Source organism: Suillus fuscotomentosus (genome assembly GCF_016647785.1).
Source record: "Suillus fuscotomentosus strain FC203 chromosome Unknown F5891scaffold_122, whole genome shotgun sequence".
NCBI lineage: Eukaryota > Fungi > Basidiomycota > Agaricomycetes > Boletales > Suillaceae > Suillus > Suillus fuscotomentosus.
The window spans coordinates 23,431-93,067 of NW_024539634.1; the positions used below are offsets into that span (position 1 = coordinate 23,431).

Below are 69,637 nucleotides of genomic sequence, written 5' to 3' on the forward strand. Positions count from 1 at the left end.
AAGATGATGAAACCAGGTTTGCCCAGATCGCCATCTAGCTACGCTGACATCCCCTTCCTTTCAGCCAGAAAGTGCCAACAAGAGGGAAACACCATCGTGCCATACCCATCGTCAAACATGTCGCATTCCGAGTCGACGGAATCTGACCTTGACGACTTGTCGAGCTTTCTACAGGAGACCGAATCATCTCAAGATGTAGTTCGCCATGGCGTTTGAATCCGCGCTCGAACCATTCGCTGACGCATGTATACTCATCCAGATCTCGCACTGGCAGGCTCAGGATGCTTCAGAACACTCGCCAAACGAGGAAGAATTTCGTGCGACTTCTCCGGTATCTGAGCTGACCATGGAGGAAATCCAGGCTGAATGGAAGCCAGTGTTCAGAAAGCGTGCCCGAGACTGGTGAGAATTGACAACTCCAGCGATTGGATGTAAGCACTCGACTTCGACTTTCGACCTCTGGCCGTCATGCTTGGACTGCGACCTGGAATCCCTACGATTAGATGCTCTGGACTCCTGTATCATTTGCTACACAGTATTTGATGCTTGCAGATCTCGTCGTGCCTCTGGTCGGGCCACGCCCGCTATAAGACACCCGTCGAAGGGAGAAACCAATTCCTGCTTGACGTCTACTCTCTCAAGTCGCGCATATAGTCGCGACTCACCGTTTAAAATCCAAAATCCCGTTTCACCCGGGTCGCCGTCTCTTTCAATGTCCCCGCGGATGGTGCCACGTCGACCAGTCCTCTTCCCCGGCAGGGAGCCAGCACTAAAGCTAAAATCATCGACGCCCATCGAGATGGAACGAACGAACGTGCTCGTCGACTGACCGTTCGAATCCTGTCACTCATACGTTAATGCCGTTGGAGACGAAGATCCGGAAGCTCGATCCTTAGCTGCCACAGAGCTCGTATCCGCATGTGCATGGTTTCTGTGATATTAACCAGCGGTTTTCCCAGTGTCATGTCGATCCGATTACAGTGTTTATGATACTGAATAGAAAGTGCGCCGACTTGTTGCGCTGCCCAGTCACGATTGCGATGAGTCACTGCAGAACGACTATCTTCCTTCGGGAGCCTAGGCTCGACCTCATTTCAGTGTCTCGTCCGTTCAGTATTTTCGACGCTAGAAAACGACAGTTCCAGCCCTTCAAATACTGAATTTTGTGCTTCCCAGTCGCGACGTCCACTGCGGCCCCGAGATAATACGAAAGACTTTAAAAAAGTCAGTGTTCTGAATGTTGACTCGCGAGGTATCCGTTGCTTGCTTTGATCAATCAGTGCCTTCTCCTGTCTGATTTCAGATCAGTATTTTTGACACTGAAAAGGACACTGAAAAGACACTGAAAATACTGCTCTGAGTATGCAATGATACAGTGGAATCAGACTGAGCTCGTAGATGAAGATTGCTGACACTGCGAAAGACTAACAGTTGTCTCAAATGCTGCTTGACTCAGGAGGTATTAATTGCTTGCTTTGATCAATCAGTGCCTTCCCCCATCTGATCTCGGATCAGTGTTTTCGACACTGAACATTTTTACTTGAATATGTGATGATGTGGTGAACTGAGCTAGTAGAAGAACACTGTCGACTCTGCGAAAAACTAAAAGTCAGTGTTCTGAACTGTTGTCTCAAATGCTGCTTGACTCATGAGGTGTCCATTGCTTGCTTTGATCGATCAGTGCCTTCTCCCATCCAATCTCGGATCAGTATTTTCAACACCTAAAAGACACTGAAAATTTTCCTCTGAATACGCAATGATACAGCATCAGTAAAACACCTGGTTCCTTACCTTACTTATTCTTGTCTTTCTTTCGTCGAGACGAGTATAGGACTTCTTGCTTCTTGCTTTTTGTCCTTTTTCCTTACTACTGAAAGCACATTAAGGGAAACAGGAGTGAAATCAAATTAAGCATAATAAGTACATTGTATTGAAAATTGAGAGTTTAGGACACGATTTCAAATGTGCGGTGATCAGCATATTTGTTAACATAAAATTTTCGGAAGGAATCATAGGTTTGGTAGTGCCAGAGGTTGAGGGAAATGAATTGGCTACCATAGACGGGAATAAGGTGAGAGGCGTGGTAGATTGAGTCAACATGAATGATAGATATGTTGGGGGCATGATTGGCATGGTGAGCAGGCTGCACCACCCACATCCCTGTATCTTCATCAGGTGAATCTCCGAGGGTGTCAAACCATCGCACAACTGCACTTGGATATGTCTCAGTCCTGTAAGTAAAAGAGAAAAAGGTCAGTACTCGAGCAACATCCATACCCCTCATTTCGTCAAGGTCCGGATTCACGTTAACAAAGATACAGTCATAACATGGGTGCTCCTTTCTCCATGCTGGACATGCATGAATGTGCTCGTGGCACATACCACCAATGCCGCTGTGATCACTGGGGGAAAAAAACCTTGAGCATGCTGAATTAAAAATATTGATTTTGTCGTATTGGGGACAGGTCGCAAGAGGAACTTCTGAAGGATCGCGTTGGTCATTTGGATTGAGCTGGGCAAAAAGGAAGCAGGACATCATATGTGGGAGTTGGGGAATCAACGACTGTGCGTGCATGGTTGTGTTCTGATACAGTATGATATTAGCTAGTGAGAATAAACAATGATGATAATGAAAGAACATACAGGCTGTCTTCACCAATTCCACATGTGCTTGGATGACAGTCAGGCCAGTGTCAACTTCGACATCCCCGACATCCCAGTCTTCCCACACACCCACCTCACACTCAGCATTAGGTGGCAAAAGATTTCCAGGCTGGTCATTTGCAATTTGGATTTCTTCTGTTGTAGGGTTAGTTGCAGCACATCAAATGTAACACTTTTAGACTTACGTAGTGCATTGATAGCTGCTGCAAGACATGTCCCGCTGAGCATGCCACAATTTGTAAAGTCAGCCCGTTGTAGAGACTCATGCATCTCTGGGCTTAGAAACTCGACTTCTCTCACCTTCCTAATAACATCCAGCTCTTATCCCAGGATTAGTCTTGCGCATGTGCGCCCCTTTTGCTTTGCAGGTATCTAGCGCGCGTAATCCATGAACAGCTTGGTCTTTCTTACAAAAACTCAAGGGAATTGAATAAGATAATTGACAAGCAGCTTCCCAGTCACCCAAAGTTCAGGTGTGAACAAATCGTCATTGCAGGTGAGGCATTCGACATTTTCTATAGGGATGTCATCAAGTGTGTCAAGGCCTTGTATGGTGATCCAGATTTTGCCAATTTTTCAGTCTTTGCACTGGAACACCACTATGCAGACAAGGAACAAACTGTCCGGTTATACTATGATATGCATACTGGTAAATGGTGGTGGGATACTCAGGTAAGTTTATATTTTGAAGATTTCTGCTCATTGAAACTAACTGATGTGTTAAATAGAAAAAACTTGATCAGCACAAACTGGGTGCAACTATCATTCTGATTATTATTTCAAGTGATAAGACTCAAGTAACAATGTTCCACAACAAAACAGCTTACCCAGTCTACCTTACCATTGGCAATATTCCAAAGGATATTTGCTGAAAGCCATCTCACCGTGCCCATATTCTTCTCGCTTATCTTCCCACTACCCGTCTTGAACACATCACCAACAAGGCTTCATGATGCTGAACCATTGCCAACCTGTATCATGCCTGCATGGGCCATATCCTAGCACTGCTGGAGGAAGCTGGCTTAGACGGTATCATCATGAAAAGTGGGGATGGTACACTGTGTGTTATGATGATATAGATATGACTTTATGGGTAAGAACACTCACCTGGTATTCTAGCCAGTCATCTTTATCCCCCGAAAGGGAAGAAATCCCCCCATTAAGATTATGTCGGCCTCGAGCAAAAGCAGGGATTATATGACAGGCTCTCAAAACTGCTCCTGGATCCATGAAGCCAAAAGTGGTTGTGTTTGTCAATGGCAGGAAGTGAACTCATTCCAAAGCATGTGTTTCCCATGAATGGTGTTGTATCAGTTCATACCACTGAACAAAAAGAAAATATATTTGGCAGGACTCATATACATTATCTGAGTGCACAGCATTGATATGGTGGATACCGAGCACTCTCGCATAACAATATTTGACATTGGATTCATCACCATGCTGGAGCAGCATGATGTTGCAATGGGGTGTCTGAGGATTTATCACATCTTGAGTCCTTCGAATGTTGTACGTCATATAGTTAAGCCTGACAAGGTTGTGGTGGTAGATTCTGTTGAGCTTGAAGAAATGTTGTCCCTGGTCGGGATGGGCAGAGTTCTCCACCGAAGATCCAAGAGTCCCTATGCGGCCCAGGATATGATCCATCAAATGTGGTACGAAGTCCTACATCATAATATTAGAACAACAATTGAGCACCCCAAAAACCTTACCTTTATGGCAGGATCCCCTGCATGACTGCGTAGATAATGTCCCAAATCATCGAAAATTTTCTCACTTCATCCAATATGATGGTGTAATTGGGGGTCGATTGCAGGTTCATCAGCTTGCATATGAGGGGCCGGTATTGCCTGCCGGTGTTTGATATGACGTAAACAATTTTGACGGTGCTCGATTTGAGTTAGCTGGCAAATGAAATTTCTGTGATCGGTTCGATGGTATCTGCCTTTCAAAGTTCAGTGCTCTAACTCTCCCTTATAGTAATTGAGGTAGGGAGCAGACAGGGAGTAAAAATAACTTACTGGTTCTGTACTATACAAGTCTGTTGTGCCAAAGCGACAAATGGAAGTGACATAATCACCTAACACATGGAATTTGTACATCTTTAGATTAAGCGACTTCTTCATCCTTGATGGCCTTGGTAAACATGGATCCTGCAACTGCTCAAAATTTGCCTTCTGTTTCCCTTTGGCATTATCCCCTACCCTCTTTTGAGCCACTATTCTTTGCCCAACACTGTTTGGCATGCTGCCCTCTGTGTGTCTGATAGCATCCTTTGTCTGCCGACGAGACCTCGCATCGACCTCATGGTCAAGCTCTTGTGTGTGGTATGCAGTGCATACCTTCATTTTGAAGTGATGGAATTTTTCACCAAGGTGGGTGGTTTGCTTGTTGAGAATCTCTAAGGTGAGGTCAGAATGCATGCACAGTTTGGTGAGGCCATGCCAATATGCCATAATGAAAAGAAGATTGAGCAGAATTATGTTGTGAGCATCAGGGAGGAGGCCTTTGAAGACAGGAATAGAACACTTGTACAAAGTTAGTCCATGAACATAAATGAGAATGGTCCCTGAGGTGTACCTGTAAAAGATCCTCAAAGTTGTGTGCCGCCATGTTTGACATTTCGGAGGTGTTAGCGGAGAACCGCCTAATAGTTGCAGGACCAAATGGAGGGACCTGCCTGTACCTGTCAGAGATGGAAATGAGTACCCCAGATGTCATGAAAAAACAAATTCAGCACCTCTTGTCAAGCTCATGTACTAAGTCCTTGTTTAATGCAGTCAGAATTCTCAGTAACTGAATCAGAAGCATGTGCCATATCCCCAGCTCAAACTTGTAAAGGAGATCGATGACAAGTGCTGCAAATACGTTGAATCCTAATGCACTAAGTTTGTTAGATAGTGCATTCTTATTAAGTATTAGTTCAGGTGACAAATGAGACTAACGATTAAGCTCACTCAATTCGGCACCCAGGAATCAGGTTTGAGAAGCACCTCAATGGCCGTACTGTCAACACTATAATTTTCCTCATAGATAAGTTTGTGTGCAGTAGCAACAGGCTGATCCCTCGAGACATTGGATTGTGCCAGGGTTGAACATTATTGCCAATCATGGCTCATCCCCAAATTTTGAAGCCGTCCAGTTGGTATGAGACAGCGTGGGCAAGGACAGCCTCCCAGCTGCTAAATGGTTGCAACAAGGACCCTAGATTAGTTAGTTTAGATGGCTTACAGATAATGATCATGACTCACTTTCAGTATTGCTACAGGAAATTCATCAGCCGGATGACGAATTGGAGGCTCATATGGACGTTGATGCAGACTTTGTCCTGGTGAGCATGCCTTCCTATATTCCACTGCTTTTGGTTGACCGATATGTTAATTTTTAGCGCGAAAGCATAGTTATTGCGCAGGAGGCTGGCAAACTTGAGTGGTGTATGGACATTGACGCAGACATTGTCGCGGTGAGCACGTCTTACTATGTTCCACTTCTGTTCATTGATGAATATTGTAAATCTTAGCATGAAAGCATGGTTATTGCGGAGACGGCTGATGAATTGGAGTGGTCTATGGATGTTGATGTGGACATTGTCATGTGAGTTCTCCTCGAGAGTCTGAACCTTCCTTCCACTCAGACTCGGTCACCCACCAGGCATCCTTGGCGGGCGTGCCAGGTTTACAAACCATTTGTAGGCATTGTCCATTCATGCTAACTTCATGTCACTGACTCGGAACTACCTGTAGCTGACAGTTTCAGCATGGACCGACGTCAGGGTCAGTCGCAGTTGTACCGGCAGCAGGAGGCTCAGAATTATGAGGATTGGGTGGCCTTATCCAATTCGTTGCGTATCTGGTTGCCTTACAACGTACCTGGCAGTCGTAGTACTTTCCTTGGCACACAGCACCTAGATCCAAACAAATTTTATGCCAATTGTTACTCTCCTCAAGAGCCTGGACCTTTCCAACCCTACTCGGACTTGGTCACTCACCAGGCGCCCTCAGGTATGTCATGTACACAGACCGTTGGTGGGCGTTACCTATTCATACTAACTTTCTGTCGCTGACTCAGAACCACGTGTAGCTAATAATTTCAGCGTGGACCGATCTCAGAGTCAGCAGTTGCAGCGACAGTGGGATGCTCAGAGTCATGATGATGATCGCCGGGAGGCCCTACTTGGCAGATCGCAGAGTACCTCAGGCTGGTCGCCATACAATATATCTGCCAGTGGCAGTCATACTTCCCCTGGCACACAGCACCTAGCACTCGCTGATCCCACCAGTTTTGGTGCCGATTCACATACTTCAAGTTCCTCTCGAGAGCCTGGGCCTTCAAAATCCCACTCCGACTCGGTCACCCACCAGGCGCCCTCAGGCACGCCAGGTAGGCATCGTCCATTCACGCTAAATTATGCCGCTGACTTAGAACCACCTGCAGCTGATAGAGTCAGTGGTGTCGAAATCGACACAAGACTCCTAACAGTACCTCGACTCAACATCAGCTTGCCATTACATCGGTTTAATCCATATCGTAGACCCGGTGCCGTCCAAGCTAGTCGTGATCCAATACTTTTGGACTCCAACTTGGAAATGGTTGGTCCGAGTCATAGTGTAACAGTAACACCTCCGCCCCTGCCATTGCGGCGGGGCCTCTATTCCCTACCGATGCTATTACTACGATCCCGCGAGCATTTCACGTGTTTTATATTCAACGATCGTGACGGCTTCCTCATGGATGCAGACACCTTGAAAGGTCATGCACGTCGCAGCTTAGACGCAACGTTCGGACAAAATAATCGCAAGTGTCTCAAATTACTCGATCTCAATGGCTAACAATTGAAAAAAGTCGATCTTATCGAGTGGGCCAGCGGCGAGCCCAGAGTCCTCGAGGTATGCAAGATAATCCAAACCCAAAAATTCATCAAGGATGAAATTAGAGATTGTTTGGCAATGTGCTGCGAATCCCTATACGGCATCTGGGATGCCCTTGGCGAGATGTCTGAACAAGACTTTATAGCCTTTATCGCAGACCTTCTTACAGGGGAGAAGTTTCTTAACGGGCCTATTGAGGTAAGCCACTGCTCCCCAGCCCGGGCTTGAAGTTCGTTCTAAATCTTGTGGTGCTTGCTTCAGGTCGAAGGGGTAATGCGTAACATTCCCTTTGGACATGTTGGTATGCGTACCTCTGTGAGACACTTGCTATATTCTGGACTCCGTTACGAGCAGTACATCAGCCCTAGTTTGAACCTCAAGCCACTCCTCACATTTGTCAGTCTGGCGATTGCTTGGGTGTTGTCCCAACACAAAAGTGGAACTTTTGTTAAAATTGGTTTTGTTAGTAGCAGTCCTGATAGGGTCGAGCTTCACAAAAGGCTACGGAAAATTTTTCAAAAATTGACACCAGCCGAGTTGAGGGCTTTAACCATACATATCTTCACACAAAGGGGTGTACCGCCAAATATTTAGTTACATCAAAAATGTAGTAGTTCAAAGCAATGAAACGGATCTGATTTCCACATGTGGGAGCCTCGTGTCCGTACGTGACCAGTGCTCTCTTAGTAATGATGACTCACTCGGTGAACAACCACCGGCCGCGATGATCGACTGCGGAGTTAGTACGCACACCATTGCACCCAAACTTGAAGCTGTCACGGTCTTCCTAATTGCCAACATACATACAAGCTGAGTGTACTACAAGTCTCAAATTCGTTCAGACAGGCGTGAAGTTATGTGATTCTGCGTATCTGCTTTCTTCTAAAAACTCCAAGTACCTCAGGGAAGTCGGATATGGTTGTACTACTACTAGTACTACTTGAACGGCAAGAAGTAGTATGTGTCACTCCGTCACTTGGTCCACAGCTGCTAGTTCTGTTCATGCTTGCGGCATTTCAGATACTACGCCCTTCACATAGTCAACACTATTCGCGTTGGCGTGGGCCTCCTCGGCGTGCTCGCCCAATTCCATTTTTGCATCTTGCGCAAGGTAGTCTGTCAGACTCAGATAAGGAATGCGTTGGCCAATGAGGTATGTTCCTGCCCTCCGTAATGTTCATGGGGCCTAGTATTGATATAGGGCTTTAGTCACGCTTTATAAACCTCGTATCGACACCTGAAATCACGCATACAATGGCAGTCGTCGAACTCGGTTTCGTTACATCCCCTGCCAGGTGCATCCCGGACCCCTTTACCTCTCCTCACCACTCCTCCGAGATCAGACTCACATGAAGGTGCTATATGCTGGCAACCTGTGGTATGATAAGTGAGACATTGTTGATGCAGCTTGCGGTTTTTCAAGTGCGTTTATGACACAAGCTTAGAGATGTCATGACTTGTGCTGATGAACTATCCAGGTGATTATTATCGGTGCCACCAAGTCAAAGACGCGATTATCACTGGCATGACCATGCGCTGAGAAGACCATTCAACAAGGAATTCGACTGTACTCAAGCATCTCCGATGCCCTGGAGGCTCGTGAACGAATATTGATGACATTAAAATCAAGAATCGGCAGTGGCTCGGAGGGCTGGACTGGAGACGGGGAAAGTGCCGAGAATTGGATATTAAGAGATTTGATTTGGAGCGTTATTTTGATGGTGGGGTTGATTTTTGGGTGCATGATAAGTTTGTATGCACTGGTTATTTAATTCTGAGTCATCTACCAGTACTACTGCTACTACAGGCCAATATCGAAAGTCATGCGCGCACTCGGCAAGGTGTAGTGAATCAATACAGAACCTGTTGAAGTTGTTCTCGGAATGCCACGGGGTGACCGTTACTATTCTCCGCTGCCAGTGAAGACTCGAAACGTGACCCGGGCTAACTCTTGGTCTAACTTACTTTCCGACGTCGGATGACCTTGAGTTTTTGATCCTGTGACAATGTCCGAGTCACTTTCCGAGGAGCGAGTCGCATGCAAAAACCCTGAAGTCCGCTGACTGAGCCTGCCCAGGGTCCCTTCAGTTAGTAAGGTGGTCCGGGGGCCTGACTCGAGCCGTGAGAGTGGATTTTGCGTACGTATCACATCAGACTACCCTAGTGACTAGTGACTACTTTTACTACTACAAGTGACTCTTAGTTTGAGTCTGAGTCAGACTGGAATTCCAGCCTGCCGCTGTTACGACTCTGGCTGGCAAGTCGAATGCGCGAAAAGCTTCTTTGCGTTGTGTTCTTTTTTCTCTTCATTAATTTGATGCTACAGTGGCTCAAAAAAGTGTCCCAATGTTTGTAGCTTTTCATGTAATTGCTATATCATGTGTCGAGACGTGGGAATATGACTAAGCTATAGGGAGATGTCGGAAAGGTCTGCATCTCAGCTTCATTTCGGTTCCCTATACCGTGGGAAACTAATGACATTATGTGAAGATATGAGTATTTTAATTTGATGACTCATTGGGACACTTTTTTGACTTTGAGTTTTACTAATGTAATCTCTATAATTCTAGTACTGTGTGTGACCTCCTTCTGCTCCAATCACTTCTGCCACTCTTCTAAACATATTCTCTATCAATTTTGGGTATTCCTCTTTGGTGATTCCATCATACTCTGCTGTAACACTGTCTCATAGTTGGAATAGCCCCTACAGTGAATCTTGATATGCTACAAGTAATTTCTTGAGTGATTCTCAGGGGTATTCAATATGTTTGATGTCTTGGGTCTATGTTGAACATGATAGAATAGTAATATTATGGTCTTTAAGTTATTTGGTAGCCAATCTAGAAGGTTGCTCTATAAGACTTAAGATCTCTTAATCACTATATTCTAATTGGAAAGACTGCTGATGCTAATAAAGTGATTAAATTGATTATTTCCATCATTCCTATGACTATCTCTACTCAAATAGTCAGACAGACTCTCAAGACAGCCCATCTTAAAGCTATAATCAAGAAAAACAGATTCCTCTGTCTCCAACCTATAAAAATAAAAGACAAGATGCTACTTTCAAGTACAAATATCGGACTGCTAATAGCTGAAAGAGGTTTATCTAGTTAGATAAGATTAAAATCAATAGGATGAAATCATATGGCAAGGAATTTATATTAAAATAGATAAGACAATCATTAAGATAAAGAAAAGTTAAATAAACACCTTAAGTTTCAAGACAAAACTTGATGGTATAGGACTATATGAGATAAAATGGAGTGGGAATCTTCTATGAAGCAAAGGGGAGGATGAATACAGAGTAGTAAATACTCATTTGACAGGAGTGTCTGCTAAGAAGCATGCAGAAGTTATGAGTTAATGAAGAAGATACTGTTTTGTGATAAGACAATGACCCCAAGTATACCTCTAAATAAGCCACCAATAGCTTGAAAACCATGATATTACTATTCTATCATGTTCAACATAGACCCAAGACATCAAACATATTGAATACCCCTGAGAATCACTCAAGAAATTGCTTGTAGCATATCAAGATTCACTGTAGGGGCTATTCCAACTATGAGACAGTGTTACAGCAGAGTATGATGGAATCACCAAAGAGAAATACCCAAAATTGATAGAGAATATGTTTAGAAGAGTGGCAGAAGTGATTGGAGCAGAAGGAGGTCACACACAGTACTAGAATTATAGAGATTACATTAGTAAAACTCAAAGTCAAAAAAGTGTCCCAATGAGTCATCAAATTAAAATACTCATATCTTCACATAATGTCATTAGTTTCCCACGGTATAGGGAACCGAAATGAAGCTGAGATGCAGACCTTTCCGACATCTCCCTATAGCTTAGTCATATTCCCATGTCTCGACACATGATATAGCAATTACATGAAAAGCTACAAACATTGGGACACTTTTTTGAGCCACTGTATTTTGCAATGCTCCAGGCTGCCTCTGGCAGAGTGCAAACGGCAGCAACAGTCAAGGTCTAAGTAGGCATTGTGCAACATGCAAATTCCACCTCTGTTCTAGTGTCCTAGCTAGCCAGAAGAGACAAGAGAGGGCAAAGGAGGCAGCCAAAGCTCCCGGGAGTCTAAAACGATTAGCGATGACACCACTGGGCTCACTGGCAACCAGTTCACGTTCACGTTCAAGTTCTGAGTCGGTAAGTATTCCTCAGACTTGGAGAGTCATCCATGAAATTCTGACAGTTTAACAATTACTGCATCTTCCTAGAAAATATTGCCTGCTTATCGTATGCCACTGGTCACCTGCTCAAAACCCATTGCTCCATGCCCGTCGTTATGGCCAGACGCTAGCAGGCACCAAACTCTGGCTAGCAAAGTACCTATCAGTCACGGTACCGGTGCAGGGCAACACTCCAGTACTGATGATGATAGGCTCGAATTGAACGCATTAGAGGCTGACTCTGTTTTGGGTGTGTCCAGTTTGAGTCACCTACTGAGATGCTGAACCAATAACTCACGTTCTGCGTTTCCCTCATTAGAAGAACCTCCGTGCCCTCAGAGACGAATCCCAAGAGATTTTGAAGATATTCCTCTTCCTGATGGGGACATTGATAGCTCGCATAACGTCAATGCTTTGCCTATTCGAAATCCAGCCCTGCCTCAATCTAGAATCCAGAGAGTCCTATTAACATTACGTGACACACTCCAGACCCCCTTTAATTCTCTTGGTATTTGCCGACTGTACCCCCATCGCCCATCGTTCGAGCCAGATAAATTCATCTCATCCTCACTGCTCTCAACCACGTGTCCAACGGCCACACAAGAGGCCAACTCAGGCATCCTCCCACCTCCATACCCTTTTCACAACATGACGATCTACCGACTCATGTCTTGGATGAACTCTGGGAGTAATAAGAAATCCGAGCTCGAAGTCGCCCGTCTCGTCAAAGAAGTGCTGCTGGCGAAGGACTTTGACCAAATGCACCTGGAGAACTTTTCAGTAAGGGGAACATTACGGAAATTGGACAAAGATCACAGCAGGAACAAGGTCGAGTTTCCAGATGACTGGACTCATGCCACTGTCGCCATCAAAATTCCTACTAAATTGAAGGAGGACGATGGAAGACTTTTTTCCGTTCCAGGGTTTCATTTCCGCCCCCTCGTCGACGTAATTTGGTCCGCTTTTGTTGATATTCAAGCGAGTGCATTTCACCTTTCACCTTTTAAGCGTCTGTGGAAGGATCCGTTAGACGGTCACGAAGAGCGAATCTTCGACGAGTTGTATACATCCGACTCCTGGCTGGATGCGCAAGATGAATTGCAAAAGCTCCCAAGAGAGCCCGGATGTGCACTGGAACGGGTGATTGCCGGTCTCATGTTTTTTTCTGACGCTACGCACTTGGCAAATTTCGGAACGGCAAAGGCCTGGCCCCTTTATATGTACTTCGGAAACCTCACGAAGTATGCTCGCTCTGCGCCAAAGTCCGGCGCATGTCACCTGGTGGGATTTCTGCCTTCGGTGAGTTTTCCTACTTTTACCTTTAAGCATCAATATTGACGGTATTGCCTATCAGCTACCTGATAAAGTTAAAGATATTTTTAGGAGCTTGCCGCGCATATCCAAGAGCGGCATGGCTGCTCTTCACACCCACTGCCGGCGCGAATTATTTCATGGATGCTGGGAGATCTTACTAGACAAAGACTTTCTTCATGCATACCGCCATGGTATTGTGTTGAGGTGTGCCGACGGAGTGTTGCGCAGGATATTTCCTCGAATATTCACATACTCGGCCGATTACCCCGAAAAGTAGGTTTTGTCCGTAAATGATGCTCAAATTACTTTTGACAAGTCAGAGTTTTAATTGCCACTATTAAGGACATGGGCTCATGCCCGTGCCCTCGTTGTCTCACACCGAAGAGCATGTTTACTTCTCTTGGTCTCCTTAGCGATATGAGGAGCCGAATATCCAGTCTTCGAGTCTATGTCGCGACTAATGTTATCAGGGCACGCGAATTTATTTATCAGGGGGGAAACACTGTGGACGGTAAGAAGGTCGAAGAGACGCTTGGCGGGGGCTCTTGGGCACCTATCTTAGTGAGTGCGAATTACCTGTCCCTCGTGCCGGCTCACATGAGTTACTCACAGAATAAATTTGTCGAGAGGCTTGGAGCGCTGGGCCTCGACACATTTCAGATGCTTGTCGTGGACTTGATGCACGAGTGCGAGTTGGGTACGTGGAAGGCATTATTCACTCACCTCATTAGGATCCTGTATGCGCTTCCGAATGGAAATCAGCTGGTCGCAAACTTGGATTCAAGGTAAGAGTTTGCAGATTGTCTCTGAGTATCTCTTAACGAGCAGCAAACTCTGTCCCATCATAGATTTCGGCAGATCCCTACTTTCGGTAATGGAGTGATTAGAATGTTTTCTAACAACACGTCCGAAATGAAGAGACTGGCAGCATGAGATTTTGAAGACATCTTGCAGGTGCCTAATGCTTTACTCGACTATTCTATACCTAGTTCACTAACAACCTTCTTTCAGTGTGCAATACCCGTGTTTGAAGGGCTGTTTCCCGCTAGCCACGACATGGTGGTGCAGTCTCTGTTGTTCAGATTCGCTCAGTGGCACGCACTTGCCAAATTAAGAATTCATTCTGAATCGACTCTTTTTTTTTTTCGAGGACACGTTCAAGAAGCTCTCGAAGCAGTTGCGAAGGTTCCGCGACTTTACCTGCGCTGTTTTCAATACTGTGGAACTGCCAAAAGAGAAGGCGGCTCGCCAACGAAGGGTCGCCCAGCATGCTGGCCCTAATAGTATCCCTTCGGAATCTAGCGGACCAAGGGTGAAAGTATTTAATTTGAGTACCTACAAGTTCCACGCAATGGGAGATTACCTGCGAACTATCAAGCTCTTTGGAACTACAGATTCATTCACCACCCAGATCGTAAGCATTATTTCCTATTCCTCGAGGATATTTCTGTTAATCTATTGACCAGGGAGAGCTGGCCCATAGAGCTATTAAAGCATTCTATCCACTCACTAGCAAAGTCGACACTCCGGCACAGCTAGCGAAGCACGAACACAGACGCCGGGTACTACGGCGAGTTGCGGAAGCAGCAAATATCTCCTCAAACCAACAATCACCGGCTGACTCTCATGCTTCATCACTGTTCCAAGACCATCATTTCATCGCGGACAATTGCAACGATCCAGTGTCTTTGTTCACATTCCTCCGGGAGCACGACGGCGACCCAGCTACCAAGGTAAAACTAGCATTCTTTTTCAGCTGGTCATCAGTTCGCTTATGACGGTTTTCAGCACTTTATCCCCAAACTTAAGGATCACCTTTTGTATAGGCTAAAGAAGTTAGATGTTACTCATTGCGACCGCACGTTCACAGATAATGAACGAAACTCCCTCATCATTCCTAACAATACAATCTACTTGATCCAGACAATGCAGATACACTATACCACCTACGATATGATGCGCGAATACGACACTATCAGCCCCAGGACCCATCCAGATGTCATGGTACTTTCGGGAGAAGCCTCACCGAGCCACCCATACTGGTATGCTCGTGTGCTGGGCATCTATCGCATCGACACGTGGATCGAAGGGGTTTGTCGAACCAAGAAACATCACCTCGAGGTTCTGTATGTTAGGTGGCTTGCGCCATTAATATCTTCAGACTACGAGTTGGGCATACAGCACGCTCGCCTTCCGAAATTGGCGTTTGTAGAGGAATCGGACCACGACACATTCGGATTTCTCAATCCAGGCCAAGTGATCCGCAGAGCTCATCTGATTCCTGCCTTCACATCAGGGCATGGTGTAAGTTCACTTCGCTACGGAAAATCATTGGCGCGTCCCAAGGAGGAATTGACTGACTGGGAGGCATATTATGTCAGGATGTGAGTGTAATGTGTCTTTTCCCGGCTTAATGTCACTTATCTGTTTGAGCTAGTTTTGTCGACCGGGATATGTTCCTGCGTTATACTTCTCTAGGTGTGGGACACCCAGTAGCTTTGCGGAAGATCGTCAGAAACTGTTTTGATCTCGAGTCAGCTACACCGGCGACGGAAGATATGGATGTTGATGGAAGCAGAAGTGATAGTGAGGATCACGGAGATGACAATGAACAACGGATGGATGATGGTCTCGGCAGAGAGGAGTCGGATGACTTTGAAGGTATTGAAATTGAGGGAGAAGAAGATGAAGGAGAAGAGGACGGGGAGGAGGGGGAGGAAGATGAAGGAGAAGAGGGCGAGGGGGAGGAAGACGAAGGGGAGGAAGACGAGAGAGAGGACTTTGATGATGAGCTTGATGATGAGCTCTCATTTTGAGATAGGAAACATTCTTCTAACCAGCCTTTCACGATGTCGCGTCGATATAATATGTTCTTTAACTCGCGCATCACACTTGATTTCGAACTCTCCGTTGCTAGTACTAGTACTTCCTTGCCTACTCAGATACTGGACTAACTTGCCAAATTTGGTAGTGTGGGAAGAATCGGATCTTGATGAATGGCACGGCAAACTCAACCGTGAGCTCGAAAGGTCACCAATATCTTTTTGCCCTACTATGTCTTGGCTGCATCTCTTATCATCTCCCAGATTCAAATTTAAGCAAGACTCCTTGAGCTGTGATTTTGCACGCTTCACACAGCTACAATCCCACTCAGACTCGATCCCCCACCAAGCGCCCTTGGAAGGCTTGCCAGGTTCGCAGACCATTGGCAGTAGGTATTGGCCGTTCACACTAGCTTTCTGTCACTGACTCAGAACCACCTGCAGCTGACAGTTTCAGTATGGACCGATGTCAGAGTCAGCAGTTGCAGCGACAGCAGCACGCTCAGAGTTGTGATAATTGGGAGGCCCAATTCAGATCATCACTGGCACGTACCTGGTTACCATGCAACATACCTGCCACACGGTCATAGTTGTTTCCCTGGCATATAGTATCCACTGGTAGCACTCGCTAATTTCAACGATTTTTATGCCAAGTCATACTTTGGGATACCTTCAATGAGATGTCTGGACAACACTTCATAGCCTTTATCACAACCTCTGATGGGGGAGAATCTTGTCAACGGGCCTATTGAGGTAAGCCACTGAGTCTCCCCAGGCTTCAAGATCGTTCTTAATCTTGTGGTGCTTGCTTCAGGTTGAAGGGGTTACCTGTAACATTCCCTTTGGACATGCTATGCATATCTCTGAAATAGTTGCTACATTCTGGGACCTGGACTATGTTATGAGCAGTACATTAGTCCCGGTTTGAACCTCGAGTTAGTCCTCACATTTGTCGGTCTGGTATTGCTCAGGTATTGTAGCACGAGGACTCTTAAAGAGTTCATGAGCTTATGACCTCGTGGCTGAGTTGAAGATTATCTGCTTGTCAAGACCAGTGACAAGCATTCTGTCGAACGGTATGTTTTTGGGAGAACCCAGCGTAAGTCATGGCATTGATGGTTCCTATGACTTGCATGTCATTGATATTTGATCCAGTATCAGGGCTGGCATTCGTGACTGTACAACTGCTTTCGTTGCCTGCTAGAATTTGAGGCGTCCGTTTATGTATCAAGACTTTAGCAATCCCGGTAATCTGCAGCATGGTCTTATGACGTCAAAGCTGTTAGTTATGGTGAGTAGTCTAAATTTTTATAAATTTTATTTGTATCTGATGGCTTCAAGTCCCCATGGGGACGCCAGCCTAGCGCGCTGAAGAGAAGAGGAATTAGCTGCTTCCTTATCGTCTCTAACCCGCGCTTCGAATATCCTTGACGTTTTTCAAACGTTCAGACACCAGAAGCTCACCACTGGCGTGCCATCCGAATATCACTTCCCCCTCCCCTTCCTCCTGACGCCCCACATGCTGGCAACAAAAGGGCAGCATCCCTGGTCCCGCGAAGCTCCCCAAACAGAAGCTCACCACTGGCATGCCATCCGAATATTACTTCCCCCTCCCCTTCCTCCTGACGCCCCACATGCTGGCAACAAAAGGGCAGCATCCCTGGTCCCGCGAAGCTCCCCAAACAGAAGCTCACCACTGGCGTGCCATCCGAATATTACTTCCCCCTCCCCTTCCTCCTGACGCCCCACATGCTGGCAACAAAAGGGTAGCATCCCTGGTCCCGTGAAGCTCCCCAAACAGAAGCTCACCACTGGCGTGCCATCCGAATATTACTTCCCCCTCCCCTTCCTCCTGACGCCCCACATGCTGGCAACAAAAGGGTAGCATCCCTGGTCCTGCGAAGCTCCCCAAACAGAAGCTCACCACTGGCGTGCCATCCGAATATTACTTCCCCCTCCCCTTCCTCCTGATGCCCCACATGCTGGCAACAAAAGGGCAGCATCCCTGGTCCCGTGAAGCTCCCAAAACCATTTCTTGCCTGCGATGCTGCCGAGATGGTCAAGACGGGACAGATCGCAGCCGTACTGGGCATCGTCAAGCAATGCCTGATACCCTCCAAGCTTTGAACTTCTGCAGGGTGTCGTGCAGCATGTGCCTCCATGAGTTTTTTTTATTCTTGCTATGGTGAAACGAGCAACCGCTGGTTAGGGCGCAGCTGAAATACTAAAGTCGTGAAGTTACTCACGAGGATGCGGACACGGAGAAAACGGTAAATATCGATATATCTCTTCACGATGTCCGCAAGGGTATTGCCAATTACGAATCTGAGTTTGCCACGGTCGTCTATCACAACCTACCAGACCAACAAATATACTTAATCAAACGATGGACGTCGACATGCATTCAGAAAATGTTCCTATGGATATCGTTCAAGCTGGGCATGATCCGAGCGCGGTGAGTCCGTTTACAAATTTTGCTGTGCTTCTCATTAGTTCAAAACTGCAGGGAGACATGCTTAAAGTCGAAGACGGACATCCGATGGACATCGACGAAGTCCGGGGAAGCGATGATGTGAGTCTCGTTGGTTTATCGTGTACGCACTTTCAATTCGTTTGATTTTTGTCATTGCAGGGAGATGTATACATGCATGACGTTGAAGATGGACATTCAATGGACATTGACGAAGTCTGGGGAGGCGATGATACGGTGAGTCTCATTAGTCGTGTACGCACTTTCAATTCGTCTGATTTTTGTCATTGCAGGAAGACATATATATGCCAGATGATTTTACGGATGTCGATGACGGAGAACAAATGGTACGTTCGTACATCTTGTTGTCTGTTTGCTTGTTCTAATTTTCACCCTAGGAAGGTATAGAAATTGGAGACGCGGACGAAGAAACTCTCATGGACATTGATCACGCATAGTTCTCTTAATCATTATGTTGCAAAACGATGTCATTTTGCCGAATACCGAATACACATAAGTCTCTTGCTCATTAGGTACCGTCCCGCTGCGTGTTGAATGCACTCCCACCCCCACGCTACCTAAATTGTCCCCGAAAATATCATCCCGCTCCCTTCCAGATCGACATACTGCACGAATCTGCAAGTTGACCCGTTTTGAAGATCATACACTTGTCAAGCAGTCAAAGCCCTTGACCGATCGCAGTAAGGCTTTTCATCTGCTTTTGTTCGTTCGTGTTTCGTTGACGTCAACTGATTGAGCAGTCTGGTAAAACATCCAACACAAGATGGTTGAATTCATGGGCCAAATGCGCGAAGCACTTCCTGTAAGTCTGAGCTCGACGAAGCTTGCACTTATCAAGTCATCGCCACATCACAGGCAGCCCCAGTGGACCGACCCTCACTCTATGCAAGATCTCACACCATCATTAGCAGAAAATGGGACACCTCAACCAGAGGGAGAAGAAGCTGTTTCCGAGAATCTTTATATTCAAAACCTCAACGAGAAGGTGAAAAAAAATCGACGGTGAGCATCAAAACATACCACAACTTGGCTGTGACTGATTTCTCTTCTTTCCATAGTGCTCAAGGCTTCACTAAAAGGCTTGTTCAAATCGTATGGGGAAGTGCTGGATGTTGAGTTGAAAGAACGCGAAATTCGCAAATACCGCAAGCTGGAGTCACAACATCTACGATTACGTCGGACAAAGATTCGTCTCACAGACTTTCGCACAATCAAAGTCATTGGGAAGGGTGCGTTTGGTGAGGTATGCCAGGCTGTTTACTGAAGTTCTCCCTGAGCTCACCACTTGATTAACACGTAGGTAAGATTGGTTCAGAAAGTAGACACTGGGAAAGTCTATGCCATGAAGACCCTCCAAAAGGCCGAGATGTTGAAGCGAGATCAGGTCTGTATGCACAAGCCATACTTCTTGCTTTGTGCTGATGAAATGGTCCTATAGCTTGCTCATATTCGCGCGGAGCGTGACTTGCTGGCTGAATCAACATCACCCTGGGTTGTTCAACTCTTTTATTCCTTCCAGGATCCACTATACTTATATCTCATCATGGAGTTTCTTCCTGGAGGCGACTTAATGACCATGCTCACAAAATACGATGTTTTCTCTGAAGATGTGACGCAGTTCTACATGGCGGAGTGCATTCTTGCTATTGAGGCTGTTCATGACCTCGGCTACATTCATCGGTGCGTAATAACCTGCCATGTTCACGATAAGCATATGAATTTTCGTTCTAGGGACGACATCAATTCCGTCTATCAGTTAGATCTCCTTCACCGGCTGCATCATCAGCATCTCCCAGTCCATCACGCCTGTCAATGTTTCAATGCTCCTCCCGTGCCACTTCCAACTTGAAGGCGAGCAATCCTTATGACCACAGTCGCTCTTCCAGCCTTCACACGTCACACCTTGTAACTGAAGCTCGATCGGAGGGGGCGTACCCTGGATTTCCCCTTCCGCCACCGATGAGCCAATCGTTTCCGCCGGCTAGTGGCGCGGATGCTCGTGGAACACCTTCAGCAACACCTGCTCCGATTGGTCACCCAGGCATGTATGCTGTACGTTTCATAAATCTCAACATCTCAACCTCTCATGCTGCAACGCTGACGTGTTGTTCAAGCCATTCATCCCATATCCGTATCCTGCGAGAACACCCGTGCAAGAACAAGGCCAGGGATAGACCCCTGAACCTACGGGGTACGTATTATCTTGTTCGGACGTCTAGCCTTTCTGTATTTGAGTGCTAACATTACATCTACTTACTTCTACGTGTAGGTGCCATTGTCGCGAGCCCGACATTCAGCTTGCCCGAATACATTAGTGGGACTAGAAATTGTCACCCTTGTCCTTCTTCACGTACTTCGACTTCCTCACCAACATACAATATATAGGGACTACTAGTAGTATGCATACATTCATAATTCGCTGATTTTTGTCGTACCACTCATGCAGGGTCTCCTGGATTCGTGACTCCTCGTTCACGGCTGTTCACGCTATATGCTCTGATTAGACGCGGGTTCACTACAATCCAAAATCTTTAGAAGTTTAATATAAATGAGTTCTCCCATAATGTGTGAAGGTCGGCTGCCACACCTTCATTGAGAACTGTTCTGAATTTGTTGATCAGTGTGAAAGACACTTTGGTGTCGAAACCCTTACATTGGGCTCCAGTGCGGTAGCAATATTACGCAAATTACATAGCTATCCCTTGTCAGGTAATGCGAAATGCAGATGACGGAAAACGCAGATGCCTAACAAACTAGACACAATTACCCACCATTCACTTTTAGGTTGTGATTGTACAATGTCACAATATTGCCGCAGACTCTGATGTTAATATATGTTTGATGTCCATGGCTAGTGCTACTTTCCATCATAAAGTCATAAATAGGTTTATTATCAAAAAATTAAATTACAGCGGATGAGCATGATTGACAACTTGGACGCAATTATGCTATCATCCCTTGCTGGCGGTGAGGTCGCAATGCCGCAATGTTGCCACCAATTCCTCATTGCAGTGTAGATTTACATTCATCCATACATTTGTATTAGCAAGTCAAATTTATTGGCGCATAAATAGCTATATTTGGCAGAAACAGAATTATATATTTCTACAGTCATCATGGCTACAATATCGTGAACTCATGAATTCACTGATGGTAATGCACCCACCCTATTGTCATACCCGTTGTCCTCGACAGTATGCACATCTGCAGTGCATACATGCGTCCGACTCTTATCTTCGCAGCTTCCAGAATCTGTCTCATCCCATCAAGTCGAGCAGTCCGTGCTTTCCAGCGCTCAAATCTGACTGTCTATCCTGCATGAATACCGTCGTTTTTCGTATCTAGCAACTACTCCAGCTTATCACCACGTTACTCCTTCGAACACATGTATATAGCTTACTGCAATATCACTTCTCCATCCAACAGACTCCCGAGATCTTTGTATGCACAAGATGCAACCAAGTTTCGTGGTACAGCCTCGGAACATCTTCACCATCGTCACACTGCCAACGGCCGCACCTCACTATGAAGCCCCTCCATCTTCTTCAACACAATACCTGTCTTCAAGTCCCACAACCGAATCGTCTTGTACTACGAGCCTGTCACCATATGTCGTCTATCGGGAAAACCTGCGCCTGCGGTTACGCCGCTCTCATAATTTTCAGGAACTCAAAGGACTGCGGTGGAGTCGACATCTTACTGGATGCTGATGATGTGGAGCATGGCCAAGCCAGACTTTTGAAGGATTGTGGGTGTCGAAATTTAGGCTGCAGATGCATGTATTGTGCTGCCTCACCCTGTTGACTTGCCTCACGTTTCCGTAGACACTCTGAACCCCATTTACTACCTCCACCACTCAGATGAATACGATCCCATCATCTGGAAATCACAATGGATACCATCAACTTGGAAGTAGGTTGGTGATATCATCTACATCATCGCCATAGATGTATCCTGCTTGCACCTGGTCACTTCCGCATCTCATAACGTCTCACGAGGCGGCTCTCAGATCGGCGAACGTCGCCATCTTCCCAATTAAAGCCACCTTCATTAGTTAGAAGGAATTGGCAGGTAGAATTCAAGGGCATTGATTTCAAGCACGCAACGGCCGATTGCGATAAGTTGGAGAGTGAATCTTAATCAGCGCTCAGCCCTCGTGTGGTGCCGGAGACTACATACTAAATTAAACGTTGCACAATGGCCGCGTTCAAGTTGTCAGCATTGTCATCCCTTCATAGCAGGTTCATAGTGATCAGGACTCTCGTATCTATATTGGCGGAATTGCGAAGACGTCGAGAGGCTAATATTAGTGTTATTTTCTGTCCGAAAGTTGCAGACATGCATGCATCATGGGTCCTAGCAGATTTGAGCGGAGTTTGATTCTCGTACTATGTAGTATGTACATATGTACTGACTTTCCGTAAGCACACATCTATAGTCACAAAGTCTACACCTACAGTTTTGCCCACAACTGACCCCGAGGCCCGAGTAGTTTTACCAGCTGCTGGCTCTTCTAACCCGCTTCGAGGACTGGCAGGTCAACCAAGGATCCTAAGGCGCGCGGGTGAGTCATGTGGTTGGATCCTGGTTGCACAGTGACCTGCTCATACTCACCGCATATTTAGTGTCACAAACCAATTTCCCGCAACAATCAATATCAGTGTCGCAAGGTTCGCCATCTTTCGCACATGCAGCGCTAACAAACATAGATGCTGTCAAAACAACAACAACGGCGAGGAAGGAGAAATGCATTTTCTGTGCGAGGTGATATGGAATCTTCTGAGGGTGATCTCGAATGATATCTCTGAGGACGGGGGAACACTATGAGATGACGGCCAGCTTTTATATTCTGCGTATACTTATGGGTATGATTCTGATCGATTGTTATTGCTATGTAGGCTGTCGGCGGCAGAACCTACATGCGCACGCAATGCAGGAGTGTGTTCGATTGATGATAGATATCATGGCCCAATCTCTCACTCATCGCTTCATCATTTGAACCTGCAGTGACCCCGCGGAACAACGAAGTTTAATACTCATTCTCGTGAATATCATCGATACCGATATGTATCATATATCGAGTATCAATGAGATTCGTGAGACTGCAGTGTACTTGCTGACTCGCCATACCCCATGCAGAGATAATGAGGTATCCTTCGAAAACTGATTCCCATTCTCATTCTTGGTATGCGCTCAGTTAAAGATTCCTAGTCATGCATTATTGTTATTATCTAACATATACAAGGACGGAACATTTGATCTCGCGGAAGAAATTTGCATTTGCTCCATGTGCCCCACCCGAGCTCCGCATGCACTCCAAGCACTAATACGCTCGGCAGTTCTATTGGTCTGTGTTCTTCGCTTATCTCCGTATCTCTATCCCTTTTGCAATTATACTCCACTGTTTCCATGTCTTCTCAAGCTCCGTTTGTCTCCTAACTACGCAAATTCGCAGAGGTCCATACCGGAGAGAATCTTGCATTGTCTGCCTCGCATAACCTTCGCTTTCAATCCAGCGCGTTCAAGCTGGACCGTAAATTGAAAACGGTTGTCCCTGCAACCTGTTTATGCGATAACATTCAACGGATGTCAAGGACTAATGCTTGAGAAAGTCGTGCTTGACCTGCATATATTCGTTCGCACACGGTCAGCTATACACCGCACTTCCAGGAGTATGACGCGACATCGCTGACTCAAAGACGTTCGAACATTATTTCAAAGAGGAGAAGAGCAAAAGACAACAGCAATTTCAAATGCAATGCATCAGCCGGGTAATTATACCAGTGTTATGCATTATGAGAATGTCAACTGTATACCAGAAAATAAGATATTTGTTGCGCAATCAAGTAGCGTCTCATCGACTCCATCACACACATGTACAGAGAGAACGATCCATGAGCTAGCACCAAACGAACAGATTGAAGTTGTTGTGTATTACATAATCGAACGTGATGGAACTTTAAACTAAACTACTAAGTCATGTCCATGCATATTCCGAGTCGGTCACGATGGACCTATTGTGCTCGACGTCACTATAGCTAGTTTTTATCCAGGCAACTGAGGAATTGTCTATCCTCTTTCATTGGCGCCCTCGGCCTCGGTGATCTTGTGATATCAATGCTCGGGCCAAAAGGCATGAACAAGATTTTGCAGTTGGCATCCTCATCAGGAAACCTGGATTTTCCATGATTTGGCTGAGGTGTCTGATAGCAGGACCACCAGGCAAATCAAACAATCAGCTCATCAGATTTTGTCTGAAATCAGGTGGGTCCCATCTATTGATGTCAGAGATAATGATTTACCTTTTAGACATCATATTACCTTCTTGTTCTCTTCTTGTTCTTATCACCATCGACACCACATGCAGCAAACTCATCTTCTAGACTTCTTGCTTCTTGACCATACGATCTTTCTGCTACTCCCTTCACCGGTTCATTACCTAAGCTCATTCTGTCTTTCGTATATAGATTGTGCTGGCTCGTAGTAACACCTCAGTATTGTTCACACATACTGAGGTGTGTATTTGTCTTCCCACTCGTATCCCACTCGTACTCATGTACCCTAGTGTTCCTCCTGCTAGGTAGATACTAATCTAGTATTGTTTCACACATACTGAGCGTTCCTCCCGCTAGTGCCTACAGGTTATGAGCCCTGAGCTAACGAACTAGCTCAGACACCACGCACACGGACAAATACGCTTCTCGAACACTACGAGGACTCATCTAATGGCTGAACTCTCATCATCATCCCCTCCGTCGATCAAACTCATTTGTCCATCAACATGGGTAAATATGACCATATCATCAAGCTGACTGGCGCCGATGTCTACCCCGGCTGGTGAAGGGCAGTTGAACTTGCCCTAGCCGGAGATGGCTTGTGGACTCATTGCAGCGATGGCACCGATCCTAACGATGTCGCAGAATACGCTAGCACCATGCCCAAAGTCGCTATGGCTGGTCAGCCAATGAGAGCAGAACTCACAGCCATTAAAGAATGGGTGAAGGAGGACACCCAGGCGAAAGCCATTATTGGTAGACATCTTTCCCCCATCGTTCAAAATATGCTTGGCAAAAAGCTAATGGCTTGTCAACAATGGAATGCACTGCTCAAACGCTTCGGTCGACTCGACGTAACATCCTAATTCGAATTACGCGATCAACTCTTTTCTGAATGACTCAAAGATGCAGAGGATGCCTTGAGATACATCAGTGTCTTCGAGAATGGTCATCGAAGGTTCGCAGAGATGGGTATCGCCTTCACTGACTCAGAAGCAGTATGGATGCTCTTACATGGGCTCCCAGAGACTCCACAATGGGTTGTCTTTCTGTCACGAGTTCCAAATACAAATCATTATTCGTTCCTTAATTCTAAATCTTTTAAGCGCCCAGTCACAGCACCTGTTCCTAAGAATATGTTTACTGTTGAAGAAGTTCCTATTATTGCGTCTATTGTAGAATTATCAGAGTCACGTGATCTATCGGACAATGCCGAAGATGTTGACATCATGCCTCGCGATACTCTTGGAATGTTCCAGAATCTTACTGCGGCTGCGGCACATGTTATGACATCATAGTTATATATAGAATCGTATGATACCTTTAATTATTCTGATTGGTTAGTTAGCTCATACTCAGTTTCGATCTCAGTTTCAATATGTGTATATAGGTAACTCATCGTAGTCAGTAGTTCTTTAGTTCAAACCTCTTGTATCTCCAAGTGAGCAATACCAAGACGTACCTGCTGCCTACCTCATCTGTGTGATTATTCTGTTGTTTGAGTCCTAGTCTCTGCCCAGCGTTAATTCATTATTGGGTTGTGACACTTTCGCAGTCTCACTCTTGGGCACTACAAGATGACATCATCTTCCACATCCGGTACCCAAACGACCACGACCACTACTCCCATAGTTGCATTTGAAGATGTTGCAACGGCCTTCACAGAAGAAGCCAACCATCAAAGAGGACAGTTGAAGCTAGCACGACCGGGATCAGAATACTCTAACGCCGTCGCTCCTCCTTCGTATGACCGAAAGGTCAATTCATCCAACGGAGTACGCTGTAAAAACAACAATACTGCCAGGAACAAAGATAGCTCCTAGCTGTATCTATAAATGTTTAAAGGTCGCGCGTTGCCTAGTCTGCGTTACTTGAGGAGACAAGTGCGTTCGACCCTAAAGGGGAAGCGAGTACAGCAAAGTTCTAGAGGTATGCGCCTCAGTGAAGCGCGAGAAAGTGCAGGTGCGCGCAAGGCGCGGGAACGCGCGCGCGGGTATACGGAAATTGATAAAGACTAAGCTTAAGTGATAATATGATGCAAGGTAGGAGAAGAGAGATGCAAAGTGTGGACAAATAGAGATTTCTACTATACTCTGATAAGTAGTAAGTGACTGGTAGGAAAAGTAAGTTAAGGTGAAAAGTCAGTGGAAAACTTGTGTGTCGGCGCTTATATAGCGCGCCTAAGCGCGGTCATGCGGAGCCGAAGCCCTACCGAGTAGGTATGTAAAGATATATATAAGTAAGGGTCCATTATAAAAATAGAGGTGGAATGATATGCTAATAAAAGAAATGGACATATACGCACTAGAGGGTTTGGTGGACAGTGGATGGATGCTTCTGGATGGCTGGCGCCATAGGGCGCGCAAGCGCGGGAACGCGCGCGCGCGTATACATCGCGAAGCGCGGGAAAGTTGCGCCTCGTATAGGGATAGCTGCGGGTAGCACACGGAGTGACACTACAAGTTCGTGCTATGTACTCCTTGGTGGGAACTGCCATATCATGCCATGAGAGGCATGAGTCTCTACAACGCATCCACAAGCACAACCCCAAGGGGGTGCTGTGCGATAATCCAGCCTGCAGCGGCCTGCCTAGATCGATGATGCACGACAGAGACCACTGCCTGCAACCAGGCAGGGGGATGGAAGGAAAGGTGTCCTAGGGTCAGCAGAAGACAGGCAGGAAGAAGGAGGGTACACCTACTGCAACAGCAGCAACGGAAGCTAAGCCCAGCCCGCCTCCTACTAATCCTCCTCCCTACCCTTCGAGCTCTTCTGAAACATCGGCTCTCATCGTAGCAACACCTATGCACCATTGTGACTGGTCATGCGCAATAATTGAGGACCTGGAGCCGGACTGTACTCCATCGATCGAGGACAGAGCCTGCATTGTGAGTCAGGTGTTATCCACCATTCTAGATTCTGGTACCACCTCCACCCTAATCACCAGTAAGAAGTGGTTCTGGACCTATGACAACAGTGATAAAGTCAGCATGAAGACCGCCAATCATGGCACACTCCTCACTTCTGGCAGAGGGGACTGCGTTGCAGACTTACACGTGGGGAATTGCACAGAACGACTCCATCTAGGAAACTGCTTGCACACACCAGGCGCTCTAGTGAACTTAATGTCAGTAGGGCGGATGCTGAACAAAGGGTGGGAGTGCAACTTTAAACCTTCCCCTCCACGTTGTCAACTTATCTTTCGTAACGACACACTCGGAGAGATCCCCTTGACCGGCAATCTCGTCTTCATGCACTTACGGTTCATCCTGCCTTCTACTCCGTCGCCTCACCTAGAGATCTCCGCCTTTGCTAAAGTCCTGCTGTCTTGGGATCTATGGCACACACACTTGGGACACATCGGGGGAGAAGCAGTGAAACATCTTCACCTCTTCGCGACCGGGACAAAGGTAGACACGGCCCATCCACTTCGCACTTGTGAGCCTTGCATCTTAGCCAAGCACCCACACAAACTGTATCCTTCCTCCACCTCACCTTGTGTGGTGAATGTTCTAGATCTTATTCACTCTGACCTATGCGGTCCCTTCCTGGTCAGCACCCTGCACAACAAACTTCATTTTGTCATTTTTCTAGACGATCACAGCAACTTCTTGAATCTCCAGCTATTGGCGACCAAAGATCAAGCGCTCGAGGCCTGGGAAATGATACGTAAGCGGTGGGAAAATCAGTCTGGTCGGAAAGTCAATGTGTTTCATTCTGACAATGGCGGAGAATTCATTAGCACTGCCTTCACACAAGCCCTGGTATCTGCCGGAATTGAACGCCAACTCTCTGTCCCCTACGCGCATCAACAAAACGGTTGAGCAGAATGTGCCATACGCACGATTGAGGGACGTTTGTTTGCCATGCTTGAAACTGCTAATCTCCCCCCAACTCTCTGGGGTGAAGCCGCGCTCACTATATGCTACTTGTGGAACAGAACGGAATCCTCCTCTCTTCCGCCTGGCATCACTCCCTACAAGATGGTGAATGGACACAAGCCCAACTTGTCTCACTTGCGTGTATGGGGCTCATGCTGCTTTGCACGTGTGCCCATAGAGCTGCAGGTCAAATTAGGGCCACACTCTCGAACAACGTATCTTATGGGGTACCCTGATGGTGTTAAAGGCTACAGACTTCGTGATGCGGACACAGGTAGTTTCTTCAATGCCAGAGACGTTCACTTTGACGAAAACCTCCCTTCCATCTCTCAACGCTCTCACACTGACAGCTCTTCCGAATCTGAGGACGAAGCTCCTTCTCCCTGCCTCTCCACCAACTCTGCACCCATTTCCGCAGTCCACCCTCCCTCGCCTCCGACTGAATGTCGCTCTTTGCGCATACAAGTTCCCACCAATGCAGGTAAGGCTTATGTGGAGGAGCTTGCCGCCTCCAAAGTTCACCTACAAGCCCTTCGGGAGCTTCGTGCTGAACGGGCTGTGACCAAGGGGGTGCAGGATACACCTAAGAGTGAGGATCCACCCACCATTGCAGATGTTGAGCCAAACGAGGATGTACCGGAAGTCATGGCTAACACCATCATCGAGGAGCAAGGCAAGATCGCCATTCGCAGCAACCAACGACAGAACCCTTCCAACCCTGATTACGATCTCAACATCCCACCCACCACCTATGAAGAAGCCGTGAAACGGCCAGACAGCGAACATTGGATAGCGGCAATGAAGACGGAATTAGAGATGATGAAGGAGATGGGGGTGTATAAGGTGATGAAGCTCCCACCAGGAAGGAAGGCAATAGGATGCCGGTGGGTGCTCGAATTTAAGGAGGATAATAAAGGGGGACCGGTGTAGAGACTCATGCCTCTCATGGCGTGACATGGCAGTTTCCACCAAGGAGTGCATAGCACGAACTTGTAGTGTCACTCTGTGTGCTACCCACAGCTATCCCTATACAAGGCACAGCTTTCCTGCACAATGCGCGCCATGCGTGCACCATTCCCATGCTTCATGATGTATATGCGCGCGTGCGTTCCTGCGCTTGAGCGCCCTATAGCGCCAGCCATCCAGAAGCATCCATCCACTGTCCACCAAGCCCTCTAGTGCGTATATTTCCATTTCTTTTATTAGCATATCATTCCACCTCTATTTTTATAATGGACCCTTACTTATATATATCTTTACATACCTACTTGGTAGCGCTTTGGCTCCGCATGACTGCGCTTAGGCGCGCTATATAAGCGCCAGCAGTACATACTACGAGGGGGGACTTTCCAACTTACTTTTCACTGAACTTTCACCTCTCACTTTACCTAGTACTTACTACCTAGAAAGTCGCAATAGAACTCTATTCCTTTACATCTTGCACTCTCACATCTCTTGCATCATATTATCACTTGAGTCTAGTCTATCTATCATTTCCGCATATGCGCGTGCACTTTGCCACGCTTTGCGCTAATACGCGCGCGCGTTCCCGCGCCTTCGTACCTTGCGCGCACCTGTGCTTTCTCGCACTTCACTTCGGCGTGTACCTCTAGATCTTCGCTGCACTTGCTTCCCCTTAAGGGTCGAACGCGCTTGCCACCTCAAGCATAGCAGACTAGGCAACGCACAACCTACAACATTTTTTAGATACAGTCAGGAGCTTCATTTGCTCCTCACAGTATTGTTGTTTCTACACCGGTCCATAAGGCGTGCCTAGTGGCGCAGGGTTTCTCTCAGGTTCCCAGTGTGGATTACGGAGCTACATTCACCCCTGTCATCAAAACCGCGTCCGTCAGGTTCATCACAGTGCTGGCGTGTCGTAACAATTGGGAATTGGACACATTCGACGCGAGGCGTGCCTTCCTCTGGGGTGTCCTCAAAGAGGAAATCTACATGAGGCAACCAAAGGGGTTTGAGGAGGGGAACTGGGCAGTACTGGTATGGCTGATGCTCCGAATGATTTACGGGCTAAAGCAGTCAGTGATGGAGTGGTATGAGCAGGTATGCGCAGTGATGTTAGAGCTCGGATTCATGCGTTGTGCCGTGGATCACGCCGTGTTCATCTATGACAACTCTCACAGCTCCGCCACATGTGTATACTGCATCGTCGGCTGGCACGTGGACGATGGCATGGGCACATCAAACTCCAAACCCTTCCTGCAGCACGTCAAACTCCATATCACTCAACATTTTGGAATCAAGGACCTTGGCCCTATATCACATTTCCTTGGAATTCAACTCGAATGCGACCGTAGCACTTATCAATTGTGGATGCACCAGGGGGAGTATATCTCCTACCTGCTCGGCGAGTACGATCTTTTAGACTGCAACCCGGTTCAACTCCCCCTCGACCCTAATCATCCCTTCGGCTGTGACACAGAGGTCTATGACGATATCCCTGCTCTCCCTACTCGCTACCGTAAGATCATCGGGGAGCTTCTCTACCTCATGGTTTGTACACGTCTGGACATTTCATTCGCAGTCAACACTTTAGCTCAGAAGAACGCTGCTCCCACAGCTCGTTTCTATGCAGCCGCTAAATGTCTCTTACGTTATCTCAGTGGGACACTTAACTTACATGTGCATTTCGGGGGTGACAGAGCTGATGAGGGTCTCCATGCCTTCTGCAATGTGGACTGGGCCAGCTCTGTCGAGGACAGACTCTCAATCTCCGGGTACACTTGGTTTTATGCTGGGGGGCTAATCGCGCATGTTTCAAAGAAACAAGCTACTCATGCACTCTCTTCAACTGAAGCCGAGTACATGGCCATGATGCATGTCATGCAGGAGGGTCTGTGGCTCAAATCCTTCATCACCGAACTGCACATTCCCTTGTCGTTTCCTATCGTCGTATACATGGACAACACCGGCGCCATCGCTCTCTCCAAAGAAGCCAAGAACCATATTTGATCCAAACATATTGACATCCGTTATCATTTCATCCGCAAGTGGATCGAGAAGGGCATTTTCCCTTCCCCACTGGCTACCATTGCACAAGAACATTGCAGACGTACTCACAAAGGCTCTCGTCCGTCCGACCTTTGTCATACATGTCACCGGGCTACGCTTGGTGTCTCGCTGAGGGGGTGTATTGACGTCAGAGATAATGATTTACCTTTTAGACATTGTATTACCTTCTTGTTCTCTTCTTGTTCTTATCATCATCGACACCACATGCAGCAAACTCGTCTTCTAGACTTCTTGCTTCTTGACCATACGATCTTTCTGCTACTCCCTTCACCGGTTCATTACCTAAGCTCATTCTGTCTTTCGTATATAGATCGTGCTGGCTCGTAGTAACACCTCAGTATTGTTTCACACATACTGAGGTGTGTATTTGTCTTCCCACTCGTATCCCACTCATACTCATGTACCCTAGCGTTCCTCCTGCCAGGTAGATACTAATCTAGTATTGTTTCACACATACTGAGCGTTCCTCCCGCTAGTGCCTACACCATCTGAAATCAGACATGTTCAGGCCCATCATATGCTAGGTACAACAGAGACCTCAGATATGTAGTTCCTCAGCATCATCATGTGTATCATAAAATTCAGATGGTAGAACTGGCAAACCCTCAGGATTTTCAGTATGCCAATATATCAGTACATCATTATGTGCAGACTGTCAATATGTCATAGACTCAGGTATTCAGCCACTTCCAACCTATCAAATTACTCCGTTGTTTCGGATGATCAGGCCCCACTATTATCAGCCAGTCATACACATAGACTATCATATGATCTGGTGCACAGGCTATCAACATATGAGCTATTCAGATTGTCCAACTTTTAGGCTAACAGATGTGCAGACATACCAGGATGCCATGAATATCAGGAAGACATTATATCAAAACTATCTGTAACTCCAAAGTACACCTTGACAGCCAATCTGTCCCATCAAATACTCAAAGGAGTCAGTAAGCCATCATGTCAAGGCTATCACATACTCAGATATTCAGTCACATCTGCACTATCCAATACTCAAGTCATTCTGATATGCAGGCCATCCAAAAAGTCATGACTTTCAGTACATTACATTACCATCACCCTCAGCCAAACATATAAAGCAGAAAGTCAATGAATTCTTGAAATAATGAAAAATGAGTAGTAGTAGTCAACTAGGAAGCCATCAACAATATATCAGAGCCGGTGTAGAAACAACAATACAGAGAGGAACAAATGATGCTCCAGACTGTATCTATAAATGTTGAAAGTTGTGCGTTTGCCTAGTCTGCTATGCTTGAGATGACAAGCGCATTTGACCCTAAAGGGGAAGTGAGTGCAGCAAGGATCTAGAGGTGTGCGCCAAAGCGAAGCACGAGAAAGCGCAGGTGCGCGCAAGGCGCGGGAACGCGCGTGTGTATTGCGTGAAGCACGGGAAAGCGCGCGCGCGTATGTGGAAATAAGAGAGACTACACTTAAGTGATGATATGATACAAGGTAAGAGAAGAGTGATGTGAAGTGTAAACAAATAGATTTCTACTATATTCTGCTAAGTAGTAAGTGAGTAGTAAGTAGTCAGTTGAAGGAAAAGTAAGTTAAAGGTAGGAAAAGTAAGTTGGAAAGTGAGTAGTACTATGTACTGCTGGCGCTTATATAGTGTGCCTAAGCGCTGTAATGCGGTGTAGAAACAACAATACAGAGAGGAACAAATGAAGCTCCTAACTGTATCTAAAAAATGTTGTAAGGTCGCGCGTTGCCTAGTCTGCATTACCTGAGGAGACAAGTGCATTCGACCCTAAAGGGGAAGCGAGTGCAGCGAAGATCTAGAGGTACGTGCTGAAGCGAAGCGCGAGAAAGCGCAGGTGCATGCAAGGCACGAAGGCGCGGGAACGTGCGCGCGTATTAGCGCGAAGCGTGGGAAAGTGCGCATGCGTGCGGAAACAATAGAGAGGTTAGACTTAAGTGATAATATGATGCAAGATAAGAGAAAAGAGATGTGAAGTATAGACAAAATGGATTTCTACTATGTTCTTCTAGGCAGATAGTGGGTGGAAAGTAAAGTAAGGTAAGGTAAGTGGTAAAAATAGAAAGTTTCACTATGTACTGCTGGTGCTTATATAGCGCGCCTAAGCGCGGTCATGCGGAGCCGAAGCGCTACCAAGTAGGTATGTAAGATATATATGGGTGAGAGTCCATGATAAAAATAAAGATGGAACAATATGCAGATGAGAGAAATAGAAATATACGCACTAGAGAACATGGTGGACAGTGGATGGATGCATCTGGATGGCTGGCGCTATAGGGCGCTCAAGCGCAGGAAAGTGCGCGCGCATATACATCGCAAAGCGCGGGAAAGCTGCGCCTCATATAGGGATAACTGTGGGTAGCACACAGAGTGATACTACAAGTTCATGCTGTGAACTTCCTAGTGAAAGGTGCCATATCACACCATGAGAGGCATGAGTCTCTACACCAGAATCTGAATGAGAGTCTTCATCAATACATGTGGCTCGACCATTCATACCCATGCCCTTGGCTTGGGCCTGCGCCCACCGAGTGGGGCGTTTCCGATGAGCATCTATGAAAGTACTAGCACCTTTAAAAATCTTCTTCCACTTATGACAAGTAGCACTGTCAATAGACTCCATGATAGTTCGGTGCTGTGACTCCACAGCCCTTCAGCAAACTGCCGATGTGATGCATTGGTTGGTTTCTCAAAGGTCCCTGTAGACCACATCTTCCACGTTCGTTCTACCTAAAATTGAATATGAACATGAGTATGAAAATATGTTGAGCTGAGGGGAACACATACCGCAACAGTTGCAATAGACAAAGCACCCTTAGGCATCGCGCGACGACGGTAAGGAGTTGGGAGTTTGTGAATGTATTCGAGATAAAGTGCGAACATGTCGAGGATACAATGGTCTTCGAAAGCTCCGTGATAAGCCTATCAAAACATAAGTAATTAGTGCTGTAACAACAATAAGACTTACATCTGGATCTGCCTCATCTCCGACACACTCTTTCCACATGTAGGGATAGACCGGAGGATTGACAAGGATAGGTTTTCCCCTCAAGTCAATTAACTTGGCCTGCTGCGGAACTACATATGCGACAACTTCGCGAATCTCGCTGGGTGTCCAGCCCTCCTTCTCGATGAACTTTCGGACGACAACTTGAGCACATTCACTGAAGTCGCTGCGGTAGTCATATGCGCACTGCATCAACTAAAGAGTCGACAGCAATCATGACAGTGTGCATAAGTAAAAATAAAGCACTTACAATCTTGTATACTGGGTCGTTCTACCTCGAAACTGTGTGCAGGATGTTCGGTATCGCACAATCCCATATTGATTGTATCTCGTCAGCGAAATTTGATATGTCCCACATGTTGTCGAGGCAGGAGATACACTCGATCCACATTGGGACAACAAGAGAATCGAAGAGACGATGGGATCCCGGGGGAAGGTCATTTTTGGTGAATTTGACACGACCTCGTGGTGTGTGTGATGATCCGTTGTTGTTGTTGTTGTCATCGTCAGTACCGAATTCGTGGAGTTGGGAGGACAAGGCCTTTGTAGCAGACTAAATAGATAATAGAAAAATCAGAATGAAAATAATCAACATTTAATTGAAAAAAACATGCACATGATTAGGTTCTCTCGGCTTTTGACGTCCATCGTTATGGCCTGCCTTTGAGCTCGTGTTGCTGCGAGATTGAAGGTGCTTGGTTGATGATCTTTTCTGAACATATACATTAGTTCGAAAGTCGCCGAAAAAAAAAAGACTTACATTGCCTGAGCTAGACTTCAACGCAGCTGTGCGATTATGAGACGATCGATCCGGGTTGGAGTTGGTTTGTGGACCCTGGATTTCGGGTGAAGGCCGTTTGAGTTGGTGGCCAACAACTTTCATCTGTAAGCGCATGATTAGTGATTAGTGTGATAGACAGGTAATAGATAGAAAAAAAACGCACCTTGCGCATGTAGTGTCTATAGGGTTTCACAACCTCCTCATTGCCCTCTTGCTCGACCTCTTGCTTGACCTCTTGCTTGACCTCTTGCTCGGCATGCATCATATTGTCATGTGGGACTGGAGGAAGGGGACCCGAGCATTGAGACTTGTTGAGCGCACGAGTTGCTGTTGGAGAGATGGAGGCGGAGCGGTTAGTGGTCTTGGAAGGAGGATTCTAAAGTATATAAAATTTGTAGTTAATATATTGAATGCAAAATGTAAAGAAATGAACCTTGATTATGTCAATGGACAAGGGAGCCAACAGCGGGTTGTCGTCTCCTTCGAGTACAGGTATCTGCATCTTCACGCACTCCTTTGGATCATCTCCAGGATCGGTGTCGTCCTCGAACTCGAAGCTACCTGGACGAACAGTATTGCGAGGCACTACACCGTTAAAATTGAGTGAATCAGTAAAATACAAAGGCCAGAAAATTGGTATGTACTTCCTGCCTTGACTGTTGGAGGACTTGGTGCAGTGCTACTAGTATGTCTGCGAGAGGTGTTAGGAACTTCCTTGGCCACTACTTGGCACCAGTCTTGGCGAAGGCCACTTAGTGGCGGTTGAGAGGAAAAATGGAGAATATCAGGCTTAAGTTTTTTGCTGACAGGCCTGCATTTGGATGGTAAGGGTGTGCGCAACAAGTCCATGAGGATGTGTTGACAAGTGTTGATCAATGTTGATATGGTGAGTCAGCTGCTATCGAGCGCCTAAGATAGTACTTGCCTTGTGCCTTCATCGTTGCTTTGCGCATGATCCTTGCCCTTTCGCCATTTCTCTCCAACAACTCCAACATCGCGATCATCTGATCCCCTTCCTGCTCCTCATCCCTCCTTTCCAACAGGGTCTTCTTCGCAGCCTCAACGTCTCCACGGATCTTCTGGGACTTCCTGGTGAGTCGTTATCGTCGTTTCTGTCCCCGTCTGTGTTGTTCTCATTTGTCTCTGCTAGAATAATGTCTTCTTTGAGCATCACATCAGCTACTTGATCAAGTGGAGACTGATATAAGTCATGTACGTATGTCCTTTGGTCTGAATGTTTTAGGCTGACGATTGCTGCTCACAGTTCGAGGTTTCTTTGTTACCTTTGATATTGGTGGCTGATTCGCTTCCTTGGTCTCTCGCGCATTGGTTTTCGCCATCTCCAGCTTGAGTTGAGCTACAGCGTCTGTCGCTGCTGCTTTCTTAGCCTGTTTGGCTTTTCTTGATGTCGGTCCAGGCTTGTTCCTTGGCTTTGGCTTCTTGATATGGGCCTGCTTCTCTTCATTGTCTTCATTGTCATCATTGTCGTCATTGTCGTCATTGTCGTCATTGTCATCATTGTCATCATTGTCATCATTGTCATCACTCTCATCGCAGTCCAACTTGGTGTTTCGTCTGGATCAAGCAGGTAAGTCCACCTTCCCTGGATGCTTACTCTTGTTTGACGGTCGTGTTGCAACCATTCCTATCGTTAGTATCAACATAGGACATAGTTAGTGTGACGACGAGCTGTGACAACGCTACACAGATAGTGACAAGTTCGAGTTCCGGGTAGCTTTGGACTTTACTCAAATTCTCATGCAAAAACTCGGTAAGCTCTTTGACTTTGTAATTATTCACCTTTGTTAACACATGTATTGAATTCTAGACTATACTTGAACATTATGGATCGCAAGACCTCAGAGTTTCAGCCACACAGGTTCTTCTGTGTCAATACCAAGGGCCCCGTTTGTCAACATGGCTTCAAGACACTTGGTGGCTACCGACAACATCGCAATTCCGTCCATATCAACCCTCCATGTCCAACACGCCCTCGTCAGCATTCTTTTGTGCATGACGAGGAGATACCTCAGGGCGCCTACTATATCCCACACCCAGTTCTTGATGGTACACCATGTGATGTCGAGGGCCATGATATACATCCACAGCATCCTCCTCCTGAGCCGCACACTCCACAAGACAATACCTGGAGTCCCTTCCCATCTCGTAGTCACTTTGAGCTTGCGGACTTCTTATTTTGGCGCAATCAGATGCCTGCAGCGCAGGTAGATGATTTGATGCAGGTGCTTGCATCTTTTGAGGCAAACCATGGCCGTCCACCATTCCATAGCAACACGCACCTCCTTGACACCATCGATTCAATCACCTCTCATGATGTACCGTGGCAATCACTTTCTCTTCACCACCCTGACTACAAGGCAAACCTCAACAACGAGGATGTTCCTCCCTGGAAACGTGCTGAATTTGATGTTTGGTATCAAGACCCTCGCGAACTATTGAAGAACCAACTTTCCAACCCGGAATTTGTAGATGGCATTGACTATGCTCTGTTACGCACTCAAATAGATCTGTTATGCGGAGCCCTAAGAGGGGCGTCGTCCGCTAACGTTCGTGATGTAACCGGAAGGGTCCGGTGTAGCGACTGAGACCGGCGACGACGAGTCGACGGATATCAGAGACGCGCGTGTCACGTGACTTCTAAGACAGATGTCTTCAAAGTCACTGACATTCTCAAAGTAAGGACAGTCTTGTCCGAATGATGAGTTGTCGATCGAGGTAGACTTAGGCGCGATGAGCACCTAAGAAAAGATACTAGAGACTGAAGCTGAGGGGGCTTCAGAGGGAAGTATGTTCGAGGGAAGATTGAGTAGATTCAAGTTAGGGAATCTAGTACAGAGTGACCGACTACTTATACTAAGTGGAAAGGGTTAAGGGCAAGGCTACCGTACTGTAGGTAAGGGCAAAGGGGAAATGGAAAGGGTATAGGTACACTGGTAGCAGAGCCTGATTAGTGATGTGAGGTCGAATGCGGAATGAGACCGAGAAACGTTGGAACGAGCCAACGGTAAATGATACAATGCGCAGCACGCATGAGTCAGAGGAAAGATAAGGAAAGCCACATTGGTGGCACGAGTCAGAACGAGTCATAGCCCGAAGGCACGTGCGCACGTTGGTGCGATAAGAGGGGGACAAGGGACGGGAACGGTCCCGAGGATCTGGTCAACGGATAGTCGGTAGAGAAGTACGAGCCGGAGGCATACGAGGGCGAGGACGAAGGGGAAAAATGATAGGGGGGCCATGTAGCCGATGTTACTTGTAACATGCTCCACGACAGGTTTTTGGTGAGCACGATCAGCATGTGTGGACCGATCTCATGACAGGTAATTGGGCCTGGAGTCAATGTGTGAGTCAGGTTATCTTAGTTACAGGTCAGTAATACAATATGATTGCTATGTTTTTAGAATACACTTGCTCATGATGATGATTGTCATGGAGCCATGTTCATACCAGTAATACTGGGTAGCAATAAGACTACTGTCTCAGTCGCGACCGGTCAGAATGACTACTATCCGCTATATATCTCTGCTGGGAATCTTCATAACAATATTCGACATTCGCATCACGATGAAGGTACAACAATTCAGATGGTGAGTCTGAACAATGTGTTGGGTCTTGCAGAACCTAGCTGCTATTCGACCCTAAAGGGTTTCTGGACCAGGCTCAAGGCTCAGAGGAGAGGAAATATCATAAAAACTTGCTGATCTCTCAGACTCATACTGGTAACTGGTGAAAAGATTGCTTGATTATGTAAGCTACAAAAGTGCCAACATAAGGTAAGGTAAAAACAGTCTCTACAAGCCCAACCAGAAATGAATCCCTACAACGAGTCTGTTAGCCTGGTCAGATTTCTTTCAATTCCAACAAGTAAGTTCATCCTTAATATATTTCAAACTTATATGAACTACCCTGTCCTAGCTGAGCGAGGCTACGAAAGTAGCAAGGAATATCTTCAGTTTCGTCGGCATCTATTTCATGCTTCCCTTCACGTGATTTTGGAGTCTTTTCGGCCGGCAATGCAAAAGCCTGAAATAGTTAAGTGCACAGATGGCCACTTTTGATGTGCTGTCTATGGCCTTGGTCCGTATATCGCAGACTATCCTGAACAGTCTTTATTATCCTGCACTATCCAAGGATGGTGCCCTCGGTTAGTTTATACTTTGTCCTGTTACTAGCTGGGCTTTGAGTCTTATTTTATTAATATTGTACTTGTCAATAGTGGGACTGCTGACCGAAATGACCTGGATGGGTCACAGTGCAATCAACGATCACATGTTCATACAACTACCCTTATGTGTGGCTACTCAATGCAAGAATTACGAACAGGCTGGGGCATTGTTGATCAAATTTTGGTATGTGTTACCCAGCAAACTCTTCGAAGTCCTGATGATGATGTGTGTACTAGCCTTTCACAGCATACTTTCCACGTGCGGATATTCACGAGCTCCTTGCTCCTGATATTCTGCACCAGATTATCAAGGGCACATTCAAGGATCATTTGGTCAAGTGGATCGACAAGTACCTTATTATTACATATGGTGAAGCACATGCTGAGTTTATATGGGCTGATGTTGATTGTCGGTAATCACAATTTTATTATGGATGAGTACTGGTAGTGATATGAACATTGTAGCATTGCAGCTGTGCCCTCCTTCCCAGGTCTTCGTCGATTTCCACAGGGCCAAAAATTAAAGCAGTGGATGGGTGATGATTCAAAGGCACTAATGAAGGTAAGAATGATTATATCCTTGCTTATCATTTATGATTCAATATCAGCCATAGGTTTTTCTACCAGCTATTGCTGGACATGTTCCAGATAGAGTGGTTCAAGCTATTAGTGCCTTTTTGGACTTCTGTTATATAGTCCGCCGTTCCAGTCTTGATGAAGGTGATCTTTCTGCACTAGATGCTGCCCTTTCATGCTTTCATAAGGAGTGAAACATCTTCATTGAGACAGGTGTCACACCTAATGGTATCTCATTGCCCCGCCAGCATTATCTCTGTCACTATCGCTACCTGATCCAGCAGTTTGGTGCACCAAATGGCCTATGTTTATCACTTACCGAGTCAAAGCATCGCAAGGCAGTCAAGGAGCCTTGGAGAAGATCTAGTGGCTATCTTGCACTAGGTCAAATGCTTGTAACTAATCAACGACTTGACAAACTTGCTCTATTTTGAGCACAGAAGTTTGCAGTGGGTCTCCTTGATAAACCATTACTGCCATCTGATGTTATTGCTATTGACCCTGACTCTACTTTTGATGATAATCCTGATGAGGAGAATTATCGAGATGATGGAGACTTGGAAGATGCAATTGCTGATGATCAGGATGCTGAAATCATTATCCAGCTGGCTAAAACACCAGGTTTTTATTTTTATTTTTATTTTTTATCTATTTATTAACTAGCATCATATTTCTTATTAGCCCTTCATTATCCAATTCGGTTACAGAGTATTGGTCAACACATTGGTGTTCCTCATCTCCGTGACCTTGTATGCCAATTTCTACATGACCAGCAAAATCCCAACCATCTCATTCCTGGACATGAAATGGATGTGTCCCTTTGTCCAGACTTCAATGGCAAGGTGTATGTTTTTCATTCTGCAACTGCATCTTTCTATGCTCCTAGTGATATTTGTGGAGTTAATGGTATGCTGCATTATGTCATCCGCTCAGCACCAACTTGGCATAATGGTCCTGCTCGTCATGACTGTGTTTTCATTGAACATGATCCTACATTACCAGGTTTCCAAGGTCTATATGTTGCTCAAGTGATTCTCTTTTTCTCATTTTGCTTTCGTGGAGTGGATTATTCTTGTGCACTTGTTCGTTGGTTTGAAACTATTGGTGACCAACCATGTCCTAACACAGGTATGTGGATGGTTGAGCCAGAGTTTGATGTCAATGGCCAGCGTCTTATTTCAGTAGTTCACTTGGATACAATTTTGCGTCCAGCACATCTGATTCCTGTTTATGGCAATCATTTTGTAGATCATGATATCAAGCATACTATTCATTGAGTGCTTTCTCAGCCTTCTATATCAACAAGTTTTCAGATTATCATGCCTTTGAAATAGCCTTTTGATTTGATACTACTAGTTGTATTTTTACTTTTCATATTTCATTCAACTTCTTTGTTACTAGTAGTAGTAGTAGCTGTTCTTTGTAAAACATGATATGTAATTTTCCCCATATTTATTTTTTGATTTGGCAGAGCCAACTCTAAGTCACCAGTTGGTATTACTAGTACTACTACCCCCTGCAGCATCATTACCAGTAGTATGCCATCACCAAGTTATTCAACATTAATGCCTTCAAAGTTTACTACTACTAGTAGCCCCAACTACTAGTGTTTTAAAGTCCAGTCACCAGACTGCAAATTGTACTAGTAGTTGCCCTTCCATTGGCCAAAAAATAAGAAACCAATACAAACTGGTTGAAATTGGTCTGTTATGACCCTAATACTAGCCTACTATATGGTAGTGTATGATTGTGCTAATTGACGTGCATTTATCACTGGTTGGATCATAAAAAACAGTCAATAATTCAGAAAGTTATGAGCATTTCAATAATTGCTCGTAAAAGTCATACGAGCCTGTCTGTAATGCTCATAACTTGTTCAAATCTTACCTATTTGACAAGATAAGAGGCTCAAAATGTTCCTACTGACAGAGTCTTCGAGTCTTGACTGGTTGTGGACCAGTCTACTCATAAACTGGTCTAAAACTGGTTGTAGAACCACAAAAGACTGAAAATATCAGTCCTGGTCCAGTTGCCTCCCAGTACTACTAGTAAGGTCAAAAAAACTGGACCAGACCAGATTTTACAACACTAGTATGAAGGATTGTAGGATCTGATACTACTGCTGTCTTGTATAATCTGATTGGCTGAAACTTTGAAAGAATGATACAGCTGATATACTACATGAACTGACCAGTGGAAAGACTGAACTATAGTACTTTATTGATAGAGCTGAATTATCTGACATTATGTTAAAGCAGTTATTATGAAAACTCTGACCTGCTGGGTTACTGTGGTACATGTTGCACTGGGATACTGTAGCTGCAGAGCTGTCTGCAAGGTCAGACAGGCTGCATATCTGTGTTTATTATTTGTCTGATTTGTCTAACTGACTAATTAGGCTGAGTATCTGCATGTTTGATCTTACTGATGTGTCTGATTGACCAATTAGGCTGCATATCTGTTTTTATGATTTGTCTGATTTGTCTGATGGTTATGAGGTCCTGGAAGAACTGCAGTCCTATCTGTGTTGATATGCTTGAGAGTCATGTAGTCCTGAAATGCTGATATTCTGTATAGCATGTTATGTTTGAGAAGCATGTCATCCTGTAACAATGATATTCTGCTGTATCTGAAATACTTGAGTGTCATGATGTTCTGATGTTCTGAGAGCATGTTGTGTCTGATATCACTGTCCAACTGTGAGTTTGGTGACCTGAGATTATGATTGGTCTGAAATCAGATCAGTCAGGTCATGCAGGTGTGTCAGTTAAATCAGGGAAAATCCAGGTTTCCTGATGCTTGCTATCAATGTGACTAATGAGACCCCTCTTAATATTAGAGTTGGACTAGGTTATCTCATCTAGCATCAATCATGTGCATAGGGGGCACATCGTGGCTTATATCTTGCGATTCAGTACCACCATCGATATCCTCTTGCGCATATTATAAACTATATATTCTGTGTGATTCATGCCTTGACTCAATGTACATTTCGATCTCGATCTGATTACACACAACATTTTCAGTACCTATTCTGAGAACAGAACAAATGACTACTTATTTTCATTCATCTATGGTCTGTCTATCCTGCCAGACTCAAGCTGTGCATAAACACTAGATTTCGGTGCTGCATGATGAGTGGGAATGCATTCAACGCCCTCATGCAATTCAGACACTCAACTATCATATGCATTGCAAATTGTGTATTGCCACATGAGGTGTGCAACTTCATTCTTACCCACAAATCATGAGTGCACCTTAGAAGCGATCACATCTGGTTCCAAGGCAATAAATACAAATTGAAGGAGAAATTGGGTGTACATATCGTGAAGGTATAGTCTCGAAGCCCGGAATACCGAGGTCCTTGGCAACAAGTGGCGCATGGTCATGACTAGATGCAAAGTCGTCAGATTGTCTTAGGAATACCTCGATCAATAAGATGGGGAGATGCACAGATTTGATCATATGCCAATATGCACGAACACTATGCGCTGGGCCAAGGACATGTCCTTGTCACAAGCCAACAACTGGACAGCTCGGTGCAGCGCTCGGGCAGCTCGTTTGGAATTCATTGTGCCATCCCCACACAAGTTTTTGTAAAATGCCTCGACTAAGCGCTGTACAGTACTATCATCGACTTTCCATAATGTCCCAACAACGCTCTTAACTCCGGCAAATTGCAGGCCAGCTGCTAGGTGTATCACTTCATCAGGAGTACTGAAGGTACCGACTGCAGCTTCACAGGCCGAAAGAAATGCAAACTGGAGGCGAGAAAGATCCATTTGTGCAATATCAAGGAGGGAAAGCGGCTGGTCGTGCATAAGAAAAGCTGACTTGAAGGGTTCATCAAACCTCTGTGTCTCATGACATGCAAAATGGACCCAGGTATTGTCTTGTAGTGTGCACAGAGCTCTTGATTTCATGGCATCAACACTGGTTATATTGGAGAAGGAAACAGTTGGGGGAGGGGGCAAAAGTCTCCACACCAATTCCAGCTCGGGCTCCACAGCATCCAAAGTGAATGAGGCACCGGCTGGGAGGTTCTGACCAACACCAACGAAGGGTACCGATTGGGACCTGTCATGACTTGCACGAGCCTTGATCAGCGCGGTGAGTGATGGCGTGTATGAAGAGACATAGTGCCGTGAAAGGGACTCTCCATCTTTCCTGTATTCGCCAGCAGCATGCAACAGCAAGAAATCGAAGAGAGACGTTGGGCACCACCATATTCGAGAACCTTGTCATGCACTTGTGCCTAGATTTTCGACCACTGGGCAGACGACGACATTCCACAGCTCTCTCAAAGCTTCTATCAGTGCTTGCTGGTTCCCTTTAGGACCGGTGTCTTTGGGAACTGCCTCTCGGAATGCGAGCACTAATTCAGCAAGTTTATGGAAATTGGTAGGGAGTTGAATACCAGTGGGAGGTTGCTTGTGCGGGATAATGATGGCATCGCAAGACAATTCACTTGCGATGAGCACGATAATAGGCCCATCACAACCTGCATCTTGAAGATCAGGGAACAATGGGGGAAGTAGAAAGCAAGAGAAGCCCTCGATGTTTCGGATCTCTTCTACAGTTCCATTCCAGTCCTCCACCCGACATCTGTACCGCTGTAGAAACAACAATACAGAGAGGAACAATGATGCTCCAAACTGTATCTATAAAATGTTGTAGGTCGTGCGTTGCCTAGTCTGCGTTACTTGAGGAGACAAGTGCATTCGACCCTAAAGGGAAGCGAGTGCAGCGAAGATCTAGAGGTACGCGCTGAAGTGAGGCGTGAGAAAGCGCAGGTGCGCGCAAGGCACGAAGGCGCGGGAACGCGCGCGTATTAGCGCGAAGCGTGGGAAAGCGCGCGTGCGTGCGGAAACAATAGAGAGGTTAGACTTAAGTGATAATATGATGCAATATAAGAGAAGAGAGATGTGAAGTGTAGACAAATAGACTTCTACTATGTTCTGCTAAGTAAAATGGTGGGTGGTAACTAGTAAGTTGGGTGAAAAAGTAAGTGAGTAATAGTATGTACTGCTGGTGCTTACATAGCGCGCCTAAGCGCGGTCATGCGGAGCCGAAGCGCTACCGAGTAGGTATGTAAGGATATATATGGGTGAGAGTCCATGATAAAAATAAAGGTGGAACACTATGCTAATAAAGGAAATGGAAATATATGCACTAGGGAGCTTGGTGGACAGTGGATGGATGCATCTGGATGGCTGGCGCTATAGGGCGCGCAAGCGCGGGAACGCGCGCGCGCGTATACATCGCGAAGCGTGGGAATGGTGCGCGCATGGCGCGCATTGCGCGGGAAAGCTGCGCCTCATATAGGAATTGCTGTGGACAGTACACAGAGTGGTGCTGCGAGTTGGTGCTGTATACTCCCTTAGTGGAAACTGCCATATCACGCCATGAGAGGCATGAGTCTCTACACCGCATTTCTTCTGCGTCTACATCGACTCTTGGGGTGCCTTCTGAATGACTGGCAGAAGGTTTATCAAGGAGGGAGCTTAGGTCTCTGAATCTTTTCATTAGAGTCACTGCATGATCGCTGCAAGTCTGGAGGCTATCAAGAGGCATGCGGAGCCGTGCCATCTGGGTCCAGATGATAGTCCTGCCTTGCTCCAACAGCTCAACAGCACGATGCACATCGCCACTGTGAAGGGCACATGATGCAGCGTCCACAGCAAGTGTGCCTTCATGGCATTATGATGAGACGATACAGAGGCCGTCACAGACATGTAAGCATCCAGGAGTTGCATAGAAGTTGCATAAGCCTCCAGTTGAGTACTGTGTGTATGTTGACTAGCATGGTGCACCCAACATAGACTTGCCCACAGGCGGGATAACAAGCCTCCAGAGACAACATTTGCTGCTACCTTGAGATGATGCATGGCAGTATTCAGACTGTCTGCATTTTCGCCCATGCCGGTGCCGTCAAGACCTGAACGATGGAACAATAGATAGACCATAGCTAGTGACTGATGGACTATTAATTGACGAGGATCATGTCGGGTCAACAGAGTCAATGCACAGCGTATGTTCTCTTGCAACTCGTCGAGGTCTTCTCTATTGTGTTGGTGCTCGAAGTGGGTGAAGAGTTGAGTTGCAAGGTTGTGACATGGACCAATCTGTGCGACCGACCTGGCACGAAGCCAGCACTTCCCTGTGAAGTGTGATAGCCGTATCCAAGTCTTCGCCATTGCCTCGGTGGCGAAAGCAGGAGGAGAGTAGAGCCGCGAGGTTGTTCAATGACCCAGACCTACATATCTGTGTGACCAACCAGAAGTAAGGACAGTGCTTCCCTCTGAAGTGTGATAGCCTCATCTAAGTCTTCATTGTTGCCTCGGTGATCAAAGCGAGAGGCGAGTCGATTCACGAGATTTTTTGATGACTTGAATCGACCTGTGTGACCGACTGGATGTAAAGCCAGTGCTTCTCTGTCAAGTGCAATAGCCTCATCCAAGTCCTTGTCATTGCCTCGGTGGTCAAAGCGAGAGGAGAGTAGAGCCACGAGATTGTTTAATGACTTGTACCGATCTGTGTGACCAACACAGCACAAAGATAGTGCTTCCCTGTGAAGTGCGATAGCCTCATCCAAATCCTTGGCATCGCCTTGGTGGTCAAAGCGGAAGGAGAGTAGCAGCCGTAGTTGTAGTATTAGACCAAATATACATGGCAATTGCCAATTTTGGTGTAGACATTTGCGATGGCAATTACCAGCTGCACATGTTGACCTACGGCTCTGGCATGTACCACCCCCGGCTGAGGCCTTGCTCGTAGGCACACAATCGCCCATTGAAATATGCTCCTCAATATTCCCTGGAATATATTCATATAATACAGATATATATTTTAAATATAGATACATAAATATATATACATTACAAATATATCATATCTGATCGGTTTGCCACAGGTACTAGAACCTAGACGCTGACCACAACCTGTTGGTACTTTCGTTCTTCACTATATTCAACCGTGATGATGGAGTGAGTCAATTTAATTTTGATAGTTGTGACTCACTATTTTACCCGTAGAACAACCAGTCCGGCGCTGGACGACACACCTGTGGCGTTGTCCAGCCCATTGCCCAACACAGGTCCAACCCCCACCCTAGCTTCTGGGACCAATATCGACGATCCCAACGCCTACGTTGAAAAACTGTTTCGTAACTGGGCCAAAAACTCACGCTTAGCATTTCTCAACAACCATCTGTCCACTTACCGCGAACGCGTCAATCAGGGCAAATCATGAGCAACCGACTATGTATATGAGGTAGTGCAAGAATATTTCAAACATTATCACTGGAGGTTGAAGATATTGGATGAGCCCTCGGAAAACAATCCATTGCAAACGGAGACGGATGAGTCGCTTTCCCCAATTGAACTCGAGCAAAAATCGCAAAAGGTTTTTGCGATGCAGAAGGTAAGTGTTTATACATATATTTATCTATACATTTTCCAACCCTCAAGTAGGTGATCAAGAGCTGGCTAGACTATCGTGCCAAGTCTTCAAAGAAGTTGTTCGTATGCTGTGGCAAGCCGGAGAACAACGAATGGGCTCGACTCCTCAGCCAACTCTCTGGAGTACGAAAAAACAAGCCCAAGGCCTTGCAAGCCCACCAGTGATGGTCAAAAGATCACTTCAAGACCGAAATCAAGTCTCACTTTCTCAACAAGTGGCGCAAGGCTGGGCTACCTAGCAAGAAGATGACGACCTTCCGTGAGAGGATCACATGCAAACATTTCAAGAAACTATCCGAAGAAGAACAGGAGCATTGGAGGGATATAGCGCAAGCTGAAGGTGAAGTGGCGGTGAAAGAATGGAGCGATCGCCTTGCGGCTCCTCCTTCCACATCTCCCATCAATAGACAAGCGTAAGCATTCAAATTCTTTCGTTTGTACATATCTGTACTAAGGACTAACTTAGGGCTCTGGATAACCTGGCAACCTTCGCTGGACCGATTCTTGCTGGTATGGCTGAAACTCTCAGCATGCACGTCTCCCTTTTAGTCGGTGGACCTGAACCTCGCAAGCAAGGTAAAATTACTGTCATTAGGTGTGTTTTTTGATGTCGTTCCAATACAAAACTAATGTCACGCTGAAAGTATGCATGAGGGTGTTGACTTGAGTGTCAAACCACGCAATTGGCAAACTCAAGATAAGACCAAGTTCAAAATGGTGATCAAGTCCTTTCAAGAATATTTATCACACACATATAGTAAATTCTTTATTTCTATCACTTAACTTTATAATGAACACTGGCATCAGCCAAACAGGACTGCGTTTCCTGTTGCCTCCTGGACAAGTTAGATGACCTGTTCACTATTTTTCCAGACGATGACCAATCTGATGCCAAAGAAGATCGTGAAGCAAATAAACTGACAACAGCCAAATATAGATGCCGGAAGAAACCAAAGCAGCAAGGTACGAAACGCGGACGTGCTTCTTGGCACGAGCCTTCTGAGCCTTCTGAGGCGGATGAATTGTCTTCGGATTCATCTTCCACGTCCTCCGGCTTGCCTTCATCTTCCTCGTCTTCAACTTTGTCAAGCTCCACAGATAGCGAAGATGATCATCAAGGTTCCAGACAGGTACTTCCATTTTCACCACCCACAGGGAACTACGGTGTCACACATTTTAATCCACGCCACAAAAAGACAGCTAACAGACACCTCGAGGCAATGAAGAAGGTTCGCATGTCCAAAGTGTCATCTTGTATATCCGCAGTACCGGATCATTTATCCGCAGTACCAGATTGTTTATCCGAAGTGTCGTCTCGTGTGTCTGAAGTGCTGGATGATACGGACAAAATAGACCAACTCCAAGAAGACACCTCCGTTCACAATGGTAAGATGACTACCGATTGTCCTCCAGCTCTATCGGTAAGTTGTACTAAACTAATATCTTCTTAGAAATCACATCCGCCACCATAATTGAGCCGCCTGCTGACAATCACGTTACCTGTCCACCTTTCGACGACGACCTGATTGATCCATGTATCAGAGATGACCCTGGGATGGCTGTTAACCAACCTCCTGCTGCACCTGGTAAGTATCGACGCTCGGTATGGTGACATATTAATATAATCTCAACACAGCAGCGGAGATTCGTGAGCCTATCGATAATCACGACATGGATGAGACACCCTCTGTCAAACGAGACACGGAAAGGGCCGTGGATCATCATGACACCCCTCTTAACACAAGTCTCGACAAACACATGGTTAATTTAAATCGAGCTACAGACAGTACGTAATTCATGCTTCTCCCATGTGCTATAGTTGTTCACGTTTACATACAGCCTCTCCTGGTAGCAACAGCTTACCTACACTCCCATCTGGTCCGCCATGGTTCAGCAATCCATTCCAGCAGCTGATGAACCCCACGCCAACTTCTCCTTGGTTGATTCAACTATCTGACATGCTGGTGCGCCTTGAGGATGCATTGAGCTTCACGAACGAGAAAGCCGCCTTGGGATGCGAACATTGTCCAGTCGAAGTCCACTGGTGGATTTCCCGTGGATGTAAAGGGAGACCAACCATACCCGATCTCGCCACATTCATATCGCAATGGTGGTCCTGGTGGCTCACGCTTCAACCGGAGTGGAGAAGATGTCAGGCGCCAACACTTATGACACGTGCAATTCTCCCTCGCACAGATGATGGCAGTTGGGACTCCCTCAACAAACCAGGCACAAACGGCATGCTCTCAGTTGTGGCTACCTTAAAGTGGTGGGCAGATGACGCTGATGGAAAGGGGCACGAAGACTTATGCTGGAAAGAGGCTGCAGACGATGTCGTGTGGGTTTTGGACCAACTCATAGCAAGTCGTTCTGCGTTGAAGTCTATGGTTTGCAGTGGGAGCAAGAAACAGGGTCGTTCTGGTACTCAGGTCAATACATCATCATTGAAGAGGACGCGTAATTGGCAGTAATAGAGACTCGCCGATTGATGCATTGCTAGGCTACACATCGAACTTTTTTACTCGCTTGAATACATGTTACATTGGACTATTTTTGTATCTTATATCAAGTCAATGCAACACGCACTTAATGAATCTGATCCTGCGCTCGCTGGTAGACCATGGCAACAAGTGTATTATGTATTCTAAGGGCAGTATGTCTGGGCTAGACTCCAGGCGCCTCCAGTCCCAAGACTTTTTGGTACATGGTTTCCCCAAGTAAATAGGCCTTATTGAGGTCACCCCAAACGGCTAGTGTGTAAATATCCTCTAGCATAGCTACCAAATGCCCAATGAAGCGAGAAACCTCATCAGCAGCGCGCCATTCGTCACATATGCCACACATGTTAAAAATTTTATCCTGCCCCTGCTGTGCCCAGATCAAATAGGGCTCAACACGCCTGACTGCATCCCCGAGTATCTCAATGTCCCCGACGACACTGGTGCACAATGATATAGCATATTCGCGAAGGACACCCTCGACGTATACTGTGGGTACTGCGGAAGGAACAATTTGCAGGACTTTATTCTTCGCATCGCGTACGAGCTCCAAACAGTCGGATAGAGTGACACTATAGTCGATCATTAAGGACACAGTTTAATTACTGTTGAAAATAAAATGTACATTGCCTCAAAGTCGACCTCGTCATTCGACAGGTCATTCGTGTTAGTAGACTCGGCTGTGATGGAGGGTGTGTTGTTCGTGCGACAGAGATGATGTCTCAATAAGATAATGTCTCGGTGCCTAAACACTTCAGTTGCAGGGGGAGAGGTGATAATAACAACCAAACTTACTTTTTATAATATCTCCTGCGTTTCTCACGCGTGGCCTGCTGTTTGGCTGCAACAGTGTGGTGAATAGTGGGGCGAACCATGAGGAAAGATTGTGGGTGGGACTAAACGAAAACAGCACCTTTATATAAGGAATTTGATTACCATAAATCGCTAATGTGCAATGAGGGGCGATGTAGATAGTAGTATTCACGAACTGAATGTAAACGCAAGGTCAATCAAGGGAAATAATGTCAGTGAATCATATCACTCACCAAAGATGCCCGCTTCAAGGTCTCAAGTCCATGTCGTTCAATACATGGTGGAGAAGTTGATCGAACTACATAGACCTACGTTTCGGTTATCTTGATTCAGTGGTAGGACCATAACTTATTTGGCGAGTCTAAGGCTCAGCGCACCGTGACGAGTCCAATCATGCATTCACAATGCACAATTGCGAATGCGCAAATCAATAAACAATAAACTACTATTAAAGAGTTACATACTAGGTTTATTCTGTAATCTTGATGATTTGATAGTGGGATGCTAGATTGATCCGTGTTTCAGTGATCTTGATTCGGTGGTAGGACCATAACTAGTAGTACTATTGAACTTGGAGTCAGCGCACAAGTACGACCATAGATTCATCAACACAATAGGCACATCAACGGACTACTATTAACGAGCTACATACCAGGTCACAGTATTCTGTGATTTTGATGGTTTGTTGGCACAACTGCTAACTTCGATGTGAGACTGAGATCATCGAATCATAGTATATTTGTCGCGTGATGTACACTGGCAATCATGATCATGGAGTTAATCTCGAATCAACCACACACTTTTATGGATCCAAAGCACTGTCCAGTTTCAGATAAAGAAGGTACACGACAGATAACATTCATTTTGTTCGTTTTCACAAATGCTGAGCTAACATTAAACATATGTCGTGCATAGTATCACCGTGACCACTTGAACACATGAGATTATGTAAACAACAACTACCTGGTAAGTCTGTTCATTGCATTAAACATTCACAACATGTTGGAGCTCATCGCAAATCAATCACATACTCATACTGATCTCAAGCACTGTCATATAACGAAGGTTTATTATTCTTTAATTTCTGTTGAACGAGCACTGACAAAATGTCACATGACACCATAGACAATATTCATTATGTAAACACGATATACATGGCAAAGCGTAAGTTACTACTAACTCCACATTTCGAGTCTCCAGGCTGAATAAACACTGAACTTGAAAAACAGAATATTCAACCATCATTCCAACATATTTAAGAAGATTGAACGTACGTGATCACTTGGAACTGATATCTGTCGTGGTGTCAGTGCCTTTGGTGGGAGCTGTGTTACTCAAAGCTGCAGCCACAGCTGCCTCGTATGCTTGAAGTTGTGTGTTGTAGTCCTGCTCTGCTTCTTCCACAATGACTTCACGGATCATGGTGCGTAAAAATTAATTCTTCGTCAGATCGCTAACCAATAACTCTACAACGGCGATCGCTACAAGCTTGACTAACAAGCGGGTGAGTGCTGGATTCTGTCAATGATAATCAATCTCACCACAGCAGGCAGGCATGCAAATTCGAGCTACTCGACTACCGCATGGACCACAGATGCTTTGAAGTGCAACTTCTGTGTGTCCACACTGGAAGACATCCCCGACATTGTGCGGAGTATTGCTGTCAGGCGAGGGTGGAGGCACATGTGCGGTGGACATGTCAGGCGAGGGTGGAGGCGTATGTGCGGTGGACATGTCAGGTGAGGGTGGAGGTGTAGTAGCGGTGGACATGTCTGAGGGTTGATTTGGTTTGGTTCAAGTTCAACTATTTGATTATGGGCTTTAAAATATTTTAACAGGGCTTTATGTGACTTCGGTGCATATATGCGAGGAGCCGAACGAGCGATGAATCGACCAGGTATGTCCTGATATATTTACCTATCTACCAAAATGATCGTCGGATACCCTCTTTTGTACAGGCTTCTTTCTTGAAGCGCTACAACTCAAGGGAGGGGGGAACTTGCTCGCGGGAGCGGGTGTCTACTGGTAAGCTCTAGCATTATTTCCCTCAAACGAGCCTTACTCATGTCAAGGAAAAGAAAATATGTGGCGTACCGCGATGAATCCGACTCAGACGACCATGCGACAACAGCTTATGCCAGGATGATAGCAGTGTCGGCTGGTGGTTGCAGGCAAATCATCATACCTTGCTCCCCGACAAAATTCAAGGCAGGTGATGTGCTGGAAAACCAAGTTGAGCCCCTGCAAATGGATAATTGGGAGCCAACCCTTGGCGATGACTTTGTATTTGACAACGAGATTGAGCCCCAACCCATCATGGTGGTCAAGGGACCAGCAAAACACTATGCAAACTCGGTGAGATTCCAACAAATTTTTGCTTCGCATACTTAACTCTTTATAGGATGCACCTTTGCATGAATGGATGGGCGTCAACGAGCGTGTCGGATTCCGTGAAGAATATCTTCTTGAAGAGCTACGTCTGGAGGGCCATGGTAGCTTAACAACGACACTGTGTTCATGCAGCGATATCGATAATAACATTGTACAAGAACACCTGTATCGTTGTGAAGATTGCTATGGACCAGAAATTTCGTGCAAGTCTTGTTGTTTGTTAAAGCATGCACATCATCCTTTACATATAATCAATGTGAGAGTTTCAAAGTTCAGGTTGTATTTCCAATTTTTTTTTGATGATGCACAGAAATGTAATGGGACTCATTTTGAGCGTAATTCCTTGGCCGACATGGGCCTTAGGGTTCAACTAGGACACAAAGGAATGCCATGTTTGCATCCGCAAAGAGGGCACATTTCTTTTGTCATGATTCACACTAACACAATCCACCGAGTAAACATTGATTTCTGTGGGTGCCATCAGCGAATTTCTCATCGCCAGCAATTGTTACGTTGTGAATGGTATCCGGCTACACTACATTTTCCTCAGAGTGCCTGTACAAGACGTGTTCTGGAGTTATTCCTCATCTTGACGTGGTCAAGCAAAGTATCTGGCTATGAGTTCTACGCTAGTCTCAAACGACTCACTGACAACACGGGTTTGAATGTACCTAAGGTATGTTATCGCACGGCCTATGCCTCGCAAATGTTGACTGCAGTCACAGTCTCGGTATAAAGAATTTATGAGAATGGTTCATCAATTTTGCCATATCAAATTAATGAAGCAAGCTGGCTGTGGTAATATAACTGGTGGTATTCATGAGACTGAGCCTGGTGCATTAGCCATCAAGTGTCCTGCTTGTCCGCAACCTGCCGTAAACCTGCCAGAGGACTGGGACAAAGTGGAGGGATCAATGAAGTAGGCTTTTTTTTTATCCACTGCATTCATTAAATGTCCCCTTCTTCATAGATTTCTTTACTATTTGATTATCGCTATGGATGCCAACTTCCGCCTCAAGAACAGGAATCAATTTTCTAGCATGGCCAATTCTGGGCTACACACAGGCCTGGCATACTTTGTTCCTGACAAATCTTACACGGAACACGTACTCAAGAATGCAAGCCAAGCCGATTGTTAAGACCATGCACAAAGGGTAGGACTGATTCTGAGGGGCTCGGCTTCAGCTCGTGCGCTGCGCCCCTTACCCGAGTATGTGCCCTTAATTTCAGATTGGTGTCCGAAGAAAGTCCGAAGATGTCCGAAGGCGCGAGAAACTTTGGAAGGACTTTCCGGACGGGTACAAGTAACTTCCGGATGAGTGCGGGAAAGTTCCAGAGGAACTTCCGGAAATTACAATGGGGTTTTGTCCTAATACAGATACGTGTAATGGCTACTCAGGACTTGTCCTGAGTAGAAGCAAACAGAGGAAAGGCTGCAAGGACAAAGTCTGAAGCAGAATAGGTCCGGAGGACCGTGGGAAAGTTCCGGACGAACTTCCGGAACTTCGGATGAGTGGAGGAGCGGAGGAGCGGAGGAGCGGAGGAGCGGAGGAGCGGAGGAGCGGAGGAGCGGAGCTCTGGCCTAGGGAGAAACTCCCTAGGCCTGAGATGGATATCAACTAAGTTGGAAGACTAGAACTGATTATGAGGACTTAGAGTGAAGACTAGTGCGAGGACTAATATGATATTCAGACTGAGGTACTACAAGACATATACACGAGTTTATATACTAAGAGAAATAACAGAAGGATCAATAAGCAGAGTCTGAGGCTATGTATGAAGCATATGCAAAGGTTAACAAATGTGAGTCGGAAATGAAGATAGGTTAATGGATCAGTAAGCATACCAGTAATAGATATAACCGAGGTACCGGGAACAAGGAATACCGGATAGGCTGTGTTAACGTTATATGCACAGGAAATGAATCAAGAAGCTTATCGTATATTGGATAGGAAATGTATCTATACGTCGGATAGGATCGGATCGGACCGGATCGGATGTGGTCCGGATGAGATGCGTGGATATGCAAGATATAATATTAGGGCAATGGGACAAGGGTGAACGATGCAGGCTAGCTGCGAAGGTAAAGGGATCTGGATGTGGATGTGCGGAGGTGCAGGGATCCAGATGGATAGAGGACTGCAGACATGGATAGGATATCCGAAGGTCCGGATGAGGCATGGGAATATTATCGGATGTAGGTCCGGAATACGGGATATGACACCGATGTAGGTTTTTTTAAATTTTCACTCGTGTCGCACACGCTCAGAGGAGACCAACCCATTAGATTAGCACTTGTTCGAGGTTCAGGACATTGGCGCACGCTGAATCCAAGTACTCGAATGGGTTACGAGCGACTGGCGTCAGCTTATGTCTTTGCGCACGCCATGAATTTGTTCGACCTCAAGGAGTTGGAGACCTTCAAAAGGGCGAAAGGTATTTTTGTTTATACTATGTATATCTAACTGTCTAACGATGAACTTAGATATGCTAATATGGATTTCATCTTCTTCTCATCCATCATGTCTCTCCTCCTTCTCTCTGTTGTCATATCTTATGACATTGCTTGCCAGTGGAAGCTCAATCTCACGAAGAGAATGAATGGGCTTCCAGAACACCTTCAGATGCCGGCGGCTGTCGCCCTCGCGGCATTTATATCTGGAATCCCTAAGTTCCACTGCCCTGCGCACAAAGAAAAATGTGTGATTCCACATTCCTTGAACCTCATGCCAGGCATAGGACGGACTGATGGCGAGGGAATCGAACACAATTGGGCAGAGATAAACCGTGTTGCAAACAGCACAAAGGAAATGGGTGCCAGTTATCGACACGATGTCCTCGATGATCATTTTGGACATCACAACTGGCGCAAGTATGCTGGACTAGGTACAATTTTTTTGGTCTGTTCCCGCCAATACAATGACTCATTCGATTTACAGGACTCTCACTACGGAGAAAATTGCTAAATGCTGTCAAGGAATGCGACATCACCAATCCTTTTTGCGTGACTTCAATTCAGCGATCGATGATGCACATCAAGGAGAATGGACTGCGATGATCGAGGCTTGGGAATGCGACAAATCAAGTCCGAATCCATACGTGCACAGCAAAATTAGTAATGTCTATCTATAGTTTTGAATTTTTAGTTGAAGCTGACTATGATTCAACAGGCCTTTCAGAAGCACAAGTATGTGCTAATCTCATGGACAATGAGAAGATTGCTATTAGTAATGGGCATCAACTTCCACATGAAATGACTCCTAGTTCCTTCATCAACATGGGCCTGGTTCTGGAAGACGCTCAGTATGTTCTACTTCTGCAATATTCTGAGATGCTCTTCTAATCATTGCCAGGCGACGAATCAAATCGGATCTCACAAGATCTCTCGGTGCGAATGGGCACACCGAACTTCACCAACGTCAGGTCATGCTACAACGACAGATAGCCCACTTCCGCGTCATACAGCGGGTATATATGGTAGGCATCGAAAACTGGATTGAAGAGCAAGACATGAATTTGTCTGACGACATCGAGGACGAATTGCTCTGGCTACCATCGACACTCCCTCCAAGCGATCGAGAAGTAATATGCACAAACAATGTTGCTCACATTGAGGCTGAGTTGCACAAGGGACAGTGTTGCGATTCACTTGATAAGTTGCACAGGCAATTACATACCAGATCCCATTTCGTCAAACACCACAATCTCGATTTACGTGGACAAAAAGCCAACACTCATGCAAGTTCCTTTCTCGCTCGGTTCAACAGCAAAATCAACGCTGCTGCTGAAAAGTACCGTGTCACTCGGTCAGCATTGCTAGAACTGGTTGGGATCAGCGAGCTGGACAAGGAATTTCAATATTTAGAGGCAAGGGACATTGTGGCACCTGTTGACATGGTGTCGGGTGTGAGGAGTACCACTGGAATGCGTGGAAGGACAAGGTCCGAGTGAGACGCATCTCGTGGATTAGGGCAAGGGTATCAGACGACATCGTGGATTTGGTCTGCTTTGGGAGTTCAGGATGATGAAAGTGATGCGGGTCTGAATGATGGTGAGCGCACTAATATATGTATCGACTCACTGTCCTGACCTTAACTGTAGTGTTGCATGTAGAATGGGCCAAGTCTCGTGCAATGGTGGAACGAAGAGGTTTTACTCCTCAAGGAGGAAATGCGGCGAACACGACAATTTCTTGCATGGCGTGCACAACAGTGGCAATCTGTCACTAATCTGTCACACCAGGACATGCAGATTGTGGCTGGCGCCATCGCATATGCCCACAGGCAGGCTGCAGTTCAGCATGCACTATTGGCTCGTTTCACATTTCTCTGGGGCACTGGAGCTGATGCGGACATCACAGCCGCTGCAGATGAGTTGACTGAATGTTTTGTCGAGGATGAGGTCAATTTTGATGACGAAGAGGGGTAGGCATATAGGGGCTTTCGTCTACTATTTTTATCATACCATATCATATTTGTTTAATTAGTCATCATGAATTAAATTTTATGTCGAACCTACATTTAAATATGATTTTTAATGTGGATACCCATAGTAATATTATTTACTGGCATGAACCAGCAGTGGGTGGCAGGGTGGCAAGAGCCTTAGATTAGGTCAAAGTGTGCAACTGGTAATTGCCGTGAAGAATGTCAATTGGAAAGCTGGTAGTTACCACTTTACTAGGTCTAATACTACAACTAGGGGTGAGAGTAGAGCTGCGAAGTTGTCTAATGACTTGGACCGATCTGTGTGACCAACAGAGCACAGAGCCAGCGCTTCCCTCTGAAGGGCAATAGCCTCATCCAAGTCTCCATTGTCACCTCAGTAGTGAAAGCGGGAGTAGAGTCGATTTGCAAGGTTGTTTAATGACTTGAAGCGATCTGTGTGACCGACAGAGCACAGAGCCAATGCTTCCCTCTGAAGTGTGATAGCCTCATCCAAATCTTTGTCCTTTCCTCGGTGGTCAAAGCGAGAGGAGAGGTTAACCGCGAGGTTGTTTAATGACATGGACCGATCTATGTGACTGACAGGGCGCAAAGCCAGCACTTCCTTGTGAAGTGTTAAGAATGTGCTCAAGGGTCAAATCCGAAGGGCTTGGCTTCAGCTCGTGCGCTGCACCCCTTACCTGAGTATGTGCCCCTAACTTCCGAAGACTGTTGAATGATGTCCAAAGGTTACTGGACGATGTCCGGAGGGTGTCAGGCGATGTCCAGAGTCCAATGTCTGATGCGCGGTGTAGAAACAACAATACTGAGAGGAACAAATGATGCTCCTGACTGTATCTGTAAATAGTTGTAAGTTCGCGCATTGCCTAGTCTGCGTTACTTGAGGAGACAAGTGCGTTCGACCCTAAAGGGGAAGCGAGTGCAGCGAAGATCTAGAGGTACGCGCTGAAGCGAGGCGCGAGAAGGCGCGGGAACACACGCGCGTATTAGCGCGAAGTGTGGGAAAGCGCGCCTGTGCAGAAACAATAGAGAGACTAGACTCAAGTGATGATATACAGTGGCTCAAAAAAGTGTCCCAATGTTTGTAGCTTTTCATGTAATTGCTATATCATGTGTCGAGACATGGGAATATGACTAAGCTATAGGGAGATGTCGGAAAGGTCTGCATCTCAGCTTCATTTCGGTTCCCTATACCGTGGGAAACTAATGACATTATGTGAAGATATGAGTATTTTAATTTGATGACTCATTGGGACACTTTTTTGACTTTGAGTTTTACTAATGTAATCTCTATAATTCTAGTACTGTGTGTGACCTCCTTCTGCTCCAATCACTTCTGCCACTCTTCTAAACATATTCTCTATCAATTTTGGGTATTCCTCTTTGGTGATTCCATCATACTCTGCTATAACACTGTCTCATAGTTGGAATAGCCCCTATAGTGAATCTTGATATGCTACAAGTAATTTCTTGAGTGATTCTCAGGGGTATTCAATATGTTTGATGTCTTGGGTCTATGTTGAACATGATAGAATAGTAATATTATGGTCTTTAAGTTATTTGGTAGCCAATCTAGAAGGTTGCTCTATAAGACTTAAGATCTCTTAATCACTATATTCTAATTGGAAAGACTGCTGATGCTAATAAAGTGATTAAATTGATTATTTCCATCATTCCTATGACTATCTCTACTCAAATAGTCAGACAGACTCTCAAGACAGCCCATCTTAAAGCTATAATCAAGAAAAACAGATTCCTCTGTCTCCAACCTATAAAAATAAAAGACAAGATGCTACTTTCAAGTACAAATATCGGACTGCTAATAGCTGAAAGAGGTTTATCTAGTTAGATAAGGTTAAAATCAATAGGATGAAATCATATGGCAAGGAATTTATATTAAAATAGATAAGACAATCATTAAGATAAAGAAAAGTTAAATAAACACCTTAAGTTTCAAGACAAAACTTGATGGTATAGGACTATATGAGATAAAATGGAGTGGGAATCTTCTATGAAGCAAAGGGGAGGATGAATACAGAGTAGTGAATACTCATTTGACAGGAGTGTCTGCTAAGAAGCATGCAGAAGTTATGAGTTAATGAAGAAGATACTGTTTTGTGATAAGACAATGACCCCAAGTATACCTCTAAATAAGCCACCAATAGCTTGCAAACCATGATATTACTATTCTATCATGTTCAACATAGACCCAAGACATCAAACATATTGAATACCCCTGAGAATCACTCAAGAAATTACTTGTAGCATATCAAGATTCACTGTAGGGGCTATTCCAACTATGAGACAGTGTTACAGCAGAGTATGATGGAATCACCAAAGAGAAATACCCAAAATTGATAGAGAATATGTTTAGAAGAGTGGCAGAAGTGATTGGAGCAGAAGGAGGTCACACACAGTACTAGAATTATAGAGATTACATTAGTAAAACTCAAAGTCAAAAAAGTGTCCCAATGAGTCATCAAATTAAAATACTCATATCTTCACATAATGTCATTAGTTTCCCACGGTATAGGGAACCGAAATGAAGCTGAGATGCAGACCTTTCCGACATCTCCCTATAGCTTAGTCATATTCCCATGTCTCGACACATGATATAGCAATTACATGAAAAGCTACAAACATTGGGACACTTTTTTGAGCCACTGTAATGCAAGATAGAGATGTGAGAATGTGAGATGTAAAGGAATAGATTTCTACTATATTCTGCTAAGTAGTAAGTGAGTAGTAAGTAGTCAGTTGAAGGAAAAGTAAGTTAAAAGATCCATGAAAGGTAGGAAAAGTAAGTTGGAAAGTAAGTTAGTAATAGTATGTACTGCTGGCACTTATATAGCGCGCCTAAGCGCTGTAATGCGGAGCCGAAGCGCTACCAAGTAGGTATGTAGAGATATATATAAGTAAGGGTCCATGATAAAAATAAAGTGGAACAATATACAAATGAGAAAAACAGAAATATATGCACTAGAGAACTTGGAGGACAGTGGATGGATGCATCTGGATGGCTGGCACCATAGGGCGCTCAAGCGCGGGAAAGCTGCGCCTCATATAGGGATAGCTGTGGGTAGCACACAGAGTGATACTACAAGTTCATGCTGTGAACTTCCTAGTGAAAGGTGCCATATCACGCCATGAGAGGCATAAGTCTCTACAGCGGGAATTCCGGCGGACGTTCGGGAATGAGAGGTAAGACTAATCCGGACGAAGTCCGAACTAGAAAGGAAACAGCGGAGGACTACCAAAGGTAGAGGCGGAGGTGACAAGTCTATAGGAATCAATCCTAAGACGAGCGGAGGTCGACGAGAGGATAACTCAAGTCGGACGGAGGAAGGAATGAGCAGAGTCTAAGATAATATTCGAACTAAGGATGTACATAGATTCTACAGGGTTTATATACTACTGAGATGCGAAGTCCAAAGCTATACAAAGTGGTGGACGGAGCGTATAAAAAAGTCAAATGCTAGTCTATCAGAAAATAGTAAATGAACCCGGAGATTAGATCAGAGGAAAATAAAGGGCGGAAATGAAACGAGGTACGGAAAATGATATAGTCTAACCAGAGTAGGAACCTACAAAGGGATAAGGCATGGAAGTTAGACACGGGTCGGATCCAGACATAGATAGACGTCGGCCGGATCCAGATATCCAGAAATGATATGTGTGATAGGTCCGGGTCCGGAACGCGGAATATGACATGAAGCGCGATAGCCTCATCCAAATCTTTCTCCTTGCCTCGGTGGTGAAAGCGAGAGGATAGTTGATTTGCGAGGTTGTTTAATGACATGGACCAATCTGTGTGACCAACTGGAAACAAAGCCAGTGCTTCCTTCTGAAGTAAGATAGCCTGTTTCAAGTCTTCGACATTGCCTTGACGCTTGAAGCGAGTCTTCAGCATCACGGACACATTACCTAGCAATTGCCCTCAGTAAGCATGCCCGGTATGGTAGTATCCCAGTGCTTCGCAATAAAGGGATATCACTTCATCTAAGGCACGGGGTTCATCTCTTTCCAAATACTGCCTCGCTCGATCAGCAAGTTGATTCAGTGATAACAGAAGCATGGCCACAGCGGGCTGCTCCTGCCCAACATCATTTGCATCAATGCTTCCAGCAGGATGTAGAATGCATGTTTCCACTGCAATCAAAGCTGCTCTGGAAATGTGGCTGTTGGCATGGCAGACTTCAAGGACTTCGCTCAGCAACTCTTCAGCTGCATCAGCATCCGCTGACCTGCACCAAATTGGTTCGGTGCATGGATGACTAATGCTCTCCCATGAGCCTAATACCCTAGAAATCACTACGAAACCATTTCCCTCTATTCTAAAGCCAGAATGCAGCTCAGACAAATATTTCATTTCATCTTTTCAATGGAACTCGGACAGGCTGAATATTTTTGTATATTTAATTCTGCGATGAATTTTGCTTAGTCATCCTCAACAATGACTCAGGCTGAATCCCACACATGTCAGGTGACTGTGAAAAATAGTTCTTGCATGGGTTACCCTGGGAAAACTTCCTCAAAACCCTAAATACTTGCCTTGCGTCATTTTCTCATTCAACAAAGTGACATCAGAACGGAACACCAATGATCATGAATATTTCTCTTGCAGCGCACAATCAGCCTGTCACATGACCCTTCAGTCACATGATGCTAAATCACATGATCTTAAGTCAGGTGACTTTTGATCCAAATCAAGTGATGACAGAACACTCAGCCCAAGCATGCTGACTAATGCTGACTAATTATGGTCTCATTTGGTGCAACATAAGCAACCCCTGCAAAATGATTTTTGGTACCGCTGACTAAGCTCACCCCTCATAGATGGCGGGAAAATGTAGCACAGCCACCCTTTTTTTTGTATATAAGACCCAAATTTTTGCCCAAAGAAGAGAGCTTTTTAGCCCCACTTTCAGAATAAAATTGTGTGTGAAGTGTGATCATTGTCAACAACAGTGACCAGGGCTGTCAAGTACCTTCAGCAAAGTCATTGTAACCAGTAATCAGCCAGCAACTTTCAGTAACCAGCAAGCCCCTAAGCTCACCAGCATCAGCATCCAGCAACACCCTTAGCTCATCACCACCAACGACGACCAAGACCTTGAGCTCACTGTGCTCAACGACCGACAGAACTTTATTTTTATTTTTTTCTTCTTTGATTTTCTAGTTTTCTTCTTTTTCTTTTTCTCTTTTCTCTCTCTTTCTTTCTTTGTCTTTCTTTTCTGTCACTCTTTTGTTTTTGTTTTTGTTTTTGTTTTTGTTTTTGTTTTTGTTTTTGTTTTTGTTTTTGTTTTTGTTTTTGTTTTTGTTTTTGTTTTTGTTTTTGTTTTTGTTTTTGTTTTTGTTTTTGTTTTTGTTTTTGTTTTTGTTTTTGTTTTTGTTTTTGTTTTTGTTTTTGTTTTTGTTTTTGTTTTTGTTTTTGTTTTTGTTTTTGTTTTTGTTTTTGTTTTTGTTTTTTCGCTCTTTCTCTCTTTTCTCTCTCTCTGTGATCCTCTCTCTTTCTTCTCTTTCAAGTTTCAGTGCTAAGCTTTCATTCATATTTTCAGAAGCTTTTGTGTTGTCTCTTTCGTCCATCTAGACTCCGAATAGTTTAGTGGGGAGACTTTAGGGATTGACAGTAATGCTTGACCTCACTCATCTGAGTAGTGATACTGAGCCAGGATCTTCCTTGTCTGCTAGCCTTTAGTTATTGAATAGGGGACTTGGTACTGAAACCAAGGACGTCCGTTCCTGATTCTGTTTAATACTCATCGTGAGTTCCTTGGCAGCAGGTTCAACAGTGAGCTAAGAGTTCTACTGAGCATTGATTAGTCTTGACCTTTGATTCTACCTGTTTGTGCTGAGGGGGTTGATTGCTGTAATTCCACACAACTCTTTCGAGATACGATTGTTACAAGGCATTGTTGTTGAAGGAAGGTTTGAAGAGGTGTCTTTTTTTTTCTTTGTTTCTTTTTGTCATCACCATACCGTTGGGTTGACTAGTTTTCTTTCGTCTTTCAATCACTGCCATACTGTTGGAGTGATTTCATTTCAGTTTCATTTTTTTGTTGGATTGACTGCATTGTTGCTGACCTTACAGAAGTACTGTTGTCTGACATAGCTTGGGAAGTGTAAACAGCCACCCACGAACAACCACGTTATCAGCCATTGGTATTTGTCTGAATCGCTGACCGTGGAGATATTTGTTTTTATAGGTGTTTATCTATAGATCATCTATCTAAGAAGACACCACTTGAAATTTCCATTTCGCGAAGTGCGACAGTAAACCAATGGCAAGATGGAGCTGGGTGACTGTTCGGTCCAGATGATCAGTGGGACGAAAGTCAAGGGCGTCTTGAAAAAGAGAGATAGGAATGTCGACATCGAGGCAACTTTTGTCAGCTTGGCAACTAGCAAACTTTACTGTGGCTAGATTGAACAGTGCTGCAGGGCGGTAAGGATGATCCAAGGGGCAGAGATCCGAGGCCCATTCAAAGTGCTTTATGGATTGTTCAAGGTCCTCACTGCTCTGCATCCTGCAGTATCGTGCGAGAAGACGATGTCCAGCATCCATCATTAGTGCTAACCCATCCATACCGTGGGATGTAAGCTACACATTACAGCTCTAAGCAGCAGAATGCCAGATTTTATTGATCGCTCACAGTAGTAATGGGGCAAAAAACTGCAGTGTCGTTTTGCTCAGAAAATTGCTGCTCCACCGTCATGAACAGTGAAGTACAAGCAGACAAGACTTCCTCCTGCTTTGGCTGAAAGATTATGGCTGTGATATTCATTAGCATCTGTCAGGCGTTATTTGCAATAGACGATACTGACGGTGCGATGTTTCGCTGCGATCCAGTAATTCTCCGACTGAGATCTCGAACGTGCGCAGGAGTTCTCCATGACAGAGCATGAAACCCAATTCGAATGAGGCATAGACACTGACCCGAACTTTAGAAGATGTATTGCACAGCCTAGAGTCTTTCTCAATGACTGCAGGACAGACGGGGTTAAGGACAACTTACAGAAGAATGCGCTCATGCCATTCCACGACAGTCTGGTCTACATTCACAGATTTATTGCTTGTCTGGTATTCAGCGCCGTCAGCCTTGACCACAGCATGGAAGCCAGCGGGGATCTGTCAGAGACCAAGAGTGAGATCAGTTGCGCGAATGGCTTCATGGAGATCATGATTACGAGCTGAACGGAGATAGATATCACATACCAGTAATAACGACTTGTTGCACTCCACTAAGGTGCATCTCTCCCGGGTTCTGGGCGTGTTCTGGATAGCTTGGCTGCTTACTAAACAATACGCACATAAGTTGTCAGACATGTGGATGATCAGTGCTTCATATACTTGTCCTGTTTTTGCCTGAAAATGCGAAATTAAGTCATAGATGTGCTATACAACACAACGACTTACGACCTTGGACGTTCTGAACTCTTCGTCTTGTCGTCGTTGTCGCTGCTTGACGACTTATGCTCACATTTTCTCCCTTTGAAGGGCTCGGCACTGCGAGTGGATTTCTCTATGTGAGGAGTTTGGGAAGTTTCACACGATGACGCTGAATCAGTGTCTGATTCTGATGAGCCTGAAGACTCAAAGGTGATACGTCGACGATGGGCCACCATGACAACAATGGTTGAGGCTTGAGAGTAAGTGTGTGCTGGAGGTCACGAAACACTGCACAGTACCTGAACCTGTAACGCCCTGAAGGAGAGGAAATTACAGCATCACCCACACCGTATGGCGCCGATGAGTCAACAGGGCAGAAGCGACTCGCAGAATATTGAGCCAGCTTTGGGCATCAGATTTGACAGTCTGAGACACATTCAACTAGGGTGCAATATTGATTAAAGCAGCCGAAACGGAGTGCGAGGTTGAAACTTCAACGTTCAACGTTGAAGAGCGGGACATTCCACACTTTCACAACAACTCGCACTGCCTGATTGTCACCGCCTTTGAAATTTGATTGGCCGTCCTGCTGCTGTCAGACAATTTGTTGCGCGAGAAGACACGGAACCAACAAGAAAATATGACTGTCCATGTTCAACTTGTTTTGCTGCAAGGAGTGCCGCATCAGTGCACAGTGCAAGGATCGCCTATCTATATTGTCCGGGAAATGTCTATGATAGTAGATTCAAGCGGAGTTTAATTTCAAATTGGGATGTAGCATGACTCAGCTTACGAGCTCACGCGTAAACAATAGTGTCGTTGTCAACGTTCACCACCACATCCACATAAGCAGAACAAATTTTGACCTCTGGCGACAATTACAACAGCCACCGCACTGTTACCGGGGGCCATGGATGTGGCTACTCAATTTTCATGTTGGGAGGGTGGCGGGCAGGCAGTGGGCGGGAAGGGGGTTGTTGATAACATGCGGGGCCAGCCACCTCCCAATTGGGAATTCAACTGGCCGGGCAGCTGACACACCCAGACTGGACCCTAGTAGACAAACACCCCAGAGTCTATCATAGACTTGACCCTAGACTTTCCGTAAGCCCTACTTTCACATATTTATATAGCGACAATATATAATCTTATGATGCCTTGGAGCGGTGACCACCCCCGTGCATCTCGTGTGTCAGGGCAAACTTGAACCCCACTGCTCATCTGCGCCTGCTGGAGGCCAATTACTATCTTACTCCATCTCTTACAACATGCTGCCAAGTTCCTCACAACAGTATAATGCGCTCCACATTGTCTTTGCAACAAAAGTTACTGTCCCCGACCATCTCTTACAAATACTTCCATCTAAACTCCAGATGACGCCTATTACCCTGCATTGGTGGGTGAAAATAAATAGGTGCAAAGGCATTGCGGGTGCGCATTAAGTTGATGTTCTAGATGATTACATGTGTCCTGATGCCAAGAAGATCAATGGCCTAGCTCCTGTGGCGTCTGAGGTTAGTGCAAACCTTCGACACCACAGCGCCATAAAAGCTGTGGAGGCTGGGAAGTCCACCCGCCGTCGATATGCTCACATGCACACTCGTGAAGCCTTGAAGCTTGAAGAGGTTAGCATTGCTGCCAGACTGCACAGGGCTTTGAAGCATCCTTCACGTGGGCACCTTCACTCTCGGCCAAGCCTCGTAATGCAGATGATGACCTTCTCGCTGGTGCAGAGAGTCTCTCACCTGACGACATTACTGCTGAATCTGCGGTTCTCGAAGTGTTGAAGAACATTAACAAAGTTGAAGTGCTGGAGGAAAAAATGCTTTTGATTTTGTTCAATGAGGAATAATGCCACAGGCTATTTTACATGAGGCTCAACGAGATGGTGAGTTGCAATGGCGAGGATAACGCAAACGGATGGGATGAGGCCAAAGAGTCTAGATATCACCACATGATGGCAGAAAGATACATCAATATGGTTAATGATCCATAAATTGCGATACATACTTTACTATAGTTATCCATCAGTCTAGGATACATCCTGTTAGTATAGTTATCCTGGCTTCTAAAAGCAGAAATTCACTCCTATTTGGCTTGTCAGGACTTCCCACAATATTGCCACACCGCATTTTTAGCCCCACAGCGTGGGAATTACTCCACAATGCCCAAAACATCGACCATTTGTGGAATCTCCACAATATCAATTATTCCCACACCCTCCCCACCTCACTGCAGCTTCACCACTACACCACAACAGGTCCCCCTTCATATATAAGTAGTAGTTTGGAATATATATGTATAATATAATACAATAGACCGCTTTTTTTGCTCATTTATATACCTGCTCCTCCTCCAGAGACCATTTAACATATAATAAGATACAGAATACTTTCGCATTTTTGCCCCTATGGTAGGGAAGTGTCCCAGGTTATTCAAAACATGTTTATAAGTATACATGAAGAGATTCCCATCTTTATTTTACCTCCTGGAGCCTTCTGCATCAATAGATATAGCATATATATGAGAAAATACAAAATATGTTCTCATTTTAGTATTTCCAGGTGGATAGACTTCAAAAAATGATCCCCAGCATCTATTTAACAGTAGGAACAATGTATCAGGAGCCCAGGACCACAGGACAAGACCTTGTTGTGTTGTATATCTCCCCTCTCCTGGTGGTTCACCCCCTGTGAAAGGTTTTCCTGCAGTACTGGACCTCAAGCATGGTAGGGGGTCTATTTCTATTCATATTTGGAGTATATATATCATATAGCTAGCTCATTACACCAACAGGATACTTCTACAGGAACAAAAACATAGAAAATCACATTTTTGATGTTTTTGATGTTTTTCAGCATCTTACTCTTGCACATATGATCCAACCTGCTCATATACAATTAGTGTAGCATATATACTTGCTTTTTATGACCAAGATCAGCTACATATAGGGCGGAAGTTTGGGATCTGATGTAAAGGGGACATTTTTACTGATTAGAGGCCCATATGTTCAACTTATCAATTTTTAATGATCGGACACCTGGAGCACATTTTAAATATATTCAATATCATAGACCCTAATTTACAGAAAGATCCACCCAGAGCTGAGAGTTGTGGAAGTGAAGTAGATAAGAAACTGAGTGTGGGAAAGTTCAAATGCTCAAAACATCGAAAATGGTCAGTTAAGCAGTGGTAGGACTTTACTAGGTCAACTCATATCTACACTACATTCTTTCCACCTATCCTCTACTCTCAGGGCAGTATGTAGCATACGTTCCTTAGGTAGTCTACTATGTATCCTACATATTTTTAATAAAATCTTCGACCTGTATTATATATAAATATGTTTTTGTGTGAAAAGATGTGTATTGTCACTTTTCACACATATATCATTTTGCTTCTCATTCACTCAATACTTCATGGATCTTTCTGAAACTTCAAGGCTATCTTCAAATATATATATGAGAGGTACTACAGGCCTCTGATCACTAAATATACCCTTTATTATCATGGAGGTCTCTTATCAGTAAAAATGTCCCCTTTACATCAGATCCCAAACTTCCGCCCTATATGTAGCTGATCTTGGTCATAAAAAGCAAGTATATATGCTACACTAATTGTATATGAGCAGGTTGGATCATATGTGCAAGAGTAAGATGCTGAAAAACATCAAAAACATCAAAAATGTGATTTTCTATGTTTTTGTTCCTGTAGAAGTATCCTGTTGGTGTAATGAGCTAGCTATATGATATATATACTCCAAATATGAATAGAAATAGACCCCCTACCATGCTTGAGGTCCAGTACTGCAGGAAAACCTTTCACAGGGGGTGAACCACCAGGAGAGGGGAGATATACAACACAACAAGGTCTTGTCCTGTGGTCCTGGGCTCCTGATACATTGTTCCTACTGTTAAATAGATGCTGGGGATCATTTTTTGAAGTCTATCCACCTGGAAATACTAAAATGAGAACATATTTTGTATTTTCTCATATATATGCTATATCTATTGATGCAGAAGGCTCCAGGAGGTAAAATAAAGATGGGAATCTCTTCATGTATACTTATAAACATGTTTTGAATAACCTGGGACACTTCCCTACCATAGGGGCAAAAATGCGAAAGTATTCTGTATCTTATTATATGTTAAATGGTCTCTGGAGGAGGAGCAGGTATATAAATGAGCAAAAAAAGCGGTCTATTGTATTATATTATACATATATATTCCAAACTACTACTTATATATGAAGGGGGACCTGTTGTGGTGTAGTGGTGAAGCTGCAGTGAGGTGGGGAGGGTGTGGGAATAATTGATATTGTGTACCGTTGCCCAGACGTATCAGGTTGTTTTTGGAATTTTCAATTTCAGCCATTACTCAGCACAACCAAACATTAGTTCATTATTCTATTATTGTCATCTCCGTCGTTCCAAGGATGCAGGCCGATGATTGCGAAGATGAGAACGAGGACGGATATTATACACACTATTCAACAAATCCTAGCGGGAGAAACCAACATAAAGACTGTTGTAAGTCTTTCCTGCCGCACTTCACT

At 45.3% G+C, this 69,637-nt stretch overlaps 15 protein-coding genes across 15 annotated transcripts; 11 read left to right on the forward strand and 4 right to left on the reverse strand.

The window, feature by feature from the left end:
* Positions 1-117: 117 nt before the first annotated feature.
* F5891DRAFT_1197405 (uncharacterized protein) lies at positions 118-406 on the forward strand (the record flags this gene model as incomplete). The annotated part of the gene is made up of 2 exons (XM_041368478.1): positions 118-198; positions 260-406. 2 exons carry the CDS (start codon positions 118-120, stop codon positions 404-406), a joined length of 228 nt encoding a protein of 75 aa, XP_041218261.1.
* A 1,539-nt stretch (positions 407-1,945) lies between these two features.
* Positions 1,946-2,380, reverse strand: F5891DRAFT_964091 (uncharacterized protein; the record flags this gene model as incomplete). The annotated part of the gene is made up of 1 exon (XM_041376069.1): positions 1,946-2,380. The coding sequence occupies one exon, from the start codon at positions 2,378-2,380 to the stop codon at positions 1,946-1,948; it is 435 nt and encodes a 144-aa protein (XP_041218262.1).
* A 674-nt stretch (positions 2,381-3,054) lies between these two features.
* Positions 3,055-3,536, forward strand: F5891DRAFT_964113 (uncharacterized protein; the record flags this gene model as incomplete). The annotated part of the gene is made up of 2 exons (XM_041376071.1): positions 3,055-3,381; positions 3,408-3,536. Coding segments are annotated over 2 exons (456 nt in total), but the record flags the coding sequence as incomplete, so codon positions are not given.
* A 2,564-nt stretch (positions 3,537-6,100) lies between these two features.
* Positions 6,101-9,061, forward strand: F5891DRAFT_986545 (uncharacterized protein; the record flags this gene model as incomplete). The annotated part of the gene is made up of 11 exons (XM_041377788.1): positions 6,101-6,127; positions 6,185-6,258; positions 6,415-6,665; positions 6,745-7,044; positions 7,099-7,413; positions 7,507-7,730; positions 7,794-7,994; positions 8,209-8,275; positions 8,573-8,685; positions 8,940-8,954; positions 9,011-9,061. The coding sequence occupies 11 exons, from the start codon at positions 6,101-6,103 to the stop codon at positions 9,059-9,061; spliced, it is 1,638 nt and encodes a 545-aa protein (XP_041218264.1).
* A 9,186-nt stretch (positions 9,062-18,247) lies between these two features.
* On the forward strand, positions 18,248-18,789 carry F5891DRAFT_1197411 (uncharacterized protein; the record flags this gene model as incomplete). Its single annotated transcript, XM_041368479.1, has 5 exons — positions 18,248-18,316; positions 18,368-18,433; positions 18,494-18,568; positions 18,625-18,678; positions 18,730-18,789. The coding sequence occupies 5 exons, from the start codon at positions 18,248-18,250 to the stop codon at positions 18,787-18,789; spliced, it is 324 nt and encodes a 107-aa protein (XP_041218265.1).
* A 731-nt stretch (positions 18,790-19,520) lies between these two features.
* F5891DRAFT_1210811 (kinase-like domain-containing protein) lies at positions 19,521-20,033 on the forward strand (the record flags this gene model as incomplete). Its single annotated transcript, XM_041369178.1, has 3 exons — positions 19,521-19,595; positions 19,653-19,736; positions 19,791-20,033. Coding segments are annotated over 3 exons (402 nt in total), but the record flags the coding sequence as incomplete, so codon positions are not given.
* Positions 20,034-33,874: 13,841 nt separating this feature from the next.
* On the reverse strand, positions 33,875-36,995 carry F5891DRAFT_1197416 (uncharacterized protein; the record flags this gene model as incomplete). The annotated part of the gene is made up of 14 exons (XM_041368480.1): positions 33,875-34,142; positions 34,199-34,266; positions 34,324-34,458; positions 34,505-34,738; positions 34,794-34,804; positions 34,853-35,096; positions 35,160-35,255; positions 35,304-35,426; positions 35,488-35,700; positions 35,758-35,909; positions 35,969-36,135; positions 36,246-36,403; positions 36,608-36,899; positions 36,940-36,995. 14 exons carry the CDS (start codon positions 36,993-36,995, stop codon positions 33,875-33,877), a joined length of 2,217 nt encoding a protein of 738 aa, XP_041218267.1.
* A 173-nt stretch (positions 36,996-37,168) lies between these two features.
* Positions 37,169-37,930, forward strand: F5891DRAFT_1197417 (uncharacterized protein; the record flags this gene model as incomplete). The annotated part of the gene is made up of 1 exon (XM_041368481.1): positions 37,169-37,930. The coding sequence occupies one exon, from the start codon at positions 37,169-37,171 to the stop codon at positions 37,928-37,930; it is 762 nt and encodes a 253-aa protein (XP_041218268.1).
* A 1,459-nt stretch (positions 37,931-39,389) lies between these two features.
* On the forward strand, positions 39,390-41,363 carry F5891DRAFT_1197418 (uncharacterized protein; the record flags this gene model as incomplete). Its single annotated transcript, XM_041368482.1, has 8 exons — positions 39,390-39,489; positions 39,669-39,694; positions 39,748-39,923; positions 39,976-40,072; positions 40,125-40,230; positions 40,300-40,481; positions 40,527-40,707; positions 40,768-41,363. 8 exons carry the CDS (start codon positions 39,390-39,392, stop codon positions 41,361-41,363), a joined length of 1,464 nt encoding a protein of 487 aa, XP_041218269.1.
* An 8,141-nt stretch (positions 41,364-49,504) lies between these two features.
* Positions 49,505-50,017, forward strand: F5891DRAFT_964070 (uncharacterized protein; the record flags this gene model as incomplete). Its single annotated transcript, XM_041376066.1, has 1 exon — positions 49,505-50,017. The coding sequence occupies one exon, from the start codon at positions 49,505-49,507 to the stop codon at positions 50,015-50,017; it is 513 nt and encodes a 170-aa protein (XP_041218270.1).
* Positions 50,018-50,210: 193 nt separating this feature from the next.
* F5891DRAFT_1197421 (uncharacterized protein) lies at positions 50,211-50,919 on the reverse strand (the record flags this gene model as incomplete). The annotated part of the gene is made up of 3 exons (XM_041368483.1): positions 50,211-50,616; positions 50,670-50,789; positions 50,840-50,919. 3 exons carry the CDS (start codon positions 50,917-50,919, stop codon positions 50,211-50,213), a joined length of 606 nt encoding a protein of 201 aa, XP_041218271.1.
* A 2,002-nt stretch (positions 50,920-52,921) lies between these two features.
* Positions 52,922-54,387, forward strand: F5891DRAFT_1197423 (uncharacterized protein; the record flags this gene model as incomplete). The annotated part of the gene is made up of 5 exons (XM_041368484.1): positions 52,922-53,212; positions 53,259-53,399; positions 53,799-53,924; positions 53,974-54,167; positions 54,219-54,387. 5 exons carry the CDS (start codon positions 52,922-52,924, stop codon positions 54,385-54,387), a joined length of 921 nt encoding a protein of 306 aa, XP_041218272.1.
* A 1,383-nt stretch (positions 54,388-55,770) lies between these two features.
* F5891DRAFT_1197424 (uncharacterized protein) lies at positions 55,771-57,676 on the forward strand (the record flags this gene model as incomplete). Its single annotated transcript, XM_041368485.1, has 6 exons — positions 55,771-56,120; positions 56,188-56,363; positions 56,419-56,551; positions 56,602-57,154; positions 57,219-57,287; positions 57,362-57,676. The coding sequence occupies 6 exons, from the start codon at positions 55,771-55,773 to the stop codon at positions 57,674-57,676; spliced, it is 1,596 nt and encodes a 531-aa protein (XP_041218273.1).
* Positions 57,677-63,922: 6,246 nt separating this feature from the next.
* On the reverse strand, positions 63,923-65,319 carry F5891DRAFT_1197425 (uncharacterized protein; the record flags this gene model as incomplete). The annotated part of the gene is made up of 7 exons (XM_041368486.1): positions 63,923-64,294; positions 64,347-64,465; positions 64,519-64,658; positions 64,710-64,822; positions 64,910-64,982; positions 65,045-65,059; positions 65,111-65,319. The coding sequence occupies 7 exons, from the start codon at positions 65,317-65,319 to the stop codon at positions 63,923-63,925; spliced, it is 1,041 nt and encodes a 346-aa protein (XP_041218274.1).
* Positions 65,320-66,546: 1,227 nt separating this feature from the next.
* F5891DRAFT_986554 (uncharacterized protein) lies at positions 66,547-66,935 on the forward strand (the record flags this gene model as incomplete). The annotated part of the gene is made up of 2 exons (XM_041377789.1): positions 66,547-66,708; positions 66,735-66,935. The coding sequence occupies 2 exons, from the start codon at positions 66,547-66,549 to the stop codon at positions 66,933-66,935; spliced, it is 363 nt and encodes a 120-aa protein (XP_041218275.1).
* Between the last annotated feature and the right edge of the window lie 2,702 nt (positions 66,936-69,637).